Source organism: Chroicocephalus ridibundus, chromosome 1, assembly GCF_963924245.1.
Source record: "Chroicocephalus ridibundus chromosome 1, bChrRid1.1, whole genome shotgun sequence".
Taxonomy (NCBI): domain Eukaryota; kingdom Metazoa; phylum Chordata; class Aves; order Charadriiformes; family Laridae; genus Chroicocephalus; species Chroicocephalus ridibundus.
In genome coordinates, this window is record NC_086284.1 from 142342014 (window position 1) to 142411802 (window position 69789).

Below are 69789 nucleotides of genomic sequence, written 5' to 3' on the forward strand. Positions count from 1 at the left end.
GGCCAGTCCTGCCATGTGACCACAGCTTCCCTTCCCTGGCACCGTTGTCTAAAATGAAGACCCAAACTTCGAGGCACAAAACAGGGGTTTCTTTTAAGGACACCTACTGATTGATCTTTTGGTTTGTTCGCTATAACTACCTGAAACTTAGAATACAATTTTGTCAATTCATTACAGGAAGGAGCAGTATCCAGCTTCCTCTCTCGGGGCTATTTTAATTCTGCAGGGCTAACAAGCAAGAAGAACAGTAAAAATTATTTCAGTCCTTCAAGTCAGAGGATTAGTCAGAACACACCTAAGCATCTTAACTGCTGAGTAAGAAGGTACCTTTTCACGTACAGCTTTTTAGCGGAGAATCACTTTATAACTGTGCTGCACTTTCCTTTGTATTCATGGAGCCTATAGCAGCATAACACGTGTAACAGTATCTCTGTGAGCTTTTGGGCCTTAGAATCTTATACTCTTTATCAGTTTGTCTGTAAGTCTAACTACTGGAATGTCTCACTTGTGAGTACTTTATAATCTTTAACGTAGTAACGCTACATAAACTTTCTGCATCAGGGAAGTGCAGTTACCACAGAAATATTTTCTCATGGAAAACTTTTTAGAGGTTTTACACTGAAGGAAAACCAGCATGAATTGAAAATGCAGATAGAACAAATTCACTTCGTTCACTGTCATCCCCTTCTCTTCCTGAGGAAGCCCCTTTGTCTCACCTGAGACAGCTAGAAGGGAGCGCAGCAGACCCTAGGCCACTGAAAGTGCTTCAAAAGACCCCAATGCCCTGGTCTGCCAGAGGGTGACAGCCCCAGGGGTCCCCTGCTCTCTAGCCTGACAAGCACCAAAATCACGCAGGAGTTTGCATTTAAGTATTGCTTATTCTCAGGTAGGCACCTGCTGACTCTGTCAGCTCTGGCTATGCCCTCCAAGCTTTTCAGCATGAGCGGGAGCTCCAGAACAAGACTATGTGTGCTTTCCCCCCACCAAAAGACGTCGCTCCCAGATGCCCATTCAGAGCACATCTCGGACACAGGGAATCCGTAAGGAAGGGCTGGGGCAGAACAAGCACGTCACAGTTAAAACATTTCCCCCTGACTCCTGCCTCCCCACATTGCTTTCTGTCAGAGATATCACAGTCTGAACATGCAATTAAGTTATTTTGCAGTAAGTATTTGTAATCTCCCCAGTATCTTCTGTGTACTGACTGAATGTCCTGAAGACCAGGGTTTATAATCCATCTACTTTTGTCTCTGTAAATAGTCATTCACACTAAGAGAAGCTTTAAGGAAAAAAAAAAGCCTTAAAAAAGCAACCAACTCCAGTTACCCAAAGCTGGGTAATGACAGAATTTGCCTAAGACCTGTTGGCACACCTCTCTTTCAAATTGGGCGTTTGACCTTGGGCAGACACAGAAGGAGCAGTCTCCTTCTGCTCATGATCCTTGGGAATAAACACTGCACTGCTTTGGTACCTACCTACAGCCACTACATCTGTCTGAAAGATCAAGGGAAAAGCAGGTGACCCGGGTTTAAACCTTTGCTATAAAGGTATAAGAAGAATGAAAGCTCCTTGCGGAGATCTAAAAAACAAAGAACTCCCGTAGGGTTCATGAAAATAAGAGACCAAATACAGGATTGTCTTTGCAGAGGGAAAGGTCACGGTACAAACTAAAGATTTAAAAGGCATAAGAGAACAAGAATGAAAAGAAACACTACAAATGCACCAATTAGGGGAAAAGTTTCAGTTAGAATTTGTGCCTTATTGGACGCCAAAAAGTCCAATTATGAGACCAAAACTGATAAGGAGCCAGGGTTTGTTAGTTCTGCCATTCACAGAACTGCCTGCTTCAAAGCACGTTAAAGTGCAGCTGTGGCCTGAAAAATTACTGTCACAACCACGTGCGATGGCATGGAGCCTGCACAGAGGCTTGGAGGAAACACAGAGCAAACCATCAGGCACTGGGAAATGAAGGCTGGGACTTTCCTGTTTTTGAAAAAGTCTTCCTGTATTGAAAGCGCAGCCAGCGCCCCTATCTTAGTTCATATAGTTGCAGGTCCTATTTGAAAGCAGAGGCTGGGCCCTTGGCAGAGACAGGGATGTCCATGCAGAAACTGTACTGTACTTTTGTGGGTGCTGAGAGGCAGAAGGGCTTCCGTCCACTCAAAATATTCCATTACCTTTTACCAGCTACTAAAACCTCTGGAGCAGGGGTGATTTGATTCTTTTGTCACCTGGCAGGATTACCCTGGCACACTCCTGCAGCAGACGCACCGCCGTAGCGGACAGAACAGGCTCCACTGCTGAAAGCCTGAGTGGAGTTAAAGTGGGAAAAGGCCACACTTCACTCTGTGAATTCAGTCACACCTGCTGAGCAAGCGACTAAATTAAATGTAATGGCTTCTTTTACTCCAACCTACAGCGGCACGAACACAGCCACAAGAGCAAGAGGGACGCCGCGTTCCCCGCCGCCACTGCCCACCCATCCCAGCGCCACTCGCGGCCTTTGAGCTGATCCCGGAGCGGCAGGGCCCCAGCCCACGTCCGCAGGCCGGGCAGCTGGGAGCGGCCCCGCTCCACTCGCAAACGGAAGGGACCCAGCGCGGCCGCCGCCGTGAGAAACAACATGGAGCCCCCTTCTGCCATTTTGCAGGCGCTGCTCCGCGTCGGTGGGCGGCAGGAGACGGGGGAAGGGGCTCCCCTGGGCGGAGCCAGATGCGGGGCGGGGGGAAAGGCACGGCCGCAGCCCCGGTGTCACCGCACGGCGACAGGGCGACCGGGGCGGAGCGCTGCCTTCCCGGGGCCGCCCACGGCCGCCAGACGCACCGTGACGGGCCGTGACGCGCGCGGCGCGGCGGCAGGAGCACAGCCCGGCCCCGCCGCCCCCGCGCGCATGCGCCGGCCGAAGGACAGCGACACCCGCCTCCGGCCGCCGAGCTCACCGGAAGCTGTCGGCCCTGGACAGGAAGTGACCCCTGCGCACCGTGACGAACAGCCCCGCCACCCCCACCCCGCTCCAGCCGGCCGCGCGGCCCTTTGTGACTCATTTGACTGACGCGCGTGGGGTGGCCAATGGGAACTACTTCTCCCTTCCCGTCTGGCCCACCCTTTTCTCGGGCCACGGCCAATCGGAAGGGCAAATTCTCCTCCGCTGCCGTCGCCTGTTGATGGATGGGTGCGGGAGCCAACCAGACGGCGGTCTGCGGGCTAGCTCCTCTCCCGCTCCCCGCCAATGGGCGCTGTGGAATGAAGGCGCTAGCGGGACTGGGGGGCGGGGGAGAGGTACCCCCGCAGACCCGCCGCCGCCCGAGCGCCCCTGCCCGGGGGAACCGTCTCCCCCTCCTCCCCTCCCCGCGGCGGGGGCCTCCCGCCGGCCCCTGGCCGGGCCACCCGCGGCGGGGCATGCCGCAGCGCCTCCGCTCCCCGCCACACGTTCCCTGTCGGGATGCGACACGGGGCGGGGAGGAGCCGCCCGGCCGCTGCCTACGGGGGCTCCTCGCGCTCTTAAGGTGGCCCGGCGCGGCGAGTGCCGCGGGTCCGCCGCCCTGCCCTGCCCTGCCCTGCCCGGGCAGCCGCTGCCCGCCCGACCGCGGCGGGAGGGGAGCTGGCCGTGCCGGTTGCGGGCGGGCGGGCGTCGCCCCTCGCCCCTGCCCGGGTGCGGGGTGACTGTCCCGGGGCAGGCGAGGCCCCGCCGCGGGGAGACGCGCGGTAACGACGGCCGACATGGCGTCAGGCGGGAGCTGCCTGGTGTGAGGGCGGCGTGCGGGGGTGCCCGACGGTTTCAGCGCCCCAGCGGGCTCGAGGGGCGGCTCGGGGAGAGTGAACCCGGCCTGCCCTCAAGGTGAAGGGCCCGAGGGGAGGAGGAGGCCGCTCCTGGGCCGCTCCTGGCTTCCTGCTGTGGGGACGGGGAAGCTGTCGCACAGGGAACAGCAGCTGGAGACGGAGTGTCTGCGTTCACAGGTGTCCGAGGCCGGGCCAGCACATGCATCCTTCGACGCTCGTCCGACCTTTGAAACTCCCAAGTTCCCAGCACGCCGTGTTGGCGCTGATAGAGGCATAGGGTACATAGCCTTTCTTGCAGTCAAGATGAAAGTGGCCAGGTTGAAACCACCAGTTTTAGCTTCAGGGTCATGTAAGATGTGTCATTATGTAGGTCTGCCCTGAAAATGGGGCAGGTACGTTATTTCCATGTAGTACTGAGAAATGATTCAGGAGACGCGCACGAGCAGCTTAAGTAAGCTTTTACATATATATGCATTTATACACAAATATATTAAAAATATTTTCCTGGGTAAGAAGAGGTTTGGAAAAAAAAACGCAAACCAACCACCAAACCCCACTCAGGGAGAAGAGTATGTTAGGGTACCTGTATATTTCGGGGGATTGCTGAGGTGCCTGTTTACCACTAGTTGCAAATGGAAGGAACACTGCTTCAGCCAGGATACGGAAGAGAATTCCTTCCTGAATACCATAAGTTTCAATGTCCTAACTGCCAAAAAACCAAAGCCACCTCCTATACCTTCCTGGATACCAGAAGCCCCAACTGCCCGCTACCCATCTGTCAAAATTTATAGCTTTCCCTAGACAAATATTAACAATTCAGTCATGCACAAAGCCAGCAGCATCTTGAAAAATTGGGAGAAGGATAAAATACGTTGAATGTAATGTAAAAATAAGTTACATGGTGACTAGTTTACTTTTTTTTCCGCGTCTCCATCTGCTAGCCCCTGTTTTCTACTTCAGCTTGCAAAGGCTTTGGCATGAATCTTTTTGTTCTCTGAATGCTAAATATGATAATGAGGTCATGATCTATTCACGTATGTGCATTTCTGCAACACCTATTCTTTGGCTCACCTCCCAAAGGCTTTTTTTGTGTTAGATGGCATTTTTGTATTTATGTTCTTTCAGGTGGCGGAATAAGTTAGTTACATTGCGGGTTTTTTTTTGGTTTGGGTTTTTTTTTGTGTATAAAAAGCAGAGACTATTTCAGACATTCATTTAGGGGAGCGGAACCTGAAAACCAAAAGGAAAAAGAAATGGGGAACGCACGTTGGATGCCTGGAACGTGTCAAGTCCAACCGCAGTTTTCAAACACCTCTGCAGTTGGCTATAGATCAAACAGCTTGCAGATACCACCCATCAGTGCCCCCGAGCACAATGAGGCTTCTTGGTCCTGTCTCTCAGTAGAGTTAAGAGAAGCCTATGCACAGTATGGACACAAATCCTAGCTAGACGGGAACTGGAGAACTTGATGTGAGAACAGCAGGGAGACCCAAAGACCACCTAGCCCAAAGAGGAGTCCAAGGAGAGGCAGAAGGTCAAGGGAACTGGAGCTAAGATGTGTACCCAGGTCTGGAGCGAGACTCAGGGAAAGGACAGAATAGGACAGAGCTCTGCTGCGGAGGTGGAGGGGAAAGAGACAGTTGTTGGCCCCTGGTAATGATTAGGAACACTGTAATGGGATCTGTAATGAGAGAATAATATGGGAAAAGGAGCAGGAAACCCTCCTTAACAGGGAGAAGAACGGGGAGAAGAGCTATGGCCAGAGCTGCTGGCATAGGAGCAGAAGAAAGGTTTGGTGTGGGAGAAGAGGATACAGCGCGTCCTGAGAGGATGGAGATTGAGCGTTCATTCATGTGACTTCCCAAAATGAAGGCATGGGAATTCTGACCTCTTGAAGGAATGCAAGGAGTTGCTGCAGATGCAACAGTAAACTAAGCCCTGCAAAAGCAGCAAGACTTACACCACCTCCTCTACTATCAGAACCATTTCTATATGACAGTTTCCAGCATAATAATAAAAAAAAAAATTACTCAGAAAATGCCATTTTCTCCCAGAATCCCTCCATATCCTCTACTCCAAGCCTTACAGCAGTGTTACCATTTGAAGGGATACAAATGTGAAACTACCCACAGAAAGATAGAGATTATCAAATACAGGGGGTCTTTCAGATAATGGGGGTAGGGCCCCCGAGGGAGGCTGTTTCATGGTCGCATGTTTCAGATTTCCATGTAGAAGCAGCCTGCCTATGGCACTGGCCTCAGATGCAGGGGGATCCCAGGCAGCGTCTGCTTTTTCTCACACACACATTTTGGAGTATTTGATCTATTCAGTTTACTTCACTGCACGGTCCCCTTTAATGATGTAAAATAATGGACAGTTGCCTTGTTCTGCATCCCCAAGACCAGCCTTGCGACACACTGACCCGAGACTTCGTTTTCAGCCAACTGGGTGAAAGTGGGGCAACACTGTGTGTCATTCACGGGGTTTTCTATATGTTTTTGGCTGGTTGTAATGGGTCGGGGTGATAGCCATGAGACTTTTAACGGGGTTGCAGCAGAAACGCCGTTTAAGATTTGGGGATGTTACTGCACTGGGTTATTGACAAATACAAGGCATGAGCAAAGATTACCAGGGATGGAGAACTGAAATTTTTTTTTTTTTTTTTTGGGTGGGAGAAGACTGAGGGCCCTGGGCTGGAGCAGGGCACAAGCACAGCGTGGCAGGCAGGAGCGGGCAGGTCACCCAGGGTGGCGAGCCCGACCGGCGGCGGGGCTGCCAGGCCCAGACGGCCATTTGGGAGCGGCGTCCCGCGCTGCAGGAGATGCCCGCCGGGAGGGCGAGCGGCTGTTGCAGGAGTGGCCCAGCAGCTGCCGCCGCCGCCAGCCGGGGGGTGGCAAGGGGCCGCTGCCGGCAGCGTCCTGAGGGGCGAGGGCCCCACGGCCAGCGGCCATCTCCGGGGTGAATCGGCCCCCGGGGTGGGCCGGGGGTGCCGGGGAAGGCCGCGGCCCCGGCTGGTCGCGACGGGCAGGCAGGCTCCCCGGGCGTTCCCCTCCACCCCGTAGAGCTGGGGCGGCCCCCGCTAGGCGGCCGCAGCTCCCCGAGACCGGCGCCTCCTTAACCCGGGGAGGCGGGGGCGGCCGCGGCCGGGGGGAGCCGGGGGAGGCGGAGCGGAGGCCGGGGAGGAGCCGGGGCCTGCAGTGGAGCCGCAGCCCGGAGCAGCCGGAGCAGCAGCCGCGGGAGCGGCGGGGCCTGGAGAGACTCAGCGCCGCCCGGCCGGGGCCCCCCGCACCGGAGCCCGGGGAGCCCCCCGGGGACGAAGCCGAGGCCCGGCGGAAGGCGGCGGAGGCGGTCGCTCAGCCCCGAGCAGGCCCGTGAGCCGCCGCGGCCTCCCGTGGTAGCCGGGCCCGGGCAAGAGGAGCTGGGGCCTGGGGGGAAGCCAGGGACAGCCTCCGGGCAGCCGGGGTGGGGGGACACCCCCGTTGCCTGCCGGGGTGGGGGACAGACCCTGCCCGCCGCCCCCCGCCTCATCCACAGCCGTGAGGGGACACCCCGTTAGGCAGCCCCGCTCCCGGCGGGGGGGACGCCCCGGCGGCCCCTCGCCACCCCCGCCTCGCTGTCAGGCCGGGGCGCAGCCGCCAGCCCCCTTCCCGGCAACTGGTGAGGGAGCTTAACGTTTGCCCCCTTCCCCACTAACGAGCCAAGGGTGGGCAGAGCCCCCCGGCACCAAGCGCTGGGTAACTAGAAGCAGGTCTGCTCTTCCTCGCCGTGGAATAGAGCCTCCTGGAGCTCCCTCCGTACCGGTTTAGGGGAGAGGCGTCCTCAGACCCCGGGTTCTGAGGATTGTGAGGATAACCCTTACCACCTACTCCCCCCTGCTACTGAGGAAATTCCTCCCTCGAGGAGAGGAGGCAGCCCTTCCCCAGCTCATCCCCAGACCAGATAGTAACAGGAGTCTCCACAGAAGAAACCCCGTATGCCCAAGAGAGGCAGTCCCCAAGACAGAAATAAGCAGGAGTTCCAGATACTTATCTAGTAATTTTAATTCTTTACATCTGCTCAGCAGGCAGCAGGGAAAGCAAAACAAGGGAGAGAAAGCAGAGGCAGATTTAGATATTCTTCTTCCCTTTTCCAGTTGCTGTTAACCACTGGAGATAAAGGTAATTTCCAATACTGACCTCATCTTCCTTCATCCCAAGGAAGATCCCTCATCTCCTAATCCCAACAGGGTTGTCTTCAAATATCCTGTGCAAGGAGAGAAGACACGCCTCCCAGTTACAGGGAAAGGAAAAAGCAGATTTTGCTGGTAATATCCACAGAGATAGCAAGAATTTTTTCAGAGAAAGAGAATTGCCCACTCTTAAGGACAAGGTGCACCTAGAGGAAAGAGAAGAGAGATTTACGGGTAGGAAGACCGGGGAAATTGATCTCTAAAATAATCTGGCAGTCAGTGACAAGGCTGTCTCCCAGGGGAACACCCCTGTAGTAGTTAGCTGCCAAAAGGGAGAGAGGATCTCCATCCTGGGATAAACCCAGCAGTTTTAAGGGACTGGCAATCCCAAGCAGATTGTTTTAATACTCAAGATCCTGATTTCATCCACAATTGCTTTGCCCTCAAAATATTTCTTGAAGAAGCTCTTGGAATAGCTGACAGCAACGCTCTGAGGATGGGTCTCAGAGAAGGAGTGTGAAGGGCAGCACCCCAGAAACCAGCACCGAAGATAATCCATCTCCCTCCAGAAAATCTTCCAGACAGAGTGAGTGACAACATTATATCACCTCTCTATTCCTAGCTGTCCTTCTCTTTTGCCTTCTGTCCTTTTTTTTCCCATGTCCCTTCTCTCATTGTATCTGCTTTCCTTTTAGGCTTTTCTCTCTCCTTCTGTTTCTGAACCTCTCCCCAGCCTTCTTTTTCTGTGTGTCTCATTTAGCTCCCTTATATGCTATGTGGAATTGACCTGATTCTTTCCCTCACTATTTAACTTATGGGAGACCTTAGCCATAATTAATTGTAAGAAACCTCTCTGCCCTTTCCTTTTTACTTTCTTTCACTGGTGTAGTCATCCTAGGCTCAGCCTTTATCATCACCGTTGTGAAATTAATTTCTGTCATTTAGGGGTCACTGAGAAGGATAATACTGGCCAAAAAAAGCGTTGAGGAGACAGGAACAGTGATTTGCAGTGCTAGCGTCCAAGGATGCACCCGTGGGGTTGGAGTGTCAGTCGTTCTCCGTGTGGGTCTTACTATGCTCGTAACTGTGGGAATGAAATCATTGTGCGATGCATCCCTGTGCTTGGGAGCTTGAACGTACAGATCACAGTGCTAGTACTCCGAGATCTGTGCCCTAGTGTACCTAGGGGCTGTAGGATGAATTCTGGAAAGAGTGCCCTTGAGAGTGGGTTTTGTAGTGCTCAGGGGCCTGGGAATGAAAATCATGGTGGTGCTGGTGGAACCTGCCAAAAGGCAAAAGAAGCCATTCTGTTGTCACCAGTCTTCGTCTGTGTTTTATGCTGCGTTCAGGGGCTAGGAATGTGAATCCTAATGCTAGTGCCATGGTAAGCCAAGGTGGCCGTTTTTTGTAAATGAGGCAGTTAATTTCCAGTCACAAACGAGTATTCTGACACTAACAGCAATTTCCTGAGAAATCAAGTCCAAGGGAGACTTCACCTCGAATGAAGCCAAAGGAGATTCCTGTAGCAGGAGAATCATGCCTAAGGATATCTCACCTGAGATATTCCAGTTTCTGTTCTCCAGTGAGATAGCGGTGAGGAAATCCAAGATCAAAGGGTCCTTAGCCAGGACTAGAACCCTTCTGGAATCCATTTGGGAGCACAATGGTTAACAGGGAGTCCCTGAAGAAGGAACTCCTTGGTGTCATTTGCTGGCAAGATGAGACAAAAGATGCCAGGTCCCTCCAAAGTGATACCCCATTTTGGGAGAGAATTCTGTCAGTTATCCATAGCTGCAGAAGGTGCCTCTTTCCAAGGGAAGACTGAACCGTGAAGCACACATATGTTCTGGGGGTACTGTTAGATGCCCTCCTACCTGTTGCCCTATAGTTATGCAATCAGCCTGTTTTGAGTACAGCTGTGTTATCTAGCACAGGGGAAGAGATAACTAAGGCATTTTGGCCTTTGTACATTCAAGGGGGTAACTGACTTTTCATGCTCTTGAGGTTAATTTACCTCGTGCTGCCCCCTTCCTCACAGTAATGACTTGACATTTTTCAAGAGCTTTTTGCTCTGATGGATGCCAGGGCACTTTACAGAATATACATGCCAGCCTTACAAAATTCTGCTCTCCCACAACAATTATCTTTTTGTATATGAAACATTTTTTTCTTCATTATTAGCGATAAAGATTAAGATTTTGTATTCGCGGCCTGAGCTTTAAATATTTATGACAGACATAGAAGGTGGAAAGTAGCATGCTGTAGAGTAGTTGTTATTTATTTGTTAATTGCTGACAGGGCATGCAGTGCTGACTTGGATGCACAAAATTAATACAGTCTCTGCTCTGAAGATCTCATAGTCTAAAAGACAGCTATACAAAAGCTAGGACATACTGATAAATTTAAGGAAGGGAATAATTTTTAGAAGGCATAGCTCTTCAGTGTGATCATGGTATTTACGTCAAATGTTTATCACAGGCTAAAATGCAGCTTCCTCTGAGGTGGAATACTGCAGCTATTCTGCACCATTTATTTTATACAAAAGTATCCATAAAAGAAAAAGGGAGAGTATTATTTATCTTCATAAAAGCGCAAGGTACTTTATAGTCACATTTAAAGTGCTATGTCTTTAAGAGTGTACATTAAGAATGTTAAACCTGAACACCTAAAATTAGACTTTAAAAACCACATTTAGGTACTTAAGTAAATAGCCTAATTCTTCTAAGTGCCCAGGAATGTAGAGTTGACTTCAACAGAAGCAATGAAGTCTTCAACATTTGAGTAAAGAGACACTTAGTTATGCGTGTATGGGTTTGCAAATTTAATGTTGGACATTCATGCTTCCAAAAGTTGACTTTTAAAGTTGAAGCAGTCTGATCCTGTCCTGCGTGCACTCTGCTCCCATCCGAGAACTGTGTGTGGCATTTCTCAGGTCAAGCCCTTAAGTAAAATGAAATGAGAAGGTCTAGAGAGTTATGGGAAAAGGATTACATTACTGAAAGATCATGAGGTTATATTAATGTTGAAGTATGTGTTCTGTAAGTTTTATCTTGAAATCTGGTTCTGTAGGCAAGGTTCTAGGGTAGAATAAGGAGTCAGAAAAGTTGTAATGCAATACAATAAACAGTCTGAGGAGTTTGGATGTGATTTCCCAGTCTGAGATGGGGTTGTGACTACTGTAGTACTTTTAAAAACACAGCTGAATGCTGGTGTCCCTGGAGAAGTTTTTTCTTACCCCAGATGTACAGGTATCTTTGTTTACTACCTCCTCCCCTAAACTTCAGCTGACCTTCGTATAGTGGGAGGTTCAGTCTGCATCACAGTTTGGATCTTTGGCCCTTTACTTCAAGTGTCAGAAAGGAGGTGTGGTTAATGGCAACTGTGATATGGACAGCTGTCCCTCAAGAGCAGGACTGAGCTGATTATCTCATTTTACACAGCTGTCAGACAGGAATTGCATCTTGGTCATTAGTAAGCAAAAGGTGAAATGCTTCTGGACTCATTTTTCCCTTCGCTTCTCCCAACCTTGGGTAGAATTGTAACCAGAGATTTTCACACGGAACCCTCTGTGTTTTGTAGTACTCCATTTGCAGAATCTGTTGCTGAGTGACGCTTCAGAATTGAAACTTTAAAAAATATTGCTTCTAGCATTTTTGGCCTGGAAGGCAACTTTGAAAATATGAGTAGTGCCCAGATTAATGGACAGCCTAAAACGGTATCTCTGGAATGCTTGAACTCTCCCGTTGTGTTAACTCTGAAGCCTAAAGAAAAGCATTTAAATCTGTATTGGTGGCTGTTGCACATTGTGTTATTTTAGCAAAGATATCCAGTTGATGTGTTCCACCTCCAAATGCTTATCATCTTGGTAGGATAGCAACTTGCTGTCTATTATGCTCTTGTTGTTTCCTTCTTCCTTCTATGGGATGTATGATGAACTTAAAAATCTATAACATATTTCTGCCCTGTTTTCACTTTTAAAGGCAGTCTGTGTATGTGTATTACTGACAGAAAGCAAGCATGCTGCAGTGTTTTCACAATTAATTGCGATTTTTCATTTTAAGTTTGAAATGAAAACGCAAAATATTGGGAATGTTTCAAAATTTGGAGACTTTGCAGCAGAGTTTAAGACCAATTTAATGTTGTGTCTGTGGTGCTTTGCCAAGATTTGGACTAGACTGTTATTTTAGCCTTCTGTCTTTGACCTGCCCCATCCTGTACCCCATCCTATTACAAATCATAGAGTTGGTGTCTTAAAGGTAGACAATACACAGATTTTGCTAGTTCCTGATCTTGTGAACCCTTTCCTGAATCCTGTCCCAGGCTTCCTACCGTCGTGTCACAGTCAGGTTCCTCTCCTGCACCATTAAGGCCCAGCATGTTTCCACCCCGCCTACTTCTTTACTCTCATTTCCTCCTACACACCACTCCTCCTCCCAGTCCTCTCTGTACTGCTCTTTGCATCTCATTTTCCATGCTGTCCCTTTGGCATTCCATCCTGTGGGCCTATAAGTCTAAAATGCTGCTTCTCTCTTCATCAAGCGAGCATCACTCATCTCCTCTCTAGGATTCTTCACTAGCAGGAATCCTTTCTTACTACGACTCTCAGGCCCTGCTCTTCCACACCTGCGTTTTGACCTGTTCTTGGTTTGACTTCCATTACATTATATGCTTGTGGACACGTGGTGTTTTTTGTCTGAGGTTATGTCAAGAAACCTGTTCTTTTTTACCTCTATATAATAAATAGAATTTTGTTCCTCTGAAAATATCCAGTTCTGCTAGCCTGGGGAATGGCTCTTTGTCTCCGTAATCCATTTGAGTCATTCATTCTCCCACCCTCCCTTCTCTCCTGCCCCCTTTCCTTTCATCAGCCATAGCTGGATTTTAGTTGATTAGAATGAAAAGCCCTTGTGCTACGTTCTCCGGTTCCTTCCAGCACTTCAGGATGTTGGTTTTGAGAATTGGGGTGAACAATTTGGGCAAGGCCCAGTACCTCATTGCTCATATTTCTAAGCTGGTCAGTTTACTTGATGTGAAGTCAAGGTATAAGGGAATGTGTATTCTTTTTTAGCCCTTTTTATGTATAAGAGAGACAGTAATGAGGGAGAGGGGGAGATGATGAGTGAGAGCTTTTATACCTCAGGGAAAAAAATATTTGCTTTTTTGTTTTTTAGAATTAGCAATTCAAATTTTGTTTATGCTCTCTGCAGTATAGACTGTGGCTGATTATAGCAGAAATATGTAATTACTATTAAAAGTTCAAATCTGAATAATTGGGAAGGAATCTGAACTTTTTGTGGTCACAAATTAAAGGAGCAAAGTTTCTGAATTCTCAGTTTTCCCCAAAAAACTATTGTTAGGTAAACCCAAAACAATTTTCCCTCCCCATCAGGAACTTGCAGAGAAAAATAAACAAGCTGCGAAAATATTTACCTCTGAAATTCCCTTTATCTCTACCTGAACAAAGCAGACAAAGTTTGAATGTAGAGAACTGGTCTGGGGTTTGGGAGACCTCTGTTCTCTGCATGGTTCTGCTACTCCTCTGTTGGCTGACCTTGGGCTATGCGCTTCTTCATGTATGGCTTCCCATTTATCCGGGAATAGCTTATTGGCCCTTTATAAGGGTTCCAAAGTATAAGGATGAAAAGCACTTTATAAAGGCTGCCTGTTGTTCTTGCCGTTGATTACCTTAATTACAATGTGATAGTGAACTCAAAACTTCTATATGCCGCTTTTTGTGGCATTAAGAAGCAGTGAAACATGATGCCCCAATTAATTTTTGTTTCATGGAAGGACCTATGACTCCAAAACAGAAAGATCCTGTACCACATCTGCAGCTTAGAACTGTTTTTTAAGTTGACTTAAGTATAGATATTCTGCCTCCCTTGAAGCTTCTCCTAAGAGCTCTAATGACCTTTTCTTGGCCAGGTCTCAGGGTCTCTATTCCATCTTCATCCTTCTTGGCTTCCCTGCTGCTTTTGACACTTGATCATGCCCAGTCTTGAAATCTTGTCCTCCCTTGACTTTTGTGTCAGTATTTTCCTGGTTTCCCTCCTACTGTTCTAGTCATTCATTCAGTAGCTTCTGCACTAAGCTATTTACCTTCCTCCATTTATTTTTTTTCATATGTTAGGCAGAAAGACCCACCTCAAGTATCCTCTCTTTGCTTTTCTTTACCTCCTTCATGCCACTGATATTACATTATGCAATTTGGCATACTACCTTGGCATCTTTTTTGAATGATTTGCTGCAAGTTTAAGACTGCTGAGGCCAGGGTGGAACTCCAGAAAGTTCCTTTGAGATTTCCCTTTGTTTCTTGCTCTGCACATACAGGATAGGGGCCCATCTTCCAGTTTCATGGCCTGAATCTCCTACTTCTTTCTTAGTCTGTTTGGGTAACCCCTTACACTTTCTCCTTCATTTACCATCTCGGTTACTGCTAGCTGTTCTTGCTGGCCTCTGACAACTGTGTTACCTTCTTGTCTTGTTAAAAACACAGCTACTGAGGCTATCCTCCTGGCGTGTTTCTGAACATGTTGACGTCTCCTCCTTGACGAGCCTGTTTGTTGGCTGTCATCCACCACATAAGGTTCCAGCTTCTTGTACTCACTCTAAGGGGCCTTCACATTTTTATGTTTCTCCCCTGTCTGTCCCTGCCTCTTACTCTATTGTCCTTTGCTCTGCCAGCAACACAAGCATGACATTGTGCTTTTCCATTTCTTGCACTAGCATCTCTTCGCATTCTTCCTCAGCTGACTCATACCTTGATACATGTAGGAAAATTGCCAGCCAATAGAGGCCAGATATACTGGAAACTACTTATTTGCATATTTGAGAATTATTCAAAAGGTCTAACAGATATTCAGAGGTAGTTGTCTTATTACATGTACCCTCCTCTCCCTGGCTTCTTTTGTAAAGAAGGATGATTACAAAAGTAAATAACGGTCATCATAAGCAAAGAAACAACATCTCAAAGACTAGGAAGGTCAGAGTTGGAGCAGAAAAATAGTTACTCGCGGTTGCAAGGTGGCAACTGTGTGGCAAAAAGGGGCTTCTTTCAGTATCTGTAAGGAAATGAATGAGAGATTTAGTTTGAGGATGATACACAAAATGAAGCATTTTACGAGTAGGAAGCAGAAAGCCAAGTAGCAATAGTAGCGTTTTAAGCTGGAAGAAACTGTTAATGGGGGTGTGGTCTTGCTCATGTGGTTCTGAATCCTCTTGACCTTCAAGCTTGGTACAAATCTTTACAAGTTGTGAGCCTGGCTGGGGATTGTCAGGTGTTCTGTCTCCTGGAAGACAGTCAGTTAGTTTACTTCAGAATAACAGCTAACAGAATGGTGAAAAGGAATTATGTTAAAACAGTGGTTCAGACCGAATTTATGATCTTCACACAGTATTGCTTGATTCTTCTCATCATTCTCCAACTTCAATTTAAACTGCACTTTGCTTCCGAACTCTTCTTTAACAGGCTTTTCTGCAGTGCTTTGGTAATCTTAACTCTGGGAGCATCTGCTGTATGTACATTTTGGCCACGTGGTATACGACTAATCTGCACTTGCTACCTTGATTTCCTTATTTTCTGTGAATTCAGTACATAGTTCTTGCTAGTGCTTGATACTCATTTCCACAAGCAGGACGGAATGGGTTGTGGCTTGTTTCAGCAACTATTGCAGAGTTCATATTGACTAATCTATTTTCAATGGTTGAGCCTTTGGTGAACGGGTTCTGACCACTTGCAGTCAGGTTTTCGTTTTCACTATGCCTGGCTGGCATTCATTTAGCCCTGGGAGCTCTCTTACGTAGAAGCTGTGTAGTATTACTATTATTAAACTGGAAGGTTAACGATCATTTTTCACTGATAGACCCATTTTTTAATGGGAATAAGAATATGGTTTTCACTTATAAGTGCACGTTGCATTCTTTTAACCTGAGTTTCTGTACCTATCTTTGCAATGACATGAAGATCTTCTGAGCAAGATATTCTGCATGCTGATCTACTTGTGATGTTGTCTCTAATTTCAGAGATGATCTGGGTATCATATCAATGTTTGCATATCCTGTACTGAAGGTTTACTACTGGATGTGATTCTGATAGGCAGCTAAAATTTAAATCCTTCTCTTCAACCTGGGTGCTCCCACAAGGCTGTGGGAAATACCTGCTCTTAGATACAGCTTTTCTACCACCGACTTCGTGATGTCCAAGGGAAGATTTCATTGCAGATATTTGCTCCTAAGTTTGAATTATTCCAAAATCAATACCAAATACCTTTCTCAAATGTAAGAATAATTGTTCTGTTAATATTCTTAAAGCAAATGCCAAAGATTTCTCTTGCCTGCCTTGGCCTATGTTTGGAATTACAGCTCCTACTTGCAATGGTAAAATATTGCGTTGTACTGAGGGTGGAGGGATGCTGTGGAGACGTATCTGCTGTGGCGATGTATTTTCATTGTGCTTCTTCAGAGTGCTTGGTTTACTTTTTACTTCAAACCTGTTATTGGGAGGGTTGTCACGGGATATTTGGCTTATTATTAGAATAAATCTTTTATAGTAGTCTTATTACAAAGAAAATAATTTTTGTCTCAAAAGTATTTTAGCATACCAGTATTGTCAGTATCATCTGCTGTTTCTTTTGACAGGTGTTACGTATTCCCCACTTTCATTTACGCAGCACCATAAATAAGCAAACTAGTCTTAACTTTGAACGCATATTTGCAGACTGAGGGGTCTCTGCAATGTTTGTCTAGTATTTCTCTCTGCTTTTTTTCTGCATGTTTATATAGCAGACAACAAAAATATTTGATTAGTTGGTCTTATTAAAATCTGGCAAGGCACTAGCTATGCTTGATCCTAGCCTTTTATGCCTGTAAAGACACTGTCTCCCTTGACATAAGAATATTTTAGACTTTGGCTGTAATGTCATCTGTTGATAAGTCTAAATAAGCAGGTCAGGTTTTGTAAACTTATACCATTTTATCAGTTTTGGACAAAACTAGTACATAATTACTTTTGGAATTGGATCCTGATGCACTTCCAGCATGGGGGTTTAGGTGACTTTATAGTCCGCACAACACTTCATGCTTCATTAGTACCAAGAATGCATACACAGTCCATGCCGTTCATTCACTAAACTAAAAATACAACATTATACCTTGCTTGTGCATCTTTCACAAAATGGAGGGAATCGAAAGGTCCTATGTTAAAATGTGCTATTATGATATTTATGTAATTAGTAGCTATTACAAAAACAAATTTGTTTTCTTTTTTGTTTTTCCTTGAGACTTAATACGAGATTAAACCTTTGTTGAGATTTCTGTTTGTTAAAAGAAAATCGTATCTGTATAACAATTTATATTCTAACAAAACCATTAGTTAAGTGATTTATATTAAGATATATGTGGTCTAAAAATTTTCATCTTCCTCTAACTCTGATTTTTCAATACCATCTTAGTGTATTGTTTTGTAAGTTTTAGCAAATTTCTGGTTCAGGATGCCATAATTACTGTACCACCTGTGTTCTTTTACACAAAAAAGCATCCAACATTCAAAGCTATTCCATCTTGCAGACTAAGTAGTTTTGAGTAGGGGTACAGTGAGTCAGACTTCTGTGACATAGGCAGGCACAGATTGTGACAGTTCATATTCATAAAGGTGATACCATGCTGTGTGCTCTTAGGTGACAGTAACTTCCTTTGGTTCAATTCTTTCTTGCTTTGTGGTTCACGACTAGTCAGAACTGTGTGCCCCTTATTACCACATTTGCAAGCCTATAGTTTATTGGGAAGATGTTTTTCGGCTTGCCCTACTGCTCCCAAGGAAGGGAAACATGGTTCTAGGGTATGATAATTTCTCTTAGCTCTTTGCCCCGGGGACTGGTTTTCCTCCTTTCATATGGCACTGCAGACAGAAGCGTACTTCCAAAGTGCAGTGCTTTTCTTTTGGTTTGCTGATAATACTGTCATGCCACCTACCACTCCTTCCAGGTTAACTTTCACTTTATGAACAATACCCAGCAGCCTCTCTCTTCCTTCTGGATTTGATTCCAGAAGCATAAACATTTTCTGAAGCCTTCTCGCAAGTGGTTACCAAAATAATGGATAACAATTTCAGACTGTGCGGGTAATCCGTATCCTTTTTTCTAACTTCTTACACGAAAAAAATATCTCTCAGTGAGGATGTTTGCTTAGAGAAGATAAGATTTTTAAGTGTTTTGTTCCTGCTCTCTTAGTTCACACCTCCTTATTTTTGAGGGAAAGCACACATCTTAAAATGGCAAATTTCTGTTTCTGCCACAGTTAGCAAAATTGATTCTTTTCTGTATTGGCATAAGAATACAGGTTTCTTGCATGTGTAATTTAGACAAGTATGTAAAAACTGCCTTTTTCCATCAAAGTAGAAGCTAGCTGTTTCTCCACACATGTGGTATTCTCGCATGTTACTTTTCTTCTTTACTTTTTGAGGCAGTTTCCTCTAATTGACATCCTGCTCACCTTTCTGTTTCAGAAAAGTTGCAGTCAAATGGTTCTTTTTTGCCTGTTTGTTGGGTTTGAGGTTTTTTGTTTGTTAAATACCTTAGAAGCTAGGTGTATCTCTGAATATATTAGTTGGATATTGTTAGTTAGATCACTGGATCTGTATTTCAGACACCTAGCTAGTTAGTGGCCTTACTTTTATAGGTGTTCTACAGCAATGTCTCTCACTTTGTGGTAGCCTTTTATGCATTTCTTCCTTCTCGAAGTTTATGTTATGAAACTTAAGTTGATTCTCCTTTGAATGTTTTGCCAGTAGTGTTTCATTGGAATAGCAGCAAATAAAGCAACAGTGAAAATTAATATAGAAAAGTAAATGTAGAGATTTATTCTAGAAGATGCATCTTCTGTAGGTTGTGCACAGTGTAGTTTCATTCATTGTATGAATCTCTGCTTCAGTGATTACTGATTCTGACTGTCCAGCCTTTGAGTTCAGCCTTAGAGAATATTTCAGGCTATAAATGTTTATTAACTGCATTCAATATGACCCTCAATGTTCCCCACATTTCATACATTTTTCAGTCCTGATATATAAGTAGCAACGATCTTGGATAAGATCTGACTGGCTGAGAGCAAACATTTGCAAAATAACAGGGAGGCAAAGTACAGGTTTCTTCAGTCCAGTGGCAGAGATAGTACAATCTGATAGAAGGCTGCCTTGCATTTTCAGCCTGAGGTTCGATTTGCTAGTTGCAAATACTCAAAGTAAGGCAGTAGCTTTCTTGGAAAGCTGTAGTGAAGCATTACTAGTCCCAAGTGAATTAGTGGTTATAAAAAGGTGCTCAATGCTAGGATTTTCTTTAATGATTAATACATTTTTCTTCTGAATCAAACAGATTCTTTTCTGTTTAATTGTAGTTTTGGATCGGTGCTCGGCTGTTGTTTTTGCAGCTCTCTGACCTGTCTTGACTTGGGGTTATACTGGAACTAGTTAGTGCTTGAGAAGTGAAGACTCTGCGGTCAGTTTCCAGCCGTTGGTGATGGTTATGACTTGGCTACCTTGCCCTTGGTTTTTAAAGTCAGCCAAATACATAAACAGACACCATTTACTGTGTAAAGTGGGAGATTATGAATTCTGGTCTTCAGCGTTCTTTTTACTTCTTCGAAGTTTATTCTGGTTTGCTAATGTGGTAGAATTTTAAACACCCTTGATTTCAGTTCAGTGTTTTTGTTAGTCATTGGTATTTTTTTTTCTCTTTGTTTGAGCGGGATCATAAAAGAAGAGTTTGAAAGATGATTTGCCAGGCAATAAACTGGGGAGGGAAAGTTGGAAGAATCATCAACTGCTCTGGTTTGGCTGCAGCCTTGTTTTATCGTACCATTAAGTAGTGTCAAGCTGCTTGGATCAGGTGAATAAGATATGCAGCATGAATTATAGCAAGTATTACTGTTATAGTAAGTATTCTTTCAAATAATTTAGTGGCCAATTACACCAAATTATTTTTGCACTGACACGTTCTGGAATTGCCACCTTACCTAAGATTTGACTATGCCTAATTATTAGTGATCCCATCTTGCTAGGATACAGACTTATAAATCCAGTAGCATTATGAAGTTTAAATTTGGGGAAAAAAAAATCTTATTCCACTGCTTCAAAATTTCCCATGCGATTGTTATTGGGTCTGAGTCTTCACTTTCTGTCCTAAATTACTGTCTAGCATGTGTGTTCTTAAAGAGCTGCTGTATTTTACTGAAAAGTAGTTGTTTCAGTACTGGGTGATTAGGGCATATGTATACACAGATTTTTTTTTGGTTTTTTTTTTTTTTTATTTAAGATTTGGGAATTCTTGTCAAAGATTTTTATAAACCAGGGAATGAAAATATTCAGATTCTTAGTGTGGGTGTAATATGACCCAATTCTAACTTTGCTTGTCTACCTGACCAAGTGTATGTTAAACAAATACACAAAAGCTTGTGTATTTGGTGACTGGCTTGTTGCATATCAACCTTATATTTTACTGCATAACCAGTCATCCCAAATGCTCTACTGACATAATCTAGGCAAATCTGAAGCTTTAAGAGAACTGCAGTGTTTTCTTCTGCTACTTGAATTTCTGGTGTTTCAGATTATATCTTAATCTGCTATAGGCTTTCATAACCTAATTTTCTTGATTTCTGTGCTTGTTCTTTTTCTAAAAAAAAAAAAAAAACCCCAACAAAAAAAAAAGGCATCAAAACCAAAATACAAAACCAAAAAGGGGAGGTGGCTGGGAAATTCATATTTACCTTGGATTTGTATTGTTAGCACAATTGGTATAATAGTTTAACATGCATATGATAAACAGCAGTAATTTGTTCTCTGATTGCAATGTGGAAATGAAAAGGCACACTTACAAAATTAAGCATTCAACTGATACTTAGTTCATGTTTGTTTTCTCCCAAGATGAATACTACTTCTAGTGAGGGCCGTACCTGTAAAGTTACCATGCAAAAATAGCTGTGTTTCAGTTACACAGATACCTCAGTGGTACCTCCATCCCCACTGGATAAAAATACATTGTTGCTTTATGCTTGTATAATTTCGGAGGAATAGTGCTGCCTTTTTTTCTTTTTTCTTTTTTCTTTTTTTTTTTTTTAAATTTAAAATGTTTGATGTTAGATCAATTGAGCCAACGAGTGCTGTATTCAATAATTAACAACTTGAGGAGGGTGGATAATGAAAGGCCTTTTGCAGCTCTGGTCGTCTAGTGAGCTGCGTAGCAAGCAGTCATTGCTGTCATGTGTGATAGTGTCGCAGATGAGCAGATAGATAAGTTAGTACCAGTTGGGCTTTTCCTTTCCTCAACAGACAGAAAAATGTTTCCACACACTACAGATACTGTAGTGCTGCAATTTTACTTTTCAGTCTGTGCATGCACATGAGTGCGAGTGATAACCTTAGCTGTGCAATTAGGAGGTGTTTTCTGAGCCCAAGGCTTTGGAGCCACTGCTTGTGGTGGTTGAGGGATGGATTTTGTTGGGGTATTGCGTAGGTGTTTGAGTCCCAAGAGGTGTGATGAGCACATGCCTGAAAATGAAAGGTTCGGTGCATAAAAACATGTTGGAGTGTAGACTATTAAGTGCTTTTGTGCTATGAGAGCACTCCAGTGCAGAAGTGCAAGGTATAATGCATATGGTTGTGAGGGAAGAACAGGGAGCTTCTGTGTCAAAATGCTGGGTGCATCTGTCTCTGAATCTATGCATCCACACTGCGTTATTGTCAAATACCTATTTTTAGAATGACTATCTAATTGGTATTCATGCAGATGGGTGTCTCCCCGTCTCATCTGATCCACTCCTCTGAGTGATGCACTCGGTGGGAGGTGTCTGCTGATGAATCTTTCCTGAGCAGAGTGTGTTCATGTCAGTCTGTTCTCTTACATGCATGCGTTTAATTTGTTACATGAGTGTGTACGTAAGTATGTGCATGTGTGTTCGTATGTTTTCCTTTTGTATGCACCAGCATGCTCAAAGGTAGTATCATCTAATCCTCTAAAAAGATGAATTTCAAAAATGAAAGATGCAGAACTTGCAGCCCTTCAAGAGATGATTCTTCTCTTTATGCAAAGAATAAGTGCAGAGCAGTGCAGGTTGTGGCCATGGAAACTTAGCTACCTCAGTCCTGACTTCAAGGGATTGCTCCTAGTATAGCGATGCAGCCAATTATGAGTAAGAACGATGATCTTTCTGCTGCCTTGACTACTACAAGTTTTGGGTCCTAAGTGTAGAAGTTCATACAAGTTCATGCTGCTTCATATAAAATAAATGTTAAGTGGAAAACCCTGGGTACAAGTGCTAGCCATGTTGTACAGGTGTGTTTTATTTTTATGAGGGGAAATACATAATATTTATGAGAGGAGAGATCCTGAGTCTGTTTACACCCTGTGGCAAACTTTTTGTCAAGTAAGTTTTTCTTGTGTCTCAGATTTGGGGAAAATTCTTGCCTGTTATCTTGAGAATTAAACAAGATTTAATTCAATAAAATGATACATATATTTAGGAAAAATGGGTTATGGTAGGAAAAGCTTTAACTATTATGAACTTAATATAGTCTGTTCACCTCAACGTGGTAGATGTAATTATCTATATATAGTATTATGCATGATCTTGATGTTTTAAAATGAGATATGTAATACTAGCTCTAAGAAATAGGATTCATTATAATGTCACCTGACGCAAAAAGAGAGGCTAGGCCTTAGACAGAAATTAATTTTCCCCCAAATTAAGATAGTCACAGTCCTGACTTTTCCAGGTGACTTAACTAAATTGTGGTTTGTATATGGCATGAAGGAGTGTTCCCTTTGAGCTATTTTCCTCTTACCTGACACAGTAAACCTATGAGATTACAGGGTAATCTTAGTGAGGGGTCCCAAGGTTATACTGCTCACTTAGTAAAGGAGTGAATGTGACACAGCTGCTGAAAAGGCTCCGCTTCCTCTGAATAGATCTTAGTTCTTTACCTGGGAACAGTCGGGATGCTTTGGGTAAGACTGTCCTAGCAGTGTTACCGTCAGCACTGTCCCAGCTACTATCAGCAGGGATGGTCCTACCAGAGACACAGTCACAGGCCTTTTTGGATGATTCTCTTTGGCTGTGAAAAAGGTGCATGACGTAGGATGATCTTCACACAGGTATTTGTGATAGGGGGAGAAGCAGAGGAGGAATACAAATGGATATTTCTGTTCTTAGGGTTCACCTTGTTTATGTCTCAGGAGTTCTCTTTCTGCTCCTTTCTCCTCATAGATACTCCTGCTTCCAGCATCATGGCCTCTGACCTGGAAAGCAGCCTCACCTCCATAGACTGGCTCCCACAGCTTACTTTAAGGGCTACTATTGAAAAATTAGGGGGTTCCTCACAAGCAGGACCTCCGGGGGCTGCCCGGAAGTGTCCCCCAGGCTCACCAACAGATCCCAATGCCACCCTGAGTAAGGATGAGGCTGCAGTGCACCAAGATGGGAAGCCGCGTTACAGCTATGCCACTTTGATCACATATGCTATCAACTCATCACCTGCCAAGAAGATGACGCTGAGTGAGATCTACCGTTGGATCTGTGACAACTTTCCCTACTACAAAAATGCTGGTATTGGTTGGAAGGTGAGGACTTGCATTGCTAAAGTACCCTTTTTGTCTAATTACAAGATGTATTTTCTTAATTCTGTGCAAAATATCCTCACTGAGCAAAATAAAAAGGCAGAGGTGAAACTAAATTGACCAACTGGAGAAAATGTAGAGCTGTAAGTCCCATTTTCTCTGAGAATTTTATTGTATGTATGTGGTGGCCCCTTAAGAAGGTGCATGCAAAAAACCTACCACCAACAACCAAGAAAAACAAAACAAAAAACCCCCACAAACCCCACATCATTACTAACCTCTGCATCACACTGATACTATTTTCGTTGCACCTTCTGTAGATGTATAAGTGGTTCAGCCCCATATTATTCATCCTAATTCATCGCTCTCCTTTCCACAGCTTCTGTTCTGCTCCGTTCTGGGTATAAGTAGTGAGCTTTGGCTTTTAAGTATGCACCATCCTTCTGTTTTCTCTACCCGCTCCCAGGCATACTCAGAAGGCTGTATGTTTTTGTTGTAGCACTTACTTGTATTTCTTACTCTCTCATCAGAACTCTATTCGTCATAACCTGTCTCTGAATAAATGTTTTCGGAAGGTGCCTCGACCGAGAGATGATCCTGGGAAGGTAAGAAATCTGCGTGCTCCTGGGCAAGCAATTTAAAACTGCACGGAATAAGCTGGGGTTGCCCTTTCTAACTCATGGTTGGAATTTGAAACCTAAAGTGTAGGCAAAAATGGAAGCAGTAGTAAGATTTACTGCAGTGCTTTGGCAACAGAAGCATTTGCTTAAAGGGAACCTGTAAAGGGGCCTGAATGATTTTAGCAATTATTTTTCCTCTCTGTGATCTTCGGTTTACTTTAAAGATACTGAAAAAATGAGGTTGAATGTGCTTTATTAGTTTTGTTTCTTTTTATTCTTGACCTTTATATGCAAAATGTAGGTCTAGTCCAACCTGTTCTATTATGAAAGACCATAGGGGCTGCTGGTTGAATGGCAGGACTATGATGTGACATCACGTGTTTTATGGAGGCGAGATCCATGGAAGTGACAGCAGAACTACTACCTATTTAGACTGCAAAACATTTGGTATTGGGAAAAAAATGTCACCATCAGATAGTTAAAATCTGTAAAAATCATTTACAAGTAAAACTCAAGAATTTAGGAAATTGTTGGCTAAGGGCTAATAAAGCTCTGTTAGTATTTATAGATTGTAAAGGGGAGTTGCTAGCAAAACCGAGACTTGGCATCTTGGCATGCAGGTATTACTACGGTTAAAAAAAAAAAAACAACAACAAACAAACAAGCAGAAGGAAATGGTGGGGACAAGAAGCTATGTATTTACACAGAAAGATTGTCTCCTCCCCCCCATCCTAAAGTTACCAGAAAGGGCCACTTGTGCAGGCCTTTTATTTCAGGTTATATTTAAAGGACTAGGTGGTGCTCATTTGGCGTCTATAAATGGAAGTAGTATATCTTTGAAGATCACTGCTCAAAAATACCATTATTATATGGCTTATTCCAGGAAATCCTAACTGACTTCAGTGTCTATGTTTGCAGGTGTTCATTGGCATGTTGGGCTGGGTTTGTAAAGAAAACCTGTCCTGTGCATGTCACTGACTATTCTGATTTCAATTGGAGGTTAAAATGAGCTAAATCACACTTGAGAGTTCTCTTTATACTTATTCAGAAAACAGCAGACATAATTATAGACTGTTTTATGTTGAAAGGGACCTCTGGAGGTCAACATGCACCCCCATCCCTCCCAGACAGGGACAATTAGATTGGGTTGTTGAGGTCTTCATTGAATTTTAAGTATATCCAAGGATGGAAATGTTCCAGTGCTGCACCACCATTATTGTAAAGAAATTTTTATTTACATCTGATTGTAACTTCCCTTGCTATAACTTGCGTTTGTTGCCTCTTATCCGTGTGGTGTGCATTTTTGAGAAGAGTTTGATTCTGTCTTCTTTATAATCTCCTTACAAAGTCGAAGACAGCAGTTAGATCCCCTTAGCCTTCCCTTGTCCAGGCTAAACAGATCTGACTGTGTGAACTGCTTGTACATCATGTGTTTTAGTTCTTAAACATCATGGTGGCCCCTCTTTGGATGCACTCTAGCACATCAGCATCTGTCTTGCACTGGGAACCACCCCCCAACTGTGCACAGTACTCAAAGTGGGGTCTCATAAGCATGGAAAAAGAGCGACTCTTCTATCTGTCTCTGCCCAGTCTGAACATTGAGTTGGTTCTCATCAGTCAATAATAAATTCATGTTGTGAGGAAGGTACTGAAGAGGGTGTGCGGGCCCAAAAGAGTTGGCCTAGCTTGGATCAAAACATCCTTTGCTCTTAGTGTCCTGTCTTGGAGTGATGGAGATGTAGAGCATTCTGCCTTCCACCAGTAGCATTGTACCTCATTGTTCAATACATCCCAACGCAAGAGAGGAATCTCTTTCCAGCACCCAAGCCTTTGTTGTCTGATGTTCTGGAGGGTGGTCGTAATGTTTAGTTGGTGCTGCATTGTTTGAGTCAGTAATCCCCTGCTTCAGAACACTCTCTGATTTAATCATGCATTCACCAATGGGTCTTCTTTCCAGGGCTCTTATTGGACAATAGATACGTGTCCAGATATATCTCGCAAGAGGCGGCATCCTCCAGATGATGACGTGAGTGTTGTTCTTTCCAGACAGCATGGAGCAGGAGGGGGAATTCCCTTCTTGTTCCAAGGAGTCCTTCCAGCACCACACCATGGTATCGTTCTGGGGGCAGGGTATACAGATGAGGAGACAAAGGCTAGGACTGAATTGAACTAGCACATATGTCCTACTGATTGTCTGTTGCTGCTGTTCAGTAGCAAAGCTAATCTTGTTTAGAGTCCTTTATCCTGACTCTTTAATGACTAAGGCCCATTCCTGCTCTTTTCTAAGGCATGAACTTCTACAGTGGGGGAGCTGGCTTCCCATCTGCAGTTTCACTTCTCCATCTGTTCTTGATTTCTGCTCCTTTCCTTTTCTCTTTCTTCCCCATCCACAGATACCACAAGACTCCCCAGAACAAGAGGCAAGTAAAAGCCCTCGAGGGGCTGTTCCAGTCAGCACAGAAGCCTCTCTGCCACCTGAGGCCACCCCTCAGCTGTCACTCCAGAGCACCACTCCCATTGCCAACTACAGTCAGGTGAGCAGCAGGGAAAACGATAGAAGCCTTACAGGTGGGGAAAAGGAGAGGGAGAGGAGTGCATGAATGGAAAAGCGGAGTGGTGAGAAGAGGCAATTGTGAAAACGGTGATATAGAGGCAAAAATAAAAAGAAGGGAAGAAGCTGAAATTGCACAGACAGGAAATAAGGAGGAAGTGAATTTTAACAAAGGGCTGGATGGGGATAAGGGTAAAGGCATAATGGCATTAGATAGCTGAAGAAAAGGCTGGAGCCACTGTGCTGCAGAGGGAGGAGGGCGGCGGTTGATTTTCCTCAAAGAAAATAGCGTTTGGGAAGATTTGTTGGGAGACAAGCTAAGTGATATGGGATATTGGTGCATGTTCTGCCTGTATGTAGTCTCTGGATCCCTGTCTCAAGTTACAAAACCTAGTGTGAACTAAAGGCCTTACTTCTACCTTCCTTAGCAGGGTGCAGGACCTGTGGATGTTGCCTCTACTGTAGCAGGGGGGCAGGGCCGTGAAGGGGCCGATGTACCACCCCCACTGTACAGTGCCAACCATGACTTCAAGTTCTCCTACTCCGAGATCAACTTCCAGGATCTTAGCTGGTCCTTCCGAAATCTTTACAAATCCATGCTGGAGAAATCATCTTCCTCTCAGCACGGTGAGTAACCATATGCGTCATGTGAGGTGGGCAGGTATCTGCCCACACAGTCTTGTCCAGTGATCTATCCTTGGTATCTCTCAGATCTTGCCTCATTTAGGAGCCTGTGCAAACAGACTTTCCTTCTTTGGCATGCCGTAATTAGTTCTGCCAGGAGCAGATAAGAAATCTGCATGTCCTTTATCTATTGCTCCCCCCAGTTTTCTCAGAATTAAGAAGCTAATGATTTAAAAATACCTTGTGTTGATACAAAACCAAATACTAAAATGGCAGAAGCTTAGAGAAATTGGAAGTCCTGAAGAAAAGCTTGTCGGAGAATCTGTCGGGCTAGAAACCATAAGAGGGAGGGGATTGTTGCATGTAGGCAGTAGAGTTTCTCTGAAAGGCGAGTAGAAAGTCGTCATTGCTCAGATCTGTTAAAACTAGGATTGTACAAAGCCTTGGAGAATTGAGCTTTGTGGATTGAGAGCTTTGAAGAGCGAGTCTACAACTCCATTCATAGCTTGCATTTCTGGGACTGAGGAAGCAGCCACCAGAGGGCAGAATCGCTGTAGGGATGAGATGAGATGGCCATGGAAGACACAGAAAAATCTCCAGTTGTTCCCGCCTTTAAACGCTCTTCTAAATATTAATCTGGTGTTAAAAGCAATTTATTACATGAGCCTCTCACCTATGCTGTCAGCCATCATAGAGCGCAGGCAAAGTTTGGTACTCTAGAAGTCACCTGAACTTGTAGCTTCAGTGAAATAAAAATTTATTACTTTTACTGCTTTTATCATGCTGGCACTTGAGATTCCTAGTAGGAGGTTGTTGTAAGAGGTGTTGTAGAATAAGAAAGATACAAAAATGTAGAGAAGAACCTTGACTCAGTGTGTGCCTTTGTAAAAGCTTAGCAGCAGTCTCCCAGAGGTTCCACAATGCAAAGGGAGAATGAACTGGGGAAGCAGGCGTGAGAGAGATGCTGAGCTCCTGATGTGGAGAGTAATGGAGAACACCTGGTGCTCTTGCATGTAGGGGAGGCCTGAAATACAAGAGGGTAGAAATGACATTCCCAATGAGTCAGGAGGAATAAAGGAGCCCTGACGCGTGCAATGTGCTCTGTGTACAAAAGCTACTGCTTTTTTATGACCTCTAATGATCTGTGTGAGAAAAATTGTGAAAGTTCCCAACCAAGCTGCTTGTAAGGCAGAAACTGAAGGGAGCTTTTTGGAAGTAGCAAGTCAGATTTATCAGATTATCTGTTTTCTAAATGTTGTGTTGTTTAAATTTGCTTTAATGGTAATTTCTAGGAAAACAACACATGCATGAAATTTTAGGAGAACATGGGTTACTTTGGCAAATATAGTAGAAATCCAGGGAGGAATTTAAGTGCCTAACTCTGTACTAGAAGTTTAAATCCTGCTGGGGCTTTGTTGTAGAGTCTTCTGTTTCGAATAGAATCTGGAGCATGGTGAGGGCATAACTGTGCAGGTGATAGTTATTGGCAGCCTGTAGAGGGCACTCCAAAAGCTTCATAAATAGAAGGATGAGCAGTGTGAAATTAGAGATGGATAATTTAAGCAGAGGTCTGAACCAGGCAGCTCTTAAAGCTCCCTCCTCTTTATTTTACTCCACAGGTTTCTCTTCTCTCCTTGGTGACATGCAGCCCTCCAACCACAACTACTACATGTACCAGCAGCAGCAGCAGCAAGGCCCCTCATCAGTGGGTGCTGCTCCCCCACTCCACACTCCAACCCCAGAGGGCTGCCCCTCCCAAGGGGGAAAGCAACAGGGTGGTGAAGGTTATGGCCCTCCACCAGTGATGTCCATGCACCCACCCCCAATGCAGCATGGAGGCTACCACCAGCACCAACAACATCACCCGCACTCCCACCCACAGCAGCAGCCACATCAGCACCAGCAGCAGCAGCAGTCACAGGCTTCAATCAACAATGCTGGCTTTGGTGAGTCAGGGACGACAGAAAGAACAGCAGGGGAAAAGGGTGCAGTGAGGAGCCCCCAGACAGAAATTCTGCAAGCGAGCTTTCCCTAAATAATGTCTACATTGTGTGTGGGGAAAAAGGGTGAAAGCCAGTTATGGTTGGAATCTGAGAGGGAAATGGCTTCCTTACTGAAGGAAAGGAGGGTACATCCACACTGGGTTTGGGATTCTCTTTAGGGGTGCAGGATAAAGTAAGGGGCTAAATGAAAAAGGAAGCACCATCCCTGGTCTTCCAAGGAAGAAAGGATTTCTGGCTACTGTAGCATCAGGCTCTTTGGTGAAGAGGGGCTGATCATTTTATATTAAGGGGTGGAGGGACAGTCTGTATTGGAATAATCTTGTCCCCATTTCATTCCAGCATTTCCCCCTGATTGGTGCTCCAACATTGATTCCCTGAAGGAAAGCTTCAAGATGGTAAACCGGCTGAACTGGTCTAGCATTGAGCACTCCCAATTCTCAGGTCAGTGTTGGCCTAGTGACTAGGTCTAGTGACTCAGTGACTAGAGCTGTAGTCTAGAATATGCGAGTGCTGTGCCCAGATATTTTTTTTTTTTTCAATGTAACTGTGTCAAGTCCGTGGGTTTCTCAATGACTCAACTCTTCTCTTTGTAAAATCAGGTGTCCTACTTCATGGGTTCTGTTAGAGACCCTGAAGCACTTGAACACTGCAGGAATTTGGGGCAGGGGGAATTAATTCATAAAAGTATGTCAGAAAGCTAACTGAGATTTTTCCCTCCTACTTTTCCTTACCCTACCTGAGTCAGTGAGACAGTATCCTAGATATGGAGCTCTCCAGGAGTTCGGTGGCAGATTCGAAGCAGTGAAGTTGGGTTTGTGGGGAGAAGGTAGGATTTAGGGGTAGAAAACAGAAACTCTTTGCAGGGAAGACCACAGTGTGAGTGCTGTCTTTGACATTGTCCTTTGTCCTCTGCAGAGCTGATGGAGAGTCTGCGCCAGGCTGAGCGGAAGAACTGGACGCTGGATCAACACCATATTGCCAACCTCTGTGACTCCCTTAATCACTTCCTTACCCAGACTGGTCAGCTGCCTCATCTGGTTGGCCCACAGCAGCCCCCCCGAATCTCTGATTCTTGTGCCCTGAACAGCGGCAAACAGGAGCAATCCATGAACCAAGGTAATTAGGAGGGAGACTAAAATGACATGTAAATGAAGGCCCAATTCTGTGAATATCCTAAACTACTTGCTGCCTTGCCAGGCAATGTAGTGCTGAGCACCTCAGGGCTAGGCTGTCAGAGCTGTTCATAGCAACTCAGCTTCCTCTGGCTTTAGACGGTTGGATGTCCTATGTCTGTGGCCTAGACAGACTGTTATTATGTGAGGCATACCACTGACGGGCAACCTCTCCAGGCAAAAATACATTTAAAAGGTAAACCCCTAAAAGGAGAAGGGGGTGTTTTTTGTAGGTGACCAACAGAAAGGAATGGCAAGGTAGAGAGATTGGCAGGAGCTCTAGGAGCTGTAAGGAAGAAACCTCTTGTACCCATGTTGGAGAAATACTGACTGGACGAGGAGAGCACAGAGGATATCATGGTCTTGATAGAACTGTGATGGTGTGCGTCATCTAGTACTGAACTAAATGGATGATATTGAGCCAGCTTGTGGCGTTTCTGGATGAAAATTTTCTTCTTTTGCAATAATAGAAAAACTCCTGTTGGTTCCAAGAACAACATCCCTCACCAAGCTATAGCTTGCAGTTAGGACCCAACAGCTGAACATCTCCTCAGTATCCCGTGGGTCTGAGTGAGTTGCTCTGTGGCTGAGCTGCCACCCAGTCAGGGCCAAGAAAGCTGACCAGAACGTTAACAGGTTGGTGTTTTGTTTTGTGGTTTTTTTTTTTTTTTTTTTTTTTATTCCTTTCCTTTCACAGTGAACTCCTATGGTCAGCCCCAGCCTCCCCATCTCTTCTCCGGGCCATCTCCTATGTACCAGATTTCCACACAGGATTCTCCAGGATATAATCGCCCAGGTAAGGGGTGACGTTAAGAGATATTATACCAATAAACATTAAAGAACGGGTTCCCAAGCCCTCTGTGCGTTTCTCCGAAAGCACTTAATAATCAAGTGGAGCACTGAGGGTAGAGAGGGAGCCTAGACTGCAAGGGGCCCTCCATATAGGGCTCTGACATAGCTCTGGCAAGGTTTGGGATTTCAGTGGCCTGATTTCTTTCACTTCACATAAATAGTCTTCTAGCTCAGCTTCACCCTCAGTTGATGGCTTGAAGGTAACTTTACATGAGCAGCTTCTGCTGTTGAAGTCCTTTGTGCTCTATCGGCAGTCAGTCGTAAGGAAAGTTAAGGTGGCTGAAGCTTAACCTCTGTAGAAGCTGCTGTGGAGAATTTCACAGCAGACCACCTACAGGCCTTGGTAGGTGCTGTCTGACAGGGGGAAATTCATGCCAGTAATGTTCTTAATTGTTAGACTGTTGGAAGGGAGAAGGCCTGAATCCCTTATGCTTTCTTTTGTCCAAGGGCCCACTGTGAAAAAGTGTGACATTTTTTATTCTGACTGTTCTCTTTTCTTTCTCTTCTTTTTTCTTGTTTTTGGCTCAGCTCACCATCTGGTCCCTCGGCCTCCAGGGCCTCCTCCAGGTGCCAATGAGGAAATCCCTGATGATTTCGACTGGGACTTGATCACCTAGCGAGTTACAGACTTGATAGCCCGTCCTTTGTGAAGGACGCGGGAGGGGAGGGGGACATGGGGTGAATGGTGCCAGTGTCACCCTCCCCAGCCTCCCTGCCTTGCCTGTATATAGATATATATTCTGTATCTCCGCCAGAGAAGCCACCGCAAGATGCTGCCGAAGATAATCCTTCCTTGCGTCCTGTTTTATCTTCTTTTTCTTCTTTTGTTTATTATTATTATTGTTATTATTATTATTATTACCAATAATTGAGCACAGCCCTCCCCCTCCTCTGGCAGCCTCGGACACATCAGATCGGCTCTTTCGTGTTGCGTGGCGCTCTGTGGAGGGCGGAAAGATGGGTCCTTGGTGCCATGAAAAGACGTCGGAAGGCTGAATCCTCGAGTGCATCTTTCTCTGCCTCCGTCATTTTGCGTTTAACAATCCCTCTTTCCCTTCAAGGTGGCCGGTGAATCTGTCGTATTGGCTACTGGAGTGAGAGAGCCTAGTGGACCCTGGGAGCCTATAGTTATGTTGTTTCGTAAATGTTGTAAAGGTCAGAGGGGCTAAAGGGACACTGGAGGGGTGATCTTAGCTCTGTGAACTTTCTCGCACCAGCAGGAAAAGCAAGAAAAGAAGTAGAGTTCCCAAGGACAAAGAGAGGGTAATCCCTGAGGTAGGGAGAGCTGAGCTGAGCTGAGCTGGGAGGGTAGACCTGAGTTTGGAGAAAGGAGAATGTAGCAGAGAAGTTGGGTTTCGGAAGGCAGTGCCATCTGTGAGGACTTAAGAGAGATTTTGAGGGAACCCTGACCTATTTTCTACACTGCCTTTTGCAGTCTCCAGGTGAAGACTACGTACCCATCAGGTAAACAAAGCAGTCAGGGGTGTCGCGTGTGATTCAGCAAATTCTGCTCCCCAGAGCTTTTAATTTCACCCCCCACCCCTTGAAGCCCTTCTTCAAAATATGTAGTGAGGCTCTTACTTGCATATGCAAATTTGGAAGTTTTTTCCCCATCAGTATTTATTCAGTTCTTATTTGACCCTCTGCCACTTGTATTCTGTGGAGACTGTCCTTGCCTGTGGTTGGAGAGTGCCAGCAGCAGGAGTCTCGTTGCATAGGTGCAAATTCTCAGTCAAGGGTTCCCAGTTGGTGAATGGGGTAATGGTGGGAAGGGGAAGCTGCTGCTCAGTGTGGAGGTGAATTAGGGGACTTGTGGTTGAAGGGCTGGACCCTCTGGTCAAGTAACTGGGAGGCTCTCACAAGGGTTTTTTTGTAAGAGGTGCATTAGAAGAGAGAGGACGAAGTGGGGCAGATTTTTAAACCAAACAGCCAAAGAGCATAGTATAAAAGGGAGGAGGGTGGTGAGACCCCTTGCAGTTCAGCTGGGGAGATGATGGAATCTAGTGTAAATCCTGAAGGATGAGTTTTGTCAGCAATTGCAAATCGGGAAGGTGGAAGAGGTGCAGAAGCAGGAGTGAGCGTTGAGATGCCTCCTCCCCAAAGCTGTGTCCTGTGTTCCCCTTTTTTCTGGTATGGCTCTGTTCTGTCAAACCTCCTAGTATTTTGTAAAGCCTCCCCCCAGCCCTTATTCCCTGTTTACCAGTGAAAGGAACCAAGATGGAAATAAAACATCACGTCTGCTTGGCAGACCTGGGGCAGGGGAGTAATAACCTCTACTCTGCAGGAAGGTGGGGAACTAGCATTGCTTTTTTAAATTTGCTGTAGGGATAAACCAATTGGATCTTTGTCAGGGAAGTGGACAGAGTCTCGTTGTACTGGGGGGGAGACATTTTTGTTTCTTTTTTTTGTTTGTTTCTTTTTTAAGTGTGTGTTTGGGGGGGAGTTCGTCATTGAGTGTTTCCAAGAGAAATGAGGAATCCCAGAGCCAACTTCAGCACGGAGTCAGCTGTTATCTCTGCTGCCTCAGGATGGGAATAATACAGCTTGGAAGCATGTGTGATGGGTTTCTGTGGAACGCGGCACCAGAGACAACCATGAGAGAACGTCGGGTAGGTGCCAGTTAGTGCTTTCCAGAAGATGTTACTGAGAGCTGGCCCTGTGGAAGTCTGAAAACACCACCGGAAGAAAACCAAACCAAGATGGCTCCTTCTGCATATCCAAGTGCTCCTCATTTGCATATTTGCCTCATTTGCATATTAAGTTGCGCCTCATTTGCATATGTAAATACATGCCGGTCAGTGTGCAAATTAGCCTCGTTCCTCTGCCCCTGAAATAAATGTGCGTGGTTCGTGCGTGGGAAGGCACCGGGTGGGCGGCGTGGAGCTCTGCGGGGTGCGTGGGTACCGGCCTGCAGGGAGAGGCGAGACACCAGCCTGTCACCCCGGGAGAGGGGCTCTTGCCACCCCAGTGTGGTGTGGCCCCCCCAGTGCTTTGTGTCAGTGGTCAGGGAGAGAGGGGCGTGGTCTCACGAGTTTATTTTTGTGCATGCTTTCTTAATAAAAACAAAAAGTGAATGTTTATGGTTTAACTCTTCTGGTGCCAGTATTGATTTTTTGAGGTTTTTTTCAGCGGCGCCCGTCAGGTGGGCTGGGTTCCCACCTAGTTACTTTAGAAACAGAATTTGGACATCACTAAATTAACTGCCCACGCCTACCTGTACTTTACGACCGAGACTTTTTAGGATGTCAAGAGAAAGAGCCGAAAGTTCTTACAGATGGCTGTTCACAGGGTGCTGACATCAGTGAGTCAGCTCATGCTCGCTAGAAAGGCCAAGTGAAAACCATATCAATGCTTAGTGGCTTTTTCATACCATTTGTTGGCCTTACTCCTTTAAGGAAGGACTGATACAAAAGGCAGATTTTAAACCCCTCCCTTAGAGTACCTAGTAAACATACTGCTTTTTAGGAACAGAAAACACCTCCAAGTAGCCTGATGCTACAAAATTTTTATTTATCTTCCTCCACCAGAAAGACATAAGAAGCACATCCCTCTCGTAGAGAGCAGGGTATGACTGTGCTGCAACAGGCTTCTTCCCCACCTCCTTAGGGTCAGGCTAGAGGTTATCTCTTCTCAATGCCAGGGGTTTTACCAAATGGCTCATAGTCCAGCAGCCACCTGATCTGGTTCATCAATGACTGCAGTTCCTCAAATTCTGCACGTGTGCCATCTTAAAACGCGATGGGTATATTTGGATAATCTTGGACTACTTCCTAAAAGGAAGATGCGGGACTCTGGTTGTGGAGGGAGTGACTGAGTGCATGCCAACAAACGTAGCTACAGCATGTGCATTGGACCAGGTACTACTGTACAGTGAAGTATTGGATAGGACAAAGAAATACCTTGGGCATCTACCAGGGCATGAAATTCAGTTCAATGCTGCTGACAGGGCCACGCGCTGTTCTAATGCACTGCTATCAGAAAATGTAGCACTGCGCTCTTAAGTAAATCCTCAGGAGAAAAAAAACCCTCAGACAGCAAGCGTAGCCAAAGGAGAGGAAAGATGACATGACAGATTCCAAGGAGAGACACCAAAGTTAGTTTCATCTGCAGTTTATCAGAGACGGGAGATACAGAACAGACATATGCAAATAATTCTAATGACGTTCTCATCTAGCAATTCAGAGGTTAAACTACATGATCCCACCACAAATCATTCTGCAAGCCGGCTTTCTTCTTTAAAGTACCCTGTGTCTCCCGCTTCACCAGAGCCTTCCCTCGCATTACTACTCTTGGTACTTCCGATTTCCCGTCTCTCTAGAGCAGGATGTAAAGGGGGTTAGTCGTTCTGATCTGAACCATCTCCGTGCCCCGTGTGTGGATCTGCAGATTAATCAAATGTGTTGGAGAAAAAAAAAAAAAAGCTGTTAAGTGGAGAGTGATTGATGCGCAAGGACATAGCTCGCTCTTTCTACAGTGGTGATGGGAAGTCCTGCATTACACTGTGCTGCTGATGTCCTTCTCTGTTGAAGTCTTGCTTCTGTCAAAGGAGTAAGGGGTTGAATGCATTGGTTCCTCAGTAAAGGCACCTTCCAAGATTCCTTGCACTGACTGCCGTGCCTTTGCCCTGAAGTCCCGTCCCACAAAAACATAGAGCAGGGGGTTGATGCAGCTGTTGGCATAGGCAAGTGCTGTAGAGAGGTGATCCCAGAGGATCAATGACTCCCTCAGTCCTGTTTCAAGAGTAGGTACAAGGGACAGAATCCCAACTACGTGGTATGGAGCCCAGCAGATGAAGAATGCAGCTATCACGAGCACAATTGTTCGCAGCATCCTGTTGTGTGGCTTGTGAAAGCGGTTGGCACGCGTTCTGAAAGCAATAAGGGCATAGCAAAATGCCACTATGCCAAAGGGGAGTACAAAGCCAAAAACAGCCCTAGTGATGTTTATGACCACTATGGCAAGGGGTACAGAATAATCACTTTCATAGAAATTTGCCCATGAGTCGTTACCATTGTAGGCTAAAAATGAGTATTTTTCCAGTACCTCATTTATGGAATCGTTCATATAATCTAGCACTTCATCATCTCCAAATTTGTACCCACACTCGGTTTTGCCATCATGAGTGCTAGTCTCACGGTAGTGAAGGACAGGACAGCAGAAAATGAAGGCCAGGATCCAAATGCCACTGCATATTAGTGACACAAATTTCCCTGTTCGATGGTTTTGACACCAGACAGGTTTCATCACAAGGAGGCAGCGGTCAATGCTGATGGCCACGAGTATGAAGACGCTAGCAAACATGGTGAAGATTATGACCGATGGAATGACTTTGCAGAGGAACCAACCATACGGCCAGTGTTCACGGAGGGCCAGGTGAACAATGGAAAACAGCAAGGACAAGCAGCACATGAAGTCAGCCGCAGCAAGGTTTAGGAACCAGATAATGTTCACAGACCTTTTCATTTTCAGACCAGCCACCCAGATCACCAATCCATTCCCTGGGATACCAATAATGAAAACTATGATGAAGATAGCCATGGAGACAATGGATCCTGATGCATAATATACAGCAGCCTCTTCACGTGAACTGCTATTACCCAGGAGCCGAGGCATTCTGTAGCTATAAAACAGAAAGCAAATTATTAGGCAGTTCACACCCTCCTCCCCAAATTCCCCTCTATCTCTACTGAAGCATCTCTGAGTCAGGAGACAGTGCAGAGCTGTCAGGGTGCAAAGGCATGGGTCTATACAAGTTTGTGCTAAAAGCTTACTAATCCGACGGTTATACACCACTGTCATTCTCATGGTGGCGAAGCTACATAAGCCCCACTGTTCAAACAGGGGTTCTGTCTGTCAGGTCAAACTTAACAGGTCAAACTTAAGTTCTCCTATTGCTGCCAACCCCTTTGATTTCAGTCTGGTTCTTTTCGGTCTCCGCTCTAAAGTGAAGCTCTCTGTTCACACGCCCGCGCTATCACTAGGTGTCTTTCCTGCCTGACTTCCAGCTTTGCATACACTCCTTCAGAATGCTAAGCCAGCAGTTTAGTTCCTTTTCCCTTTAAAACAAGGGATTTCTTCTGGTACAATCGGTGAAATAGGTTTAGGTTGAGAAAGCAATGCTTGTCTTGATGAAATAACCCTGCTCCACTTTCTGGACATTATAAATAGAACAGACGGGACAGCAACTCTGTTTGCTAAGGGGTATTTTTAGGGAAGTCTCAGTAAGCACTTCCTTCTCCCCGCTTTTCTTCTGAGCTCTCTGCTGGTTCCTTAGAAAGTTATCCTGATGAGGAGAAAGGCAAGAAATGAATGGTTTAAGAAGAACAGACAGAGATCTAGTTGTAGAAAGAAAAAATTAAAAGAGAGTAATAGCAGTAATGTTCTTGAGCCGTTTGAGACATTAAAAGGTGTCACATCGCAAGACAATGAAGCTGAGTCACAGAATACTTAAGTGGTGTTTTAAAACTATAAGAATAGTAGTGGAAAAACCTTAATTGCTCAATTATTCTTGGACTTAGATATTAGTAAATTTAGAAAGAAAAGTAAAGAAAATCTAGCAAAGTAAAGATAGAACTGAGAAAAAGAGCCTGATCTCAATTCTTTAGGCATTAATAGAATTGTTTATAAAATCCCTGCTAACCAAACCCTTGCTGAATCAATGAAGACAGTTGTGTTGCTGAAAGGTCCCTAAAAGCATTACCAGAATGCAAGGAAACGGCAGAGGTAAGAGCTGAATACAGCCTGCAGAAATAACTGAGAAGACAGGAATAAGACAACCCAGCCCGACTTTATTTTAACCTCTGTGACGCCAGTACTTACATGCCATTCAGGTACTATTGTGTGCAGGACTAAATGTCAATATTATTTAAATAATAAAATAATCCAAATCAACAACCTCTTTTTGCGTAACACGTAGTCTAAATGTGGAGCAATGCATAAGCGTTAGAACCGCTTCACCAGGAAGAAACGGAGTAATTTACCACTTTTTGGTAACGATTGCTAAGAGGCTTTTAGGTGAGGAAAGCTGTGAAAGAAGACACTGGAAGGCAACTGAGGACTTAAGTTAAATTCTAACAAGTTTGTTTTATTTCCCGTGGTCTTGCTGATATATGCAGAAGCAACTTCTACAGAGACAACCGGAGAAAATTGTTGCAAGAGCTGAAATCTTGCTGCCTCCCCCTATAGCTACAGAAGATGGTATGAAGAGGACAGGGAATCGAGGAATGATAAAGATACTAATACAAATCCTACTCCAAAGCAAACTGAGGGATGAATCAATAAGAAGGTAGGTACTGCCCACGCTAGGTTTTCGAGAGTGCTCAAAGGGCTGCTATGCGGTTATGAAGATGGAAGTGGGAACTGGAGGGGAGAGAGAGGTTTTCAGGAGTGAAGAGTAAGAAATTGCAAGTTGGAGAGGAAAGCAGAATTCTGCAGCTTATTATACCTACCTGAGTGAAGCAGATATTTCGGTGTGTCAGCGAGCAAGTACCATCAGTCCAGTCTCTGGAGTGACTAAAACAAGAAACTCACATGACATTTTAGGAACTGCTTTTTTTCCTGTATGTTCATGTGTGTGCAAAGTATGTTCTTTCACCCTGACAGAAAGGCTTAGAATGACTCACATTTGAAGTCTGAGATAAGAACCGCTGATAAAATAGAGTCAAACTAAAAGAAGCTGTCTCAACACCGTTAAAATGAAAGCGCCCTGAGCCAAAGAACAATGGAAAGTAAGGGAATGATAGGCATAGACATGTATTTTACTACAGTTTCCATAAGACAACTGAATCAGATGTCTTGCCTGTTGGCATAATGCTGACCTTTCCTTGATGTAATTCATAATTCCAAACTCTGCCATGCCACCATCAGGTGTCTGATCTGTTGTCTTGTAGCCACTTCCACGTTTTATTACATCAGCACGCTCACCTAGCTAATCCCATTTCTGGGATCCTTATCAATCCAGATCAGCTTCTGTCCCAGCTTGAGACAGCTTAGTTCACCAAATACAGAACATTGTACTCGGCAAACCATAATTGGTCATGTCAAAGGGATTTTTAACCTGGTTTTTGACCTTTCAGGGTATTTAAAGTCGTGTTGTTTTTTTTTTAAAAAAAGAAGGAAGTTGACTGATGAAAAGCTAGAAGTGGTTAACTGAAATGCTGATAACAAAAAATGTGGCAATACTATAAAAAGAAAAGACATGCAGGGGAAGGCGTTTCAAATGTGCAACAACAGGGTTCCTCCTCACCCCTCCCAGTTCGGGAAATCAAGACTGCTAGCAGAAATGACAAAGCTCAGACATACAAGAATCAGCCTCAATATTTTGGTTTCGGCCTGGAAAATGGAGCAGAGTTCTGCTCCTGAGCATATCTCTGTGAAAGACACAAATGCAGCCACCAACACAAAACCCATGAAACCAGAAACAGGAAGGCAGGCCAGGGCTGGGCTGGACCCTCAACGGTGGACAGGCTGTCAGCAGCCTGCCAGGAAAATTCCTCTAGCTGCATCTTATTCTCACCTGCCGTCTTTCCTGGGGGAATCCTCACACCCAGACAGAAAGCGTCTCCTGTTGGCCAAGGGACACGCAGCCTTTTCACCACCTTATGACTTGCTAGCTCTAGTCAAACTCTCCTTTGCAAGAAGGTCATTCTCCACCAGCTCTGGTCCTCCTAGTTAAAACCTCTCTCCTACAGACAACCTTGACACAGCAAGCACTTTATCTTTGGTCCAGACAGCTCACGCTGGACAGTGATGAAACGATGTGGTACTTCTCTGTATAGGTTTCCAGATCAATGAACCTTTCAAGCAGCATGACTAGTGAAGTATTTTGCGCCTCAGCGTAAAATGCCTAACAATGTAGATACTCAAAGGTGATGGTGCAAGGAGGAAAAAAGGACATTTTGTTACTTTCATAAAATGATTCCTTAGATCAGACCAGACCTCCAACTTGCAGCTTTGATGGTAATCCCAAATCACCACACTGCATTTTTTTTCTTCCCTTCTGGATCTCTCCCTTTCCCTCATGATAAGCAGACCCAGTTAGCTTAGAAAGGCTCTAATTCACAGAGTCACTGAATAACTGACGTTGGAAGACTGGAGACTGTCTAGCCTTACTCTGCTGCTGAAAGCAGGGTCAGCTAGATAATATTGCCCAGGACTGTGTCCAGTTGGGTTTGAGTATCTCCACAGAAGGAGACTCTACAAACTCCCTGGGCAACCTGCTCTAGTGTTCAACCACCCTCACAGTAAAAAACTATTTTGTTGTGTTTAGATGGAACTTCCTGTGTTTCAGTTTGTGCCCATTGCTTCTTGTCGTGTCACCAAGCACCACTGAGAAGAGTCTGGCTCCACCTCCATTAAACACTCCCATCGGCTAGATGATCCCGCCGAGTCTTCTCCAGGGTGAACAGTCCCAGTGCTCTCAGCCTCTCCTTGCATGCCAGGTGTACCAATTCCTTAATTATCTCAGTGGCTCTCCACAAGCTTCACTCCACTATGTCCACATCTCTCTAGTACTGGGGAGACCGGAACTGGACCCAGCACTCTAGATGTGGCCTCACCAGTGCTGAGTAGAGAGGATCACCTCCCTTGACCTGCTGGCAACACTCCTCCTAATCTAGCCCTGGCAGCTATTGGCATTCTTTGCTGTGAGGGTGCATTGCTGGTTTATGTTCAGCTTTTTGTCCACCAGGACCACAGCATCATCATTATCTGCAAAGCTGCTTTCCAGGTGGTCAGCCCCCAGCATGTATTAGTGTATGGGGTTGTTCCTTCCCAGGTGCAGGACTTTGTACTTCTTGCTGAACTTTATGGGGTTCCTGTATGCCCAGTTCTCCAGCATGTCCAGATTCCTCTGAATGGTAGCAGAGACACCTGGTGCATCAGTCACTCTTACCAGTTTTGTATGATCTGCAAACTTGTTGAGGGTGCACGTTGCTTCATCATCCAGGCCATTAATGAAAAGTTAAACGGTACTAGAACCAGTGTCAGCTGCAGCCATACACCACCAGTGACAGCTGTTCAGCTGGACTTAGTTCTTCTGATCACTACCCTCTCAGCCCAGCTGTTCCGCCACTATTCAATCCACCTCACTGTCCAGTTACCTAGCCCATACTCCATCAGTTTGTCTACGGGGATGTTAATCGGAGAATCACAGAATGGTTAGAATTGGAAGGGACCTTAAAGATCATCTAGTTGCAACCCCCCTGCCGTGGGCAGGGACACCTCCCACTAGACCAGGCTGCTCAAAGCCCCATCCAACCTGGCCTTGAACACTTCCAGGGATGGGGCATGCACAACTTCCCTGGGCAACCTGTTCCAGTGCCTCACCACCCTCACAGTAAAGAATTTCTTCCTAATGTTTAATCTAAATCTCCCCTCTTTCAGTTTAAAACCATTACCCCTCACCCTATCGCTACGCTCCCTGATAAAGAGTCCCTCCCCATCTTTCCTGTAGGCCCCTTTCATATACTGTAAGGCCGCTATACGGTCTCCCTGGGGCCTTCTCTTCTCCAGGCTGAACAACCCCAACTCTCTCAGCCTGTCTTCACAGGAGAGGTGCTCCAGCCCTCGGATCATCTTTGTGGCCCTCCTCTGGGCTCGCTCCAGCAGCTCCATGTCGTTCTTACGTTGGGGGCTCCAGAGCTGGACACAGTACTGCAGGTAGGGTCTCAGAAGAGCGGAGCAGAGGGGCAGAACCACCTCCCTCGACATGCTGGCCACGCTTCTTTTGATGCAGCCCAGGATGCGGTTGGCTTTCTGGGCTGCAAGCACATATTGCCAGCTCATGTTGCGCTTCTCATCAACCAAGACCCCCAAGTCCTTCTCCTCAGGGCTGCTCTCAATCCATTCTGCACCCAGCCCGTATTTGTGCTTGGGACTGCCCACCTCTCAAGCCTGTCTAGGTCCCTCTGGATGGCATCCCTTCCCTCCAGCGTGTTGAACGTATCACACAGCTTGGTGTCATCAGCAAACTTGCTGAGGGTGCACTCAATCCCACTGCCCATGTTGCCAACAAAGATGTTAAATAGTACTGGTCCCAGTACTAACCCTGAGGAACGCCACACGTCACTGGTTTCCACTTGGACACTGAGCCATCAACCACAACGCTTTGAGTGCACCCATCCGGCCAATTTTTTATCCACCAAGTGGTCAGTCTGTCAAATCCATGTCTCTCCAATTTAGAGACCAGAATGTCGTGCGGGACAGCGTCAAATGCTTTGCACAAGTCCAGGTAAACTTCATATTGAAGTTTGTCTTGATGTAGAGACTCAACTGGCCAACACAACAAGTTGGCTAAAACCCTAATGCAAGTTACCACTTATATTGCTGTGTCAGGTTTGTTATTACAAAATGCATCAGTCTCAGTTACTAAATAGTTACACCCATACACAATTCTAAAAATGTGATCAGTATATTTACAAAAGCCTCCCTCCTGTAAGAGTATGCAGGTTCTCTCCAAAACACTTTGGCAAGAACTGAGAATTCCACGTGTAGTTCTTATTTCTACTGCTTATTCTGCAGTTCTACAAAGCATTGCAGGCCTTCTCAGATTTCCCATTCGTTTTTCTGCAGGTGGAGTGACTAGATAGCTAGGATCTTTCACAGACCGTGAATGTTCCTTGTGCATATGGCAAACCTGTCTTCATAAAAAAAACCTGTCCCAAACTCTCCCTATAAAGCTTAGCCATAACTAGCATAAGTGTTTCTCTAGAAAGCACACGGCAGTGGTCTGGTGGTCGGTCTTCGCTATGCGTTTGTTTTCATCGTCACAACTGTGCACTTAGTTTCATAGGGACCCTCCAGTACCATCAAGGATCTGCAGGGTTGCCCTGTGCTGGTATTCCTCAGATTCCTCTTTAGAAAATCCACTGAATCATTGTGGATTTTTGTACGTTTTTGTACGCAGCATTTTTGTACATTGCTGAGTAAGCTCAAGTAAGCACAAGCTTTGGACAACAAGCAGGGAACAAAGCTTGGCAAAACTGGTACATACATAGACCATACATAATTAAAAAGTAGCTCTTCGCAATAACAGGTTCTCGGCACTGGGTGAGTATTTCAGTCAGATGTTTTGCCAGGGCATTTTCAGTGAAGGAAGCATCATTTGAAATAGTATTTGGACTGTTTTGTAAAAACACTCATCTTGGGATTAACCTTTAAGATATCTAATGGTTGTTTTGCGGGACTGGTTTCCCCTGTACCTTCTGCGCAGAGAAGGAAAATTCCAAATGTTGAGCCCATCCATTAAGTACATTCCTGAACAATGCCCTATTTTTTTTCTTAAATAAGCAAAGCAAAAATCAAAGCAAAAGCCCAAATGATTCTTCTGCATAGTTTATTACCAGGCTACCTATGGATTGGCATGAACTGTGCATTTTACCCTGTGCCTTTTTATTTGCACACCTCATATGACTGAACATTGTGGAGTTCCATCCATGATTTCTGCTATTCCTTGGTTTTCATTCATTGAAGGAAGCGTGGGAATAACATGGATCCTCCATTGCTTTCATAGTTTAATTTTAAATTTGTTCTCTTTTAAGATTTCAACCTCACTGCTAAATCCTTTTAAAAAAATAATTAAAAAACATTAGCTATTATTGGCAGTTCTTTGTATTTTCCTGGTCCAGTGATGCTTGTTTGAAAAAGACAGAAGAATGTTATGTTCTCTGCTGGTTAAGTCTCAATGGAATTGAATGGGAAACGTATTCCTGGTGTCCTGGTGCTGCTTGTGCATCTTTCCTCACATGCCTTATAAAAATTGGCCCTTTGCCATTCTCTTGTCTTAGGTGCTCTCCTTCTAGAAGAAACGTAGGAGGATTGCTGGACACGGAATGACAGCACAATAAAGAAGGAGGTGAAATTCAATATTGCTAATCGTGAATTATTGTATTTGGAAAAGCAACCATAACTATACACACACAGTGATGTACTCCAGGTAAGTTAATACCATTCAAACAAAAAACTTAGCAGTCACTGCAGAAAGTTCTATGAAAAATCATGTCAACATGCAACGCTATTCTAAAGGTACATATAATGTGAAGTATTCAGTTGCTTCTTGAATACTGAATGCTGTGGTGATCCCTGATCTTAAAAACAATTATAGAATCAGAACAGAAAGTGACGACTAGACAGCCATGGCTCAGAATGGCTTCTTTTGGTGGACAAGCTAAATAGACGAGAATGCTTCACCTTGGGAAAAAGACATCTAAGTGGTAGTATAAGAGACAGACACATGGAGAAGGTGACACTTGAGTTCTTATAGCACAAGAACAAGGAGGTAACAAATGAAATGATCAGGTAGAAGTCTGGAAACAAAAATTACAATTTTTCATATTGAACAATTAGATTCATTACTCCAGGAACGATATGGGTAATCAAAAGTATAAATACATTCCAAAAAAGCAATTAGATGAATCCATAGAAGGAAAGTCTACAACAACATGCACTAAGTCTAACAAATACACACCAAGCCCCTGGCCCACAAAGCCCTTACACTACAGATTGCCAGGCTGGTATACTAGGAAAGTGTAATTCTGTCCTGTCTTTAAGATGCTCTGTTGTTCTCTAAGGTTTGCCTCTCATTAACCTCTTTGCCTTAACTCTGCCAGTCTGGCAAGCAACGTAACACTGGCATATTGCAAGTAGGGAGCCAGAGCCTTCTTTTACACTGTGGCACATCAGCGCTGTGTATCCCTACTAGTTCTTGCGCAGACTGCATGAAAGGGTTCAAATCCCTCTTCCCGGGCAGCTATCTGTCTGCGTCAGCGTGCAGCCTGGCAGGTCACCCGCACAGCAGGGCGTGGGCTGCTGTCCCCTGGGGAATCCAGGTCTGCCAAAAAACAGACTGCGTCAGCCCCTCCTGCTGCAGGGAGGCAGAGCAAGCTAGCAGAAGGGAAGGGGAAAAGGAAGCTGCACATTTGTGTTATTCTGTATCTGTTCGGGTACTTAGCTCACAGCAGTCATGCGCCTTTCCTGTGTGTGTACTTATACAGCTAACATCATCATTTCTAGGGAAAACCAGGCCAGTTACACTTAGATATGCTAATGAAATGACAAGTATCCTACTCTGTTAGTCTTAATGACCGAAGACTATTCCTATGCTTGCCTTCAAAATAGCTTCACTAACCAGATCCATGGAATCAGCTGCAGACTCCCTTTCTGCGTTTCAAAGTTTTTCTGCACTGGGCACTGTCAGAGATACAATGCTGGGCTAGCTGGACGTTTGACCTGACAGAAGGGCAGCTTGTTTGACTGCTATGACTGAGGTTCATTACCATCTTGTTCCACTTATCTCTGGAAACAGCAAGAAACAAATCTTCAGCTACCGTTTCAGCTCCCACTGCGTTATCTAACAGTATTCCATACTGGAAAAAAAATAATCCCTCAAACTTAGTGCCATTTCATTTACTTCGTGCTTTACCCTTAGCGATAAACTGTGGTCACTCAGTCTTCCACGGATGGCTTAAATTACTTCCTAGTACAATTAGTGCATGCTATGCCCACCCCAGATCTGTGGATATATAACTTTGTTTGTAACTTTTCTTAAGCCTTTTCTTCCCGTTTTCACAGTAAACATTTAGTATTTTTAGAGACTCAGTCACAGGCTACTACACAGCAGGACACTTCAATAGCAGTCCTCGCTGGAAAGTCACTATTGAAAAAATAGCAGTTTAGATGATACTAGTCTTTATCTTTTTTGATAAATAAACTATTATCTAAACACTTATTTTGGCCACATTCCTGGCAAGCCACATTCCTGAAATTAACCTTTACGTAGCAGGCATTTTCACCACTGCAAAGCTGCAAAACTTGTAGTGGCTTGTGCCATATTCTTTTTGGTTTGCTGTTTCACCAAGGGCCTCCTGATCCCGGCACCACAAGCCACACAAAACCCCATTTTCACTTAAAACCCAAGCTTTGACCCAAGGCTACGGAAGAGAGAAATGGGCAGGGAAGCAGAGAAGCGCTCCATCCCGCTGCCCAGGGCACGCAGGAATCCACGAAGCCCCCCCAGATATTCGTGGGGCAGCAGAAAACCCAGCCCCATGTTTCCGCACGGCGCAGCCCTGGCTTCCCAGCTCTCGGCGTGACACCGGCGCCTCTTCCTCGGTGCCACCGTCCTCTGGACTCCGCGGCCGGTGCCTCCCCCCCGCGTACGGGGCTGGCGGGAGGCCGGCAGCTCAGGGCCTCCCCAGGGGCGCGTTAGCCCGCCCTGCTCTGCCCGCTCCCGGCATGGCCGCGCCCGGCTCCGGGATGGCGCCCGGCACCACTTCCTGAGCCCGAACCAAACATGGCCGCGCTAGGCCCTGCGGGGAGCTGCCAGGGCCCAAGATGGCGCCGGCTCCCGCTGCAGTGTCAGAACCGGCTCCAAGATGGCCACTTCCCCGCCCACCGCATTTTGCTGCCAGGATCCAAGATGCCTTCCTCGACGCCTTCAACGTGACCGACTTCCCGCCCGGCCGCCCCTAGGCAGTGTCTGCCCTCATCAAAGATGGCGGCCGGAAGCGTTCCGGGCTATTAGGCTCCCACCCCTCGCTCCTTCCCGCGCTGCTGGGGTTAGCGGCCGACATGGCGGCGGCTGAGTTGGAGTACGAGTCTGTCCTCTGCGTGAAGCCCGATGTTAACGTCTATCGCATCCCGCCGCGCACTTCCAACCGCGGGTACAGGTGAGGGAGCGTGTGGCGCTCGAGGCTGGCTCGGCCCGGCACAGCTCCTACTGGGCCCGGGCCCGGGAAGGGGTGCCCTCGCCCCGAGCGGGGCCTTAGGAGGCTGTAGCCTGCGGCCGCAAGCAGCTCAGGCCTGTTCCCTGAGGGCTTAATCCCCACCGGCTGCAGCTCCGGGGCTTCCCTGGCTTGAGTCGCCTCTTGTGGGTGGTGTGTGCCTGAAAGCGGGAAGGCTTTGCTCCGTGCTGGGGAGGATGCTCTGTTAGTCATGTGCAGAAGGTGGGGGCTCCTGGGTGACTTGCTCTTCCAGGCAGAGCTGACCTCTGCTCCCAGTTTGCCCGGTTCCCTGGGACGCAGGTCTGATGTGGTTTAATGGCACGTTAAATTTGTCCCGTTGGCTTTGCAAGTAGCAGGGAGGAAGCCAGAAGGAGTTCAGCGTGATTCTTAGGAAGAGATTGCAGGACCAGGCGTTAGAAATGCCATCTTTCTCTTTAGCTGAGACCAGCAGAGTGTGAGTTTGTAAGCTGGAGACTTACAGACAGACTCTGTCTCCAGACAGACTCTGTCTCCAGACAGACTGCCTGGAGAAGTGGGTTTGTCCTCTGAAGTACGGTCAGTGCTACTCACTGAACTTGGCAAACTCTAGCCACTGTGGATGCTGTGCCTGGTCATAGGTGTTGGTTTCCAGTTGCAGAATCCTGTGGGGGTGGGGGTGTTTCTTTTTTCCCTTTACAGCAGTCTGTAGCAAAGAGTTTGATGGGCTAGACAAGACAGGTGTGTGTATTATCTTTTAGCTAGTGTAAGCTAGCTGTCTCTAGGTCCAGAGGTACTTGATATTACTTTATATCAATGAGGTAGAACAATGGAGTGGCTTTTCAGCATCCTATTAATTAATTTTTGGGGTCTTCCTGATGCTCACAGTTGCTTTTGGGTTTACTGTTGCAAGTGAGTTTCTGGGTTTCAGTCTCCCCTTTTCTGCAAGCTTATAAAGGTAAAGACAAAGTTGTTCTCTGGACTGTATCTATTTCCCTTTATCCAGAGGAAACAGAGGCCAGTCAGAGCCATGTGTGTCGATTGGCAGTAACAGAGCGGAGCTGAGATCTCCTATATTGTCTGGGGAGAGAAGTGGAAGAAGGCAGGTGCATGTGTTGAAGGTTTGGGAACAACCTTTTGCTGAGGTGGTTGGGCAGAAGTGGAGGTGTTGATGAACAGTTGATGAACGGGTGTCAGTGAACAGTTGCTTTTCTTTTCAGAGCATCTGACTGGAAACTGGACCATCCGGACTGGACAGGGCGGCTTCGTGTCACCTCCAAAGGCAAAACCGCATACATAAAACTGGAGGATAAGGTTTCAGGTAAGGGAAAGACAGTGGCTTGGCAAGACTGCAACTGTGATTGCTGCTTATGTGCTTCTAAGGCCGCTCAGAGATGCACGGGGCAGATCGGGCCATGCAAGAGGTTGCTCTCTTTAACACGCAGTTCTTTGCCTACAGGGGAACTCTTTGCCCAGGCTCCTATAGATCAATACCCTGGCATTGCAGTGGAGACTGTGACAGATTCCAGTCGCTATTTTGTCATTCGAATTCAGGATGGGACTGGTGAGTTGAGGGCTTATGTACATACCAGGTGACAGGAGTGGAGGAGACTTAGCCTGATGGAGCTGTGTGTATGCCAGATGGATTGAAATGGTGTTGGGAGTGCTGAAAAGGCTGGGTAGCGTGCCTGCAGGGGTATGAAGGCAAGGTTAACAAAGGAGGGTTCTCTACGTTGCACAGAGTCCAGGGGCTGGGAAGGACCCTTCAGTTTCTGAGAGTGCTGCATGGGAAGAAGGGTGCATCCTGAAGGCTAGGAACAATGAACTGCTGTGAGCTGCTGGTGTCCAGTTGCAGGTGTGTCAAAGGGAGGTAGCACAGAGTGGTTTAGGAGAAGCAGAAGGATTTTGGAGTGAATGAACACAAGGGCCTGTTTGCAGGGCGCTCCAATGACGACTCCTGTCTCCTTGCTAGGACGAAGTGCTTTTATAGGCATTGGCTTCACGGATCGTGGTGATGCCTTTGACTTCAACGTCTCTTTGCAGGATCACTTCAAGTGAGTTGTGCTTTTCTGGAATGCCGTTTTTCCTCTGGCCTGTAGAACATGGCGGGTGGTGGTGCATGTTCATTTAGCGCAGGCTTCCTTGGGATGGTTGTGGAACCTTGCTCTGGCTCCCTCAGGGACAGTTGAGTGTGCTGCCGGCTGTCATGCAAGCTGAGAGTCCTGCAGGGTCAGATCTGTAAGTTTTAAGCTTAGGTCCTGTGATGCTACAGGTGCAGTGTTAGTCTCTTGGGTTTGTGGTGGTCCCAGCTTTTTGCTGTACTACACTGGGAGTAGGGAGGTAGCTGGTTTGACAAGGCAAGGTAGTTCTTTGGCAGGGTGGGGAGAGGAACCATGCATTTGTCTGAAACCCTGTTTCCCTTTGCCACAGGGTCTTATGCCTTCCTCTCTTCTTTTTAGGTGGGTGAAGCAGGAGACTGAGATCTCCAAGGAGTCCCAGGAAGCTGACACACGTCCCAAATTGGACTTAGGGTTTAAGGAAGGGCAGACCATAAAACTGAACATTGGGGTAAGCAGCCCAGTTTACCCTGCTTCTTTCTATGGATATGCCAATGGAGCCTCTTCCTCACTTGTCCTTTCTTTTTATACAGAACATGACGACAAAGAAAGGAGGAGCAGCCAAGCCCCGTGTGTCTGGATCAGGGGGCCTAAGCTTGCTGCCACCCCCACCGGGAGGCAAAATCGCAGTCCCTCCTATACCTCCCCCTTCTTCCACAGCCATTGCCAACCATGTCACACCACCACCCGTGCTGAAATCGAGTAACGTGGGTAGTGCAGGTAAACATTAGTGCAAACAGTCTGTCAGACGCTGGTGGGTGCATAGAGAAGACTGAGGCCTGCTTCAGGGGACTGATGTTCAATCTAGTGCCAGGAGTGCCCTGTGATTGCTGTCTTTGACCTGAGGATCTTCCTGCTTATTTAATAATACCTGCTTGTTGTTCTTGCCAGGAGGACAATGTTGTAGCTCCTGTCCTTGCAAAGGAGAAACCAAGCAACTTGGTTAAAATGAGCCAGCGAGGTGTGTGTACGAAATATAAATAGTTGTATTTTTCTGAACTTGTATGTGCTTTAGGGATACTGGCGGAGCTGTGTAGGGTGTCCAGAAAAGTACTGCACAGTCACTCGCTTTCTGCAGAAAAATATATATAGACTTGTGATTGTTGTTGAAAGATGCAGGAAAAGCACTTCTTGAGTGGCTTTGAATAGGCAGAGAGGAAGCTTTAGTATGAGCAGCAAAGAGGTGCAAAGTATAGTAGAATTGTGAGTATAATGGGTTATTTTAAAAATAGTTATATAATTTTATATAATATGTATTATTTATATATAAAATTTCATATATGTATGAAGTTCAACAGAAATTTATGCATACACGTGTATGCATGCACGTGTACACACACACATATATATGTATGTGAAGTTCAACAAGGCCAAGTTTAACGTCCTGCACCTGCGGTGGGGCAATCACCAGTACCAATACAGACTGGGGGATGAATGCATTGAGAGCAGTCCTACAGTCAAGGACTTAAGGATACTGGTGGTTGAAAAATTGGACATGAGACAGCAATATGTGCTTGTAGCCCAGAAAGCCAACCACATCCTGGGCTGCATCAAAGGAAGCGTGGCCAGCAAGTTGAGGAAGGTGATTCTGCCCATCTCTGCTCTGGTGAGACCCCACCTGGGATATTGTACCCATCTCTGGGGTCCCCAGTCTAAGAAAGGCATGGACCTGTTATAGCGGGTCCAGAGGAGGGCCATAAAAGTGATGAGAGCTGGAACACTTCTCCTAAGAAGAAAGGCTGAGAGAGTTGAGGTTGTTCAGCTTGGAGGAGTGAAGGCTTAAGGGAGACCTTATTGCAGCCTTTCAGTATATAAAGGAGGCTTGTAAGCAAGACGGAGAAAGACTTTTTACTGAGGCCTGTAGTGAATAGGACAAGGGGCCATGGTTTTAAACTGAAAGATGATGGATTAGGATTGGATATAAGGAAGAAGTTCTTTACAATGAGGGCGATTAAATGCTGGAACAGGTGGTCCAGAGCAATAGTGGATGCCCCATCCCTGGAAGTGTTCAAGGCTGGACTGGACAGGGCTTTGAGCAACCTGACCTAATGAAAGGTGTCCCTGCCCATGGCAGTGTGGATGGATTAGATTATCTTTGAAGGCCCCTTCCAACCCAAACCATTCTGTGATTCTGTAACAAAGAGGTTGCTGCAGAATTGTGGATGCTGTACGCAGTTTTAGTGTGACCATACAGAGGTGTCTGCAGAGCTGATGGTACTCTTCTGAAGGCAGAGACTTTAGCAGTGCTGTACACAGATCAGGGTGAGGAGAAACCGCAAGCTTCTAAATAGGGCTGGGCTCCAGTGTGTGATTTGTACTGTTAAGGTGATGCCTGCTTGGCAACTGTTATGTTTGCTGAGATTGGCCTGAGTCTGAGCCTCATTTCTACTGTGAGAGGTAATATGTCACAAATCTGTCATTTGGTATGCTAGGTGGAGACTGAACAGTTCTTGAAGACGATGTACCCCTGTAATAGGAGCTGGAGGCTCAGTGCACATTCAGTAAAAGGAGCTGCTGTTATAACAAAATCCTTAAAACGTGTAACTTCCTTCTTCTGGAAAGAGAGATGGAGTCCCTTCAAAGATTCTCTGCCACTGCATCCCACAGTTTGTGTAAGGTGATAGGTGGGGTTTTCTTTGTGATTAGCTTGACTTTTTTCTTTTTTTTTTTTTTTTTGCTTTTGCCTTAGATATTCTATTAGACCTGGATGCTCCTGCATCTGCATCCAAGGCACCAGCATCAGCTACCACAGACCTCTGGGGAGACTTCAGCACCGCGTCCAGGTAAACTGTGGTGAAGGGAACTGCACTCAAGAAGGGTAGTGTCCTGATGGGTGCTGGAAGAGCCGTAAGTTAAGAAGTCTTATTAGATCTGCTCTGTTGATTCTTCTTTCTTTATTTCAGTGCTGTTCCCAATCAGGCTCCTCAGCAGTCCAACTGGGTCCAGTTCTGAATGGCCGAAGCAGTGGAATGGGACAAACCGATGACCAAGAGGCTTTAGAGGCACCAAAGGGGATCAGAGGGGGCACAAATCTCTCTAGTCTTCAATCAAAAACAAATTGGGACAATCCTTCCTTTTTAAACCAGATCTTCACTTCAGTCAAAACTTAGTATTTTTCATCCTACAGTGAAGCCACTGAACCTAAAGAGAACATACTGACTCCTCCCAAGATGGGCAAGGAGGAGAGAGGTCGCCTCATCTCTTCCACCTACTTGGCCATTACGTGGTACATCCTAGCTCTTTTTCCCTGTCTTTCTCTACAGGGAAAACAGGAATCCTGAAGAAGGTGGGTACAGGAGGAGGCTGGGAAGGTGCCTCTGGGTTCCTTGTCCTTTAAATTTTCTCTGGTTAGGCTGTTGCTTTTTGTGACTGCTTTCCATAGTGACTCAAGTCTCTGCAGCTTGCCCTGCAGTTCTGAGGGCAGCTGCATTTGGCTTGCAGCTTGTAAATGGAAGCTGTAAGGAGCTAGGTCTTCTCTCAACACAAAACTCTCTTTGATTAATAATGTCTGTGATGAGGAGTGAATCTCCCCATGCACACACTACTCTTCTTTGGTGCAATTCTTGATAGTGCTGGATGTTCCCGTGCTCTTGTGGGAGGAGTCAGGCAAGTCCTTGAGTACTTGAGTGACCTGCTGTCACTGTGTTTTAGCACCGGGTGGGTACCCCATCTTAAGGCCCCTTGTTTGGCTTGCAGGTTCACTGAAGGAACTTCTCTCATTTTCACTTCTTTCTCCCTCCTGCCCCATGCAAAAGCCTCAGTGTCATTGAGCTGTTTTAACTGGAAATAGCTTAAAAAAAAAAAAAAAAGCGCGCCTGTTTTTTATAATTTGGTAGTTACTTGCACTAGATGACAACCAGGTAATCCCACTACTCAGCATTTCATGTTCCTGCGTCACTATCCTGAGCCCTGGCCTTGCGTTGTGACTTGGCACTGTACTGCATATCCATGCCACAGTAAGAACTATGGTGGTGGGACAGTGGATTATTCTCTGGCAAAGGGACAGTGTCCTTCCCCTTTTCAGCTCACACTTACCATTTGGGCAAGAAATATATGGTAGGCCCAGTATTGAACTGTGGCAGTGAAGTTCTCCCACCTGTGTTCCTTCTGGTGGCTTTTCTTCTGAGGTTAACTTTCTAGGGGTGTGAGCTGATTATTGTAACTTGGATGTTTTTTTATTTTTAATGTGCCCCAACCCCCCTCTATTTCCTGTGTGGTTTAGGGAGTTAGAAAGGGGTAGAAGGCCTTTACTGTCTGCTGTTCTCTTCGGGAGAGTTTCCTAAGGCCCTTTGATCTGGACGCTATTCCACCTTCAGCAGCCGTGTATGTAATCTAGGGTGTAAATCTGCTGATTACTCTGAGCAAAGCCTGTGGGCAGGCTGGAAACCTCACAGTGCTAGCTACCCTCTGTGCTAGCCGATAAGCCAGAACACTAGCTGGGAAGGTGGTCTCAGTGACTCTTCTATAGCTGTACCCAGTTACTAGAACTCTAGGATTTTGGTACTTCACTGGAAGGCTTCTTCCTGTTTGAACACTCTACCAGCAGCAACACTTTTGTAACTGGGATATGCTCTGCTACCATGCTTGTGCAAGTAAATTTTTCCCTTCAGGCAAAGATTGTTTGGTGAGGCTTTTAAAAGAGAGTAGCTAGTTGTATGCACCTTGCACTTGCAAAGGTCTCGTCTTTTTTGTCGTCTTACTACAGTGAGGGCATTTTGGAGACAAAGTTTCGCTTATACCAATCCCTCGGGGAAGTAAAATTCTTCAAAATAGCTCTGAAGCTGCTGCATTTCCACTTATGAAGAGGGGACCAGACTGCTCTTGGACGTATTTTAAGTAGTTATTTAATCCTGATCCTCTGGCTTTCTTGGTGTTCCCCCTGCTACCCCTCTCCCAACTCCATCGTCCCTCCTGCAGTCTCATTGTACTTAAACTTCGTGCCTCCTCTGAATTCGTGGGTGGCTATACATGAACTCTGCTGGTTGTTTCCTTTTTCTTTTTTTGCTCAAATCATTGTGAGGTCCTGTCATTTCAACTATGTATCAGTTCCCCAAACCAAGGAAGTTCATGACACCGATTAACAACTAACTAGGAGCCTCTTCTGTATTGTCTTAGTTAGTGTTCTGGAGATAATATATTATGTATTTGAAAAGCTGAAGAAGAAAAAATTAAAGATATATGTATATAAAGCATAAGATGTACTGGTGCAAATGGTAATTAAACAAGTAATATTGGGGAAAAGAATGTCATGAGTCTTCTAAGTTGTCAAAATGTTGTTGCCTTGGAAGCCCTGCAGATGGATGGTCTTTATGTTGCCAGCAAGATCCTAGTAGCCTGCTTATCCTTCTGCAAATGTGCAATGACCTGCAGACTGGACAAGAGCAACTTAATGAGTGAACGGGTTCAGGCTCTGTCTGAGCGAAGGAGTATGGAAGGGGGACACAAAATGACCTATGTCTGGCCCAAATGGGGTTTAAAAAAACCAAAACCAAACAACAACAGCAGCAAAAAAACCCACGACCCACAAAAAAACCTCCAAAACAAACTACAACCGAAAAAAAAACAAAACACCCAACCAAACCTCCAAGCCCGCAACATGGAAACAGGCCTGACTGTAGTGGTGTGTGTGATGCTTGATAAGAATGCAGATAACACTAATAAGCGAGAAAACTTAGCTGCCCTGCCATTAAGCATTTCAGACATTACAGGCTTCTACACCCTGCAGCTGTTTTACAAGCGTGGCAAGAATCAATTCTGAAATGGGAAGCAGTCGGCTGAGCGCAGAGGTGAGGAGGTGAGCTGAGTTGGCCCGTTGTCAGGGAGCAGCAAGGGCAGGCTGCTGTGAAAGGGAGAGCAAGCTGGAAGCTGAGTCACAGCAAGGCGGGCAGGGGCAGTGGCCTCACCAACAAAGGAACAGTCCCACGGTACCTAAGCAGGAAGATCTGAGCAGGTCAGGAGGAGGATTTAGATCAGCTGGGTACATGGCCAGGCATCGGCATGGCTGCACTAGCTCAGGCAGGGATCAAGGCTGAGAACCTTGGCGAAGGTAAGCTTGCAGGCAAACCTTGCTGAGGTTTCTCAAAGCCAGACACCCTTACTATTTAACCTGTACCTGAGTCCAGGCAGCCACTCCCCCAGAAGATGGAGAATATGCACAAGGCCCTAACAAGCTTTTATCAAGCCTGCTCAGAGCCATATCTTCTCGCACAGACACACTCTCGGTGTTCCTTTGCCAGGCGGCGAAGCTCTACATATGGTTTTGTTGAAGTCTTGTGGCCTGGATAAAGATGAGAAGTCCTAACCCTTTAAGTCAGCTGTAAGGATAAGACCAGTAAATGCTTGGTGTCACTGTCAAATATTCTAGTACCTGTGGTGGCCAAAAAAAACCCAACTTTTTTTCGGATCTAGAAGCAAAGTTGGTACCCTATTTTGGTAAATATGGCGGTAAACATTTTGGTAAGTAGGGTGGATGTATTTCATAGGTCCTGGCCAAGCAGAGGTGAAGGGTCTTGTCCATGAGCTATGGTGAAGCTTCTCTGACTTTTCAGTAGGTACTTGTAGCAAAAAGGGTTGAATAGCCTAAGAGGGTATTTTTCGAGTAGGAAGATTTTCAGGTGAGATGTACCTAGGGGAGGTGCTGGCATATGCTCCTGTTTGTGCGTAGAAGACTGGGAAACAGTTCATCAGAGAGAGCTTAGTCCTCTCTGGATATCTTCGTGGTCCCCGTGTTTTTCCTCACAGTAAGGCCTACTAAAGCACAACATCTTGATGCGTCTTGTGTAAATCCTCTCCCCTTTCTCCTTGGTGCCCATCACGAACAATCTTTCCATCCCCAGTGGGAGAAGGTGGCTGTGACAGTAAGTTACTGGTGAAATGACTTGCCCTGTGACTGAACCAGCTGAATCCTCCCACCTCTTCCTGCACTTTCTGTTGCCCGTGGTTTCTTCTAGTGTAGCACAAGCCAGGCTACTTGAAGCTAGCTGCCTTGATACCTATAGTCTGATGTTGCAGACAACAGCGTTCTCTAGGTAAAGGATTAATGCCAGGTCTTTAATGTGAATCAGTACATCAAACTGAGCAATATCTCCTGAACGTTTATTATGTTCCATATAATAGATCAGCTGGTTTCCTTAGGCGACTGGGAAGAGATGCCCTCAGTCTGAGAGGGACAATGGTCAAAGAGGAAGAAAAATTTATGCCAAATGGGACACAGACTGTAGCACATACAAAGAATCAAGAGACAAGTGTCAAAGGGAGGATCCCTGTTTTGTCTGGTTATTGGTTGTCATTTCTTTTGCAAGAGCCATAGTTGAGGTGGGATGTGAGCATTTACTCCTCTTCCCCCATTAATTCTGGTCTACGTTCTGTGACTTCAAGCTCCTGTTTCACAGACATGGAGTAATTGTTCCTTTTACAGCCACACAATATGGATTGCAGGCACAAACCAGCTAGCTTTAACAAAGCCTTGGTGCTGCGTGTGTACTCCTGAAGAAATGGAGAGGAAGAGATGTCCACTGGAGGAAATCAATCAAAAATCGAACAAGAAACCAAAAAAAAAAACCAAATAAAAATCGAACAAGGAACCAAACCCCCTGGAGTCTTCCTGAGCTTTGGTGATGAGGGAACAGGATCTGAACCTGAACTCATCCTGTTAAATCAGCACAAACCTACAAAGCTGTAGGAGGGAGCACAGCTGGGCTGTTAATGCATAAAACCAGAGCACTGCGGCTTATGTAGTTAATACACATTGTAATGCCTCAAGGTTTAGGCAATCCATTGAGTGCTCATTACATTATGTGACCAATAGATTCTCAGTCTAGAGTCTGTTTCAGGTCTCTTTCTTCCAAGTTAATAGCTTTGGCCATGCTAATAGTCAGGAAAATCACATTGCAGGACGTAGTACCCTTCTAGTTTGATAGCTTAATGTTGCCATTAGCTGCCATTAGTTATAGCTGTGTGTCTTCATCCGGAGTTGGGGCTCTAACAGATGTTCTTTGAAGCTGCCTCTGAGCATGGGAGGAGGATCAGTCAGCAGCAGTTGGTGCCTGTAGCGGCTCTTGACCAGAGCCATGTTCTGCCAGCTGGAGCTGTTGGAAGCCTGTGGTGAGCTTCTTTCATCACTTGTGTTTGGGGCAGGACAGCCAGGTAACTTGCAATAGCCTGCTTTCCCTTTTCTTTCCCAGGTGTTGTAGGATGGCAGCTCCTGTGTGTTGGGGCAGAGGCAGCTGGCTTGCTTAGGAGACCAGCTTTTTAATCCTTGAAGCAGTCTGCAGAGACATTCCCTGAAGGTGGGAGCTGCCCCCAGCTTACAGCCTTTGTGTCGAGTCTTGTGCTTTAGGGATGTAAAGAGACTCGTCTGCCCTTCCTGTCTGCAAGCCTGGATGGGTTGGTGATACCTGCGACCAGGGCTTCCAAGTTCAGTCTCACTCATGACCATGTACTGTCACCTGCTGCTGAATCCCCTTGTTGCAGGGCATCTGGCAATCCATGGGCTCAGCCAGCATCTCCAGGGCCCCCAGCAGCTGGGAGAGGGTGATGCAGGCAAACATACCTGGGACCTGGCTAGCACTAGTGAAGTGAAAGGTTGGACCAAATGATTCCTGAGGTCCCTTCCAACCCGGTATTCTATGAATTGCTCTCCGAAAAGAAATCGCATCTGGTGTCTGTCAGCAAGAGCATGCTGGCTCCTGGATTGGCTGCTTGCAGTGACCTCCCCTGGGCAGAGGATGTGGGCAAGGGCTGTACCTGGGTATAGAACAAGCCACAAAGCAGAACTGCAGCATCCAAAAGTGTCCCTGGCAGTATCTGAGGTGGAGGGGAAAGCAAAGGGTGTCTGGACCTTGGCAACTAGGAGGCACAAAGGAGAAGGAGGTAGGCATCCATAAGATGACAGAACAAGGACTTTAGTGGGTCTGGTTTAAAATGGAACAGAACAGCTTTGGGTGACAGCAGAGTTTCTATTGGCTTTTATTGAACTCCTCCCTCAGTCCAATGGAAGCTCTGCCTTCATGTCCACCAGTATCATAACTTGTAATTCAAATGCTTTCCTGAATGATTTAAAACTGACCCCTGGTCAAGTTTACAGAAGCATGGCTTGAAGATTTTTTTTTTTTTTCTTCTCTCTTGAGAGTTTGACAGTAATGGAACTGATGCTTCCAAATGCAGACATGTTCTGCTATCCTAATGCCCTCTGTGCTTCAGTGCCCTCATGCACAGTGTAGGGCAGGGCTTGGAATTGAGAAGTCCCAGTTTTGCGGTCTGCCAGTGCGTATACATATGTGTACGTGTGCTGTCTTTAAAGTTTGGCCCATAGGAGCTGAATTCCTCCTTGTCTTTTTTGAAGTCTAAGCACTTGTCTGTGAGCTTAGGGTGTTAAGCAAACTTCAAAGATGTGTGGAAATGCTACATCAGTAGTGCTACACAAACCATTGCTTTGGTTTGCTGACAGGGACAAGGAACTGTATTCCAGTGAGCAGCAGCGCCAAGAGGAGAGGGGTAGGAGTGGATTTTCTCAGGAGAATATGTGCTAAGGGGCTATAAATGTGGCAGCATAGGCTGCATGTCTGGCCCAGAGTTAGGGGCTGCTGTCACTAGTACCTAAAGCTGAAGTCAATACCATGCTTGGAAGTGACTGCTCCATACTTTTTGGGTAGAAAACCAGGAAAAGTCCTTAAGCAATGTATTCCATACAGAAATAGGATTCCTGTAAGCAGAGAACCTGAGTAATCTGGTCTAGCTTCAGAAGCAGCCCTGCTTTGAGCAAGGGTTGAATGAGATACCTCTAGCCTGAACTACTTCCTAGCTCAACTTTTGTGCTCGACTGTGGTGAGGTGGGCCCTCCAGTGGGCCAGCGGTGTCTGGTGAGACATCTGACACAGTGGGGTTTGGTAGGCGGTGGGGATTGCTGAGGTCTGACTGTGATTCTTCAACTCAGGAAGCGCAGAGGCTGTGCGATGGCCAGCGTGGCATGCTGTGCCTGCCCACTCTTAAAATGCTAAACAGGCAAATAAACGTGAACTGGAGGCAGAGTCTAAGAGATGTGGGCCACGGTGCTGTAGGCTAGTGTGAGTCAGCACGGAGCACTTTGTCCCCTGCGTTGGTCCCAGACGGCCGGTCTGGGGCCTGCAGGATGTCAGCAGCAGGGGCCCTTTGCCCTCTGCGTCAATGCCGCCTCCCTGCTGGAGGCCAGCACCCAGGAGCGCAGTTTGCCTGCCCTTCACTTTACTGTGCCCATGCTGACTTCGGTGTCCCAGTGTGGTAAGAGTGGCTGATGCGGGCACCTGGAGAGGAACAAAGTGCCCTTCCCCATCTGACCATGTTGACATCTGTGTCGTGAGGAGGCTCCTGCATGCAATTCAACCCCAAAGCTAGAGCCCGCACTGCTTGGCATTAAAACTTCCCCAGTGTATTTCAGTGACAAAGTGCCCAGAATAGTCTGGCTGAAGTGACTGTACTCCTAGGGTTTAATTCAGCTTTTTACAGTTGTTTCCAGATGGCCTTTGCCTTGTCCCGTCCTGACTGGCCGTTTGGATGGCTGTGCTGCTCTGGAGGCAGGCGGTGTGCCTTGCCCCGCTGCCAGCCTGTGACAGCATAGCACACGATGGGCACTGAAGCTCCCATTACCTGAAATAAAAGCTCTCGAAACCAAAAGTAGTTTAGAGAGGAGATATTGCTTTATCCGACATCGGGTGCTAGGGGGAAAACCCACAAATCTAGCATGCCTTACCGGGGACATTCACCCATTATTTATACACAGAAGATGCTCATAATTCCACCTACCTAATACATAACTCCACCTGGGCTTACATATTCATTAGGATGACCAAATAGCATTTTTGCACATGCATATTAAATTTTGCAGCGTCAGCAAGACACTTCTGCGCAGGCGTGAGTTCCTCAGTGGTCGTTTGGGTGGGGAGACCCTTCCTCACATTATCCTTTTAAGGTATTGAGTCGTCTCAGGACAGTAAAAGTTTACTCTTAAGTTGGCCAACTTGTTGACGATGATAAGGATATTCCTTGAAGTAGCCACAGCTCTGTCCTAATTGGTATAGGAGCACATACTTGATGCATAAAAGAACCTTGAAGTGATTAACTACTTGTTATCCCATCCTTGGTGATTAGCTACTGCTGGCTGTCTCCTCATTATCACTCTTTGTAACATCAGCTTAGTGACTAACTCTTTTCTCACACAGTAAAGAAGGTCAGTAATTATCTATTTTCTCACACAGTAAGAAGGTTAGTAGGAAACAACAACATTTTAGTTAGCATATTGTTGTAAACAAAGCAGAGGCCTGTGCCTTGCCCTGCTGCCGGCCTGTGAAAGCATAGCACACAACGGGCACTGAGGCTCCAAGGGCACTGAGGCTCCAAATGGCATGCGGGGCCTTTTTGGCTACTGAGTGCTGGCAGGGCGCAGGGTAAGGGTCAGCGTAGGCCATTTACAAGCTTCCTGATAAATCTGCCCCTGAGACCAGGAGGTGAGGGAGGGTGAGGGAGCCAGGCGATGCCAGTGATGCAGGGATGGGGAGGTTTGAGCTGCTGTTCCAGTGCCACCTGGTGCGACAGCCTAATCAGTGCAGCCCTCCCCAAAACCTCCCTCTAAGAAGGCTTTACTGCGTGTGCATGGAGAGCGTGTGGGGATGTGGAGGGAAACGACTTGAGATCAAATGAGAGTGCCCTAAAGTTACAGTATGGATCTGGGCGACCTTACCTGATAGCCCGCCTGCTTGCTTGGTGACTGTGGTTGTTTTCCGTTTTTGTGCTTTTTGAGTGCACTTCCCCCACTCCCCCTTCAAAAGAGGGAGATGAGGTGTGGTCACCTCACTGGGTAGAGGTGTAGACAAACTGAATTCAAGGCTGTTGAGATCTGTGCAATCCTTGGACAGAACTGACAATGAAGCATGAAGGGTTACCTCTGTGGGAAGGTGTTACATGGCCACAACTTGTTCATGCAAATCCTATGTGCCCACTCTAAGAAGCTAAACTTCACAGCCCTGCCTCTGAAACAGGCCACTGGATCTGACCGAGACTTGGCTCTGGCCCAGGTTTGGAGTCAGATGTGCAGCTGTGGCAAGCAACTTCAGTGTCTGGATCTGATCTCCAATAATTGAGACTTGTGGCCCTGAGACTCCTCAGACTCAAAAGAGGAAAGGAGTGAAGGTGTGATGTTCTCAGTAATGGTATAAAACAAAGCTGTGAGATAATATGTCTGAATGTGTCTTCTGTTGGCTTTGGCTGGATAATATGTTAATTCTCTTCTGAAGAAACAATCCCGGGTTAATGGGGATTCTAAAGAGGCGGGTTGGGGCTTCTTGTCTGAAGGTTCCCTGGATACTGTTCTTCCTTCTCTTATTCCTTCCCTTATACCTGAGGGATTTGGGGAGGCTGTCATCAGAGGCAAGCATATGATTTTCCCTTTCTGAAGATGAGTTTGATCTCTGTCAGCTCAGATAGCTTTGGGACATGGTGCGTTCTGCTTGAAACCCTCATCTCTTCCTAAAACTTATCAGAGATGGGGGGGAGGAATGCACAAACCCTTTTGGCAGGGAACATCTTTTCTCATCTCTCTTACTTTTCTTTCCTTCCACCATGTTCTGCATGGTACTGTAACCATAGCATTTTGGGGAGCCGCTGGGCTCTGTCAAAATGCTAGTGTCACTCTTGGTGCTTTTGTTCAGGACATGAAGTGTTGCTGCTGACTCAGGTGTGCCTGTGGTGATGTGCTGCCACCTGCCAGAAATTAGTGTAGCTTTGCAGTGCTACCTCCTGTTTTATCCCTCCCACTCTTGGCTCTCATCTCCTTTTCTCACTCTCAGTTCAGTTCTTCTGTTTCCCCTTCACCCCTGGATGCTCAAATGTGCTTTTCTCTGAGCTTTCACAGCTCCAGGTAACCCATGTATTCTTAGGTCTCCTGGTAGATCTGTATGGCACCCTAGTTCACCTTCTGTCATCAGCAAGCGTGACGGTCTTCCAGAAGAGAGCTCTTCTCCCTGCAGCTCTGGCCAGCGTAGTCAGCCATGAGGGAGAAGGGTACGGGATGCTTTTCTCTCATGTCCCAGCAGGATGCAGTGCTCTCACGCTGTCCCCTAGAGCTGGGGGAACTCAGCTCCTGCAGCAAGAACTGCAGCATCCTGCCCTTCCCTTCCCTAGCCAGTTCCTTACAGTAGGGTACACAGTGTGTTCACTTGTTGCTAGATCTCCTCTAATCAGCCAAATCCCTCAGGAGCTCTCAAGGAGCTCTTGCTGCCTGAATCCCTTTGATTAGATATCTGCCATCCCTTACTAATTGCTCAGTGTCGGGCCTTGGGGCCCCATTCTCCATTCTTCAGTGTCTTATGCTCTTCCCTTGGCTGCAAGGGCTCTGGTCTCCCTTTATTACCTCCATGGCCTTAATCCCTAGGAGAGGAGCAAGGTGGTGTGGAGAGGGAAAACCAAAAGGGTGGCATGCGTTCACTTCTGATGCTCTTCTCACCCAGGTGGCAGGGGCAAAAAGCCAGTATTGGATTTAGGCTGTCTTTGTCTGAGTGACCTGGAAGACTGTGGCTAGGTAGAGATGCCATAAGAGCAGATGATGGCAGGACTGTCCTATCAGCAGGCAGCTAGAGTTCAAGTAAGATCAGAGCAGAAAGGACTGGGCTTGGGCTGTGCTTGAATAAGGTCTTGTGGGAAGAGGTCTTGTGCTATCAGTGCTCCTTTCAAGAAACTGAACAAAACCACAATTAGGCTGAGGGATGATAAATAGTTACATGAATGAGAGTAAACGGAGAGAATACAGTTTGGCTAGAGACATTTCCCCCCCCCGCCTCATTTCTGTCTCTCTGCCTTTCTTGCCCTCTGCTTTGTTTCCAGAATTCAGCAAGCTGCCTTCCCTGTGTCTGTGCTCAGGGGGAGACCCCACAACTGGCAGAACAGTAGAGGCGTTCTCCCAGGAAAACTGCTCTTGTACCAAAGGTTGCCCCGGCGGCAGTCCAGCTGGCTGGGGGAGCTGACGCCTGCTCAAAGGGTGAGCGCTACATCAGCAACAACCTTCATGATGCTGGCTACAGAACCTCAAGCTGCGCTCTTAGCACCTCACTGTCTCCTGACCAACCTCCGCCTGATAGATGCTTTGGACGAATAATCTAAGAAAGACCATACTGATGTCAGTGCCTAAAGAATAAAAACAGGGCAAGCATACAAGATGTTTTCCTTTAGTGCTTTGCCCCATTCCAAATGTTATTCGAATAGGAACTTGCTGAGTAGGGTATGGTTACTTTCCTAACATGCGTTGCTTTGTTACCCGTTTCCCTAAAACGCTACTCAGTCTCATCCTTTTGCAGTTCTTTGCAACTGGCTCTTGAATAACTGCCCTGAATAACTTTGTATCTTTGTCACATTTTTGTCATATTATTCCTCTTTGCCACGTTGTTTAAGGAAATGTTAGTGCGTGTCCTATTATGGAACTGGTAGAGTTCTGTAGGTGCTCTTCCTCCACTGAGGGAACTGACCATTCATTTCCAAGCACCTTTCCTATCTGCTTACCGTGAAAAGATCTGCGTTCTTATCCCATGGCTGCCCACTTTCCTTAAAAGTGTTTGCTGAGGAGCTTCCCAGGTAGCTAGATTATTCTAATGCATATGATTACTGACCCCTTCAAAGAACTACAAGAGGCAGGATTTCCTTACAAGAATTATACTGACCCTTCCCAAGTACAACATACTTATACATGTGTCCATTAATTATATTCTTGGCCGTTATAGATGTCAAACCTTTAACTTCTTAAATCTTCCTAGACTTCTCCCCTCCCTCCTCTTTGATGTCTTCCTTGCCACCCTGCAATTCGCTGATTAAAAGGCAGTTTAAGGCAAGAGACCACCCACTGCTATTAGCAACTGTTTCACGCCTGAGTTTCTCAGGAACCCTGGGACTATCTTGCCCAGACCTACTCATTCCATACCTTTTGCACAATCACTTTTATTTTTGACAGGTCCTCTGGTTTAGTCCCCCACAAAACAGGGTTCCTGTGTGGGAATTTCTCCAATTTCTTCCCCTGTTACAAATAATTAACTTAGGTTTTTTTCCATGTCCTTTCTTTTCTCTGCCTGCTTCTTTTATACCCTGCTGTCGTGGTTCAGCCTCAGACGGTAACAAAGAACCACGCAGCCACTCTTTCTGGGGAGAGAATTGGAAGAAAAAGGCAAAACTCGTGGGTTGAGACAGAGGCAGTTTAACAGAACAGCAAAGGGAACAAGAAAACACCAACAACGATACGGACAGAGGAATGTACAAACACGATTATGGAACCACCGCTCACCCACCGGACCTGGGACCCCCAGCCTGCTCCAAGTGGTCCCCCGGCAGCTCCCGGCCACAGACTGGGCATGGCTCACATGGCGTGGAATACCTGTGTCCCTGCTGGAGCCTGGGGAGAATTAACCCTATCCCCGCCGGAACCAGGACACTGGCTCTTCAGTTGTCCTCACAGTTTTGAAGAGGTTTCTGCTTTCAGTATCCGTAGGAAAGCATTTATTACTAGTTCTGATGGCTTCTGCTAGTTGTTTTTTTAGATTCTTTTTTACTTTTGCTTTGTTGTGGTTTTACACTTAATGGAGGTCATGATCATTTCAATTTTCCTCATTTGGATGCAAGGTCAGCTTGTTGAAGAATGCATGCTTATTATCCCTTTGGCTCAACATTTTAGCCACATGAGCTTCCTTTTGCCTTTTGCCAAATCTTCCAAAGAGATACTAGGTATTGCCTTTCGGCTGGCAATGGGATGTCCCTGTCTAACCTCCATGCCACCTGTGATGACTGAATTCCCTCAGCTGCCCCTATCCATTCTGGCTGGCTTGTAACAAGTGTCTCACTTCCATGCAGCTTCCACCACAGCTGTGCTCAACTTCAAAAGGGGACTATTTTGGAATGTGTGACGTCGCAGCTTTAGGATTCAAGTCCTTCTCTTTGCTTATGAATTCAATTTTAACTCAACCGGCACAGCTTGATTTTTCAAAAGTAGTAAGGCATGGGCAATGGTGGTGTCTCCTCTGCTTGCTAAATTGCGTGAAACTGGCTGTGAGATGAAAGGCTTGCAGATACTACCTTACTCAAACTTCATTGACAGTTAGGGGAGAGAGAGCATTAGTGTCACCATTTGGCTAGCTGACCCAAACAGAAGGCAGCAGGCACAGCTTGCAGAGCGACCACCTAAAGGCAGCAGCTGGAGCACAAGCAAGCAGGGAAAGCAGGACTGTTGTGGTGAGTAAACTGAGTCCTAGGAAGGAGCTGGGGCTTGTGAGGTAGGTGGGAGTTAGGAGCACGGGGTGTACCTGGCAGTGCTGAGTGGGATTGAGATGAAAGATGTCTGTGGGAAAACACAGATACTGTGGTATGAGGGTGTTCTGCATGGGGTTTTCAGAAGACAGGTGGAGTGGGAAGGGAGGAACCGAGGAAAAGCAGTGGGAATGCAAGGAAATAAAGTGTGAGTTTTGGGTGGGGGTTTAAGCAAGATTTTTTTTTTCTTTCCGTTTTCAGCTGTGCAACTAACAGCTGGGTTCAGTTCTCCCTATCTCCCACCCACTTAGATGCCAGCAGTGCATAGGAAATTCAAAGCACAAATTTTACCCTCAGGAGTATCATCTCACCGTTCTTGCACAAGAGCCCAGCATTTTATCCTGTGTAAGTATGGTTCAGGGTTGAATTTTGACAGCAAGCAACAACTCTGATGGCTGGGATGGAAGAATTGAGCTGCCTCCTGATGTTTGAGTGCAATCTAGCATATTCTAATAAAATCAGCAGTTGGGTCCTGAATTTGCATTTGAAATGCCTCAGCTATGTTTGGAGATGTGTTTCAACGGCAAAAAGTTCATAAAGCTACACTGACTTCCTTCTCTGTCTGCTGATTGTATTTCCCATTTCTTCACGGTGGAAAGTTTGAAACCCTGCTAGGAAGTAAGCCTTTTCCCCATAAGATGGTGAGTCTGTTGTGGCTTGCTTGGGCAGGGGCAGGCGGGGAGCACACAGAGGATTACTCTGACCGAAATCTCAGCACGAAATTTGAGGGCATAACTAGGTTTCAGCAAACACTTAGGGAGGCTTAATTCCACTGAGAGGGCCAAGCCTGAAGACAAAGGAAAGTGCTGGAAGGATGTTGGAAAGAAAAGCAGGCAGCATGCATCTTCTTAAGGGATGAGGCTTCTGTCCTGCAGCTGCTCTTCTTTTATAAAAGTCATCCTCTTTGCACACAATACGAAAAGGAGAAGTGAAGTCAGCTCAGTGCACATGGGACATGAGGCTCCCTGGTAAAGAAATCCAACTACATATGCCCCATTCTGTTTAGGGACAGTTCTTCATAATCTGTGGTCAGATGTCTGCTACATCCCCCTCTTGCCACATTGTTTTCCTCTGCTGTTTGATGTGTGTTCTTCCTTGCACCGCCCTATCTCAGCTCCAACCCTGCCCTGTGTACCCTCCATGCTAGTTCCCTGGATATGTCCTGCTGGTGTCTCATTCTGGTCTGCCTTGAGGAGATTCCGGCTAGCCAAACTAACTAAGCAAAGCTTCATCCACCTTCGTTCTGGTTGTTTTGGAGACCTTCTTATTGTGGCTTTTCAATACTTAGCGGGGGCTAAGAAAGATGGATAGGGACTTTTTACCAGCACAGGACAGGGGTCAAAGATTCTAAACTGAAAGAAGCTACATCTAGATTACAGATAAAGAAGAAATTCTTTACGATGAGGGTGGTGAGACACTAGAACGGGTTGCCTAGAGAAGTTGTGGATGCCTTATCCTTGAAAGTGTTCAAGGCCAGATTGGATGGGGCTTTGAGCAACCTGATCTAGTGGGAGGTGTCCCTGCCCATGGCAGGGGGGCTGGACTAGAAGAAGGTCCATTCCAACCCAAACTATTCTATGATTCCTGAATCCTATCTGCTGACTGAACCCTTCTCATCCTTTTTTTCCAGGGTATCCTGACCCATTCGCATTTCTTCTCAGAAGTCTTTCTGATTCACCATGTATCTCAGCAGCCATTTCCCTTAATTGTCTCCTTTCAACAACTGCCCCAGCTTGAAATCAGACTAAACAGTAATCCGAGGTTTTCCCCAAGGTAATATCAGAGGCCTTTATCAAAAAACAGAAAAGGGAAATAAATGACAGTGTTGGGGCAAAAAATACAAACCAGCCCTTTTCAGCCTCAGAAATGGAGCCTGACTCCCTGGAGCAAGCACTCATTTGAACTTCCACAGGCTGTAAATCAGGTTGTGATAGAGAGGGCTCTCTGTTTGCTCTTCGCAGTAACATCAACACCCTTTTTTTTATTCCACTTTGCTTGTTCTCCTACCCAACCCTGTCCTCATCCTTCTCTGTTTGTCCTTGGATATATCAATCTTCTGATTATTTCTTTTCCTTTGCCTAAGGCTGCAACTCCCCAGTCTCACTTCTACAGGAACAGTTCCTTGTTTGAGATTTGTTCTAGTGCTAGCTGCCAACTGGGGCTGACTTCCCAGCATAGGGAAGACATAGCATGCAATATTTGGTGTAGCAAATGCAGCTTAACCACAAGAGACAAACGAAGGGAGAATGCTTTTTGTATTGGGCTGTGTTGCAGGTTAAACTGGGCTAAGACCCATGATAGCTGCAAACCTAAAAGCAATGGCAGAATTACTAACAGATAGAGAAAGGCTGGGAGATAAGTGAAGGAGAGATAAAAAAGAAGGGTGAAAAAAGAAAAAAAAAAACAAGAAATCTTAAAAAAGAAACCTATCAGCTAAGAATCTGATATGGGGAAAGAGGGGTGCAACTTCCTTTTCAGTTGTTAGGTTCTCATTTTTCTTTTCTCTCTCAGAAGTTTCCATAGTGCTGGGGCTGATTTCCTGGGCTAAGAAACTGAAGATCTGTTCAGAGCATTTCTGAGCTCCCAGGAATTGTCTGGTTATCGCCAGTGCTTCCAGTGTTCAGCACAGCCTTCTTTGGCAGAGAGTGAATGCACAGATGGGGAAGGCTCAGTGACTTATTGGTGTCTCCCACTGGAGCCAGGGACCAAAAAGGTCCACCTTTTACATAGCAAAACTAAGGACACGGATCAGTGATCATACCGTGATTAAATGGCATCAGAAATCACCTACGCTGAAGTGAAGTTCAAGAACGCACCACCGGCTGCAGTGGTGGAAGGTAAGGAATGGGTGGGCTATTCAGGGGAAGGGGACTTGGAGGGAGGGGTGCTGAAGAACAGGGAATGGAGACTTTTCCGTCTGTGTCTCTGGTTCCTACCTAGGCTTGACAAATTGGTGACAAAAAGGAGTTGTATACTACTACATGAGCAGGAGACTGGAGGAGGTTTGAATTAAGAGGGTCGAGGAATATCTGCAAGAGGAGAGGTGGGAATCTTTAGGTGGTTGGAGTTGCAATATGAAAAAGATGACTACTGGGAGCACAAACAGGTTTCAAGTGAGCATTCAATAAGGAACGTATTTGGGCTCCCTTAGTCCCCTGGTTGCAACACCAACAGTGGTGAATGGCAGAGGGTCTAGGATGGGTGCTTAGCCTTGGTACAATGCAGGCAGTAGCTGCCTCTCTCTATTTTATCTACTCTTGGATGAGAGAGTAATTTTTCGACAAATACTGAGTACCAACAATGGAGATTATGGTTTATTACAAACAATCTGATCTGTCACAAAGGCGGAGGGGCTCCCAGGGCAGCAAATGGCTGCAAACAAGCCCGAGCCCTGGCTGCTACTGCTCTTGTCTCTGAGAGAGTGAGGCTACAGATTCCTGCTTATGGAGAGAGCAGGAGCAGAGAACCAACATGCCTCCTCACAGTAAAGCAGTCAGTTGCCTTCTGCAGCTTCATGAGTGGTGGCACTGGCTGCAGAAGCTTATAGCCCCACTGTCCTTGGTTGATTAAGAAATGGTCTTTGGAGAAGAGAGATCCAAAAGTTAAAAGGAAGAATGGGCTTAAAGAAAACACCCTAAAGTACACAGAGGAATAATTATCTACAATCTGGAGGAAGATCCAATTCTGTGATTGTTGTCTATCACTCCTGAAAAATATTGAACACACCAAACAAATGAATTTTTATTGCTATTAAAAATCACGGTTGTAAAATGGTGCCTTTACTAGGCTTTGTGCAAATTTAAGACATGTTCTGATCAGTATGTATTCTGTAGTCATTATGCCACACAGAGATGTTTCATGTATGGCTCATTGCTTCCACCCTTAGATACAGGACCCTACACAACAGCAGGTTCCAGAGGGCTGAAAGTAAATGAATGAATTAATAAATAAATAATTATTATTGCTGCTAAGCAATAGGCAATTACATTGCCTATTTACCACTTTGCCTCAGTTTTACAATTCCAAACAGAGCAGGTTATTCCTTGCCTGCTCTGGGGCATGAGTCATGGAAATAAAGAGCGTACAGACTGACTGACTTGAAAGCTCATTGTTTTTTGATGCACCGAGATCAGCTGGTTCTGGTTACAACAGCATTTCCATCCATCATGGTGAGGTGGGGGTGGTGGAAGTTCCCCATGGTGTTCCCAATGACCTATTCCAAAGACACTTGGTCCAGCCGTGTTTGCTTGAGTTGCTGATGGTATGCTCATGCTATAGGTTTGGGTGTGAGCTTTAG

The 69789-nt window shown here is 45.9% G+C and overlaps 4 protein-coding genes across 5 annotated transcripts in view; 3 read left to right on the top strand and 1 right to left on the bottom strand.

The window, feature by feature from the left end:
- Positions 1–6895: 6895 nt before the first annotated feature.
- FOXJ2 (forkhead box J2) lies at positions 6896–34457 on the top strand. Of its 2 annotated transcripts, none has more exons than XM_063356781.1 (11): positions 6896–8534; positions 23198–23550; positions 24078–24152; positions 26125–26193; positions 26561–26701; positions 27150–27345; positions 28962–29288; positions 29685–29786; positions 30261–30461; positions 31215–31313; positions 31898–34457. In XM_063356781.1, exons 2-11 carry the CDS (start codon positions 23218–23220, stop codon positions 31984–31986), a joined length of 1632 nt encoding a protein of 543 aa, XP_063212851.1. In that variant the 5' UTR covers positions 6896–8534; positions 23198–23217; the 3' UTR covers positions 31987–34457. The 2 variants fall into 2 exon arrangements, with proteins under 2 accessions (XP_063212851.1, XP_063212841.1); XM_063356771.1 differs by having other exon boundaries at positions 6901–8534; positions 27147–27345.
- A 478-nt stretch (positions 34458–34935) lies between these two features.
- Positions 34936–39379, bottom strand: C3AR1 (complement C3a receptor 1). The gene is made up of 3 exons (XM_063356794.1): positions 39187–39379; positions 38818–38881; positions 34936–36989 (listed from the first exon to the last, which is right to left on the bottom strand). Exon 3 carries the CDS (start codon positions 36980–36982, stop codon positions 35864–35866), a length of 1119 nt encoding a protein of 372 aa, XP_063212864.1. The 5' UTR covers positions 36983–36989; positions 38818–38881; positions 39187–39379; the 3' UTR covers positions 34936–35863.
- A 7453-nt stretch (positions 39380–46832) lies between these two features.
- NECAP1 (NECAP endocytosis associated 1) lies at positions 46833–56769 on the top strand. Its single transcript, XM_063356802.1, has 8 exons — positions 46833–47034; positions 48285–48385; positions 48524–48628; positions 49037–49118; positions 49524–49632; positions 49715–49901; positions 51871–51964; positions 52085–56769. The coding sequence occupies exons 1-8, from the start codon at positions 46937–46939 to the stop codon at positions 52131–52133; spliced, it is 825 nt and encodes a 274-aa protein (XP_063212872.1). The 5' UTR covers positions 46833–46936; the 3' UTR covers positions 52134–56769.
- Positions 56770–63171: 6402 nt separating this feature from the next.
- Positions 63172–69789, top strand: part of LOC134525697 (C-type lectin domain family 4 member E-like) — a 12324-nt gene continuing 5706 nt past the window's right edge. Inside the window, 4 exon segments of the mRNA XM_063356813.1 lie at positions 63172–63186; positions 64298–65837; positions 67123–67265; positions 68004–68329. Coding sequence (XP_063212883.1) covers positions 68263–68329 — 67 coding nt within the window. The 5' untranslated portion in view covers positions 63172–63186; positions 64298–65837; positions 67123–67265; positions 68004–68262.

Bases quoted from the DNA above. Each gene is read 5' to 3' on its own strand.
- C3AR1 (XM_063356794.1), bottom strand. From the start codon at position 36,982: ATGCCTCGGCTCCTGGGTAATAGCAGTTCACGTGAAGAGGCTGCTGTA.
- NECAP1 (XM_063356802.1), top strand. From the start codon at position 46,937: ATGGCGGCGGCTGAGTTGGAGTACGAGTCTGTCCTCTGCGTGAAGCCC. The intron at 48,629-49,036 runs GTGAGTTGAGGG...TCTCCTTGCTAG, and splicing joins TCGAATTCAGGATGGGACTG to GACGAAGTGCTTTTATAGGC. The intron at 49,902-51,870 runs GTAAACATTAGT...CTTTTGCCTTAG, and splicing joins GAGTAACGTGGGTAGTGCAG to ATATTCTATTAGACCTGGAT.
- FOXJ2 (XM_063356771.1), top strand. From the start codon at position 23,218: ATGGCCTCTGACCTGGAAAGCAGCCTCACCTCCATAGACTGGCTCCCA. The intron at 29,787-30,260 runs GTCAGTGTTGGC...TGTCCTCTGCAG, and splicing joins TGAGCACTCCCAATTCTCAG to AGCTGATGGAGAGTCTGCGC. The intron at 30,462-31,214 runs GTAATTAGGAGG...TTCCTTTCACAG, and splicing joins GGAGCAATCCATGAACCAAG to TGAACTCCTATGGTCAGCCC.